Source organism: Peromyscus maniculatus, chromosome 3 (assembly GCF_049852395.1).
Source record: "Peromyscus maniculatus bairdii isolate BWxNUB_F1_BW_parent chromosome 3, HU_Pman_BW_mat_3.1, whole genome shotgun sequence".
NCBI classification, from domain to species: Eukaryota; Metazoa; Chordata; class Mammalia; order Rodentia; family Cricetidae; genus Peromyscus; species Peromyscus maniculatus.
This window is the reverse complement of record NC_134854.1, coordinates 49,737,302-49,809,390: the sequence shown is the minus strand read 5'-3', so window position 1 is coordinate 49,809,390 and position 72,089 is coordinate 49,737,302. Positions and strand designations below refer to the sequence as shown.

At 39.8% G+C, this 72,089-nt stretch overlaps 2 protein-coding genes across 9 annotated transcripts in view; one reads left to right on the top strand and one right to left on the bottom strand.

Annotated features, from left to right (window-relative positions):
• Nucleotides 1-29,092: 29,092 nt before the first annotated feature.
• Nucleotides 29,093-37,138, top strand: LOC102906090 (trypsin-4-like). 8 transcript variants are annotated; one of them, XM_076566432.1, is made up of 7 exons: nucleotides 29,095-29,177; nucleotides 30,707-30,777; nucleotides 31,155-33,667; nucleotides 34,827-34,980; nucleotides 35,923-36,176; nucleotides 36,537-36,673; nucleotides 36,939-37,138. In XM_076566432.1, exons 5-7 carry the CDS (start codon nucleotides 36,047-36,049, stop codon nucleotides 37,086-37,088), a joined length of 417 nt encoding a protein of 138 aa, XP_076422547.1. In that variant the 5' UTR covers nucleotides 29,095-29,177; nucleotides 30,707-30,777; nucleotides 31,155-33,667; nucleotides 34,827-34,980; nucleotides 35,923-36,046; the 3' UTR covers nucleotides 37,089-37,138. The 8 variants fall into 8 exon arrangements, with proteins under 8 accessions (XP_042129046.1, XP_015845756.1, XP_076422547.1 ...); XM_076566431.1 differs by having other exon boundaries at nucleotides 29,096-29,256; XM_042273112.2 differs by lacking the exon at nucleotides 31,155-33,667 and having other exon boundaries at nucleotides 29,093-29,177.
• Nucleotides 37,139-71,406: 34,268 nt separating this feature from the next.
• Nucleotides 71,407-72,089, bottom strand: part of LOC102910940 (trypsin-5-like) — a 3,282-nt gene continuing 2,599 nt past the window's right edge. The window contains exons 4-5 of the mRNA XM_006973655.1: nucleotides 71,825-71,961; nucleotides 71,407-71,556 (exon numbers count right to left, since the gene is read on the bottom strand). Coding sequence (XP_006973717.1) covers nucleotides 71,407-71,556; nucleotides 71,825-71,961 — 287 coding nt within the window. The remainder of the gene's footprint in view (nucleotides 71,557-71,824; nucleotides 71,962-72,089) is intronic.

The window sequence follows — 72,089 nt, the reverse complement described above, 5'->3', positions numbered from 1 at the left end:
ATATCCACTTGGTTTCTAGGTTTGGAAAATTTTGGCAATAATTCCACAAAATAAGTTATCTTTTCTTTGGTTGGTATTTCAAAATTCAAAGTACCCACGTGGATCCTTAAATTTTGTCTTTGCCCAAATTTAATCATGCCACAAATTCCTGAAACTTGTGCTCATAATTTCTGTTTTCATGTCCTTCATTTCTATCTAGATAGATATTTTTCTTATCCTTGTGCTCAGGGCCTTATTGTTTGTGTGTTTTCTTTCTTGATTCACCTTCCTTGCTGGTCTTTCTTTTCATATTGATTCTATTAAATTTTTTAAAGCTGTTTCTAACCAAAGTATCTTAGCTACATTTAGGATCATAATTTTCTTGCTGAATCTACTATCTAAGATCATGAAACAAATATCCACCCATATCTATTCTTTTATAATTTTCTTTGAGCTCACTGCTAATTATAAAAATGAAATATTTGAAGTCTTTATCCATTTTTGAATCATTTGAATAGAATTGAGTTTAGTTTTTGAGGAGGGAAAATTTATCAAGCAGTGGTATATTTTCTCACATAAAAAACTTTACACGTTCTTCTGAGGTGAGATCATCTAAGCCAATAGGAGATTAGACAGGCATGGGGGACATAGCTGTAAACACAGCATTAGCACCCAAGAGCTGAGGAAGTAGAATTGTGAATATGAGTATACCAGGGACTGGTAACAGTGCACTGTTTCCAGATACGCCAAAAAAAAAAAAAATAGCAAAGTGTTCTCAAAGGTAAGTTCTAAAAAGTATTTATTTGAGCAAAGCTAAATATTTGATTGAGACTAACAACGGCTATGTACTCACTTCCCCCTCAGCTGGCTTTCCTAAGATTGTGTAACAGAGCAGATGTTATGGGTTTGGAGAGGAAATGTCAGGCCCAGCTGAAGCAAGATGATTTTAATGTACAAGGTTTTCTTGCTAGCATGTACTAGTGCAGGTGGACAATTCTTCCATGAGGCTTGTAAATCTTTACAGGCTCTTTCTAATCCTGTTCACCTAGAAGAGATGAATTTACCAGCTCTCTGTCCTCCAAATGTATGGCAGTCTATACATCTTAGGAACAACATCAAGTGGAGAGAGCTGCTAAGTGGTTGAATTTAACACCAAATTTTGTCTAGGTGATATAATCAGAATCTACTTTGATATCACACACACACACACACACACACACACACACACACACACACACACTTAATATATTAAACTTTGCATGTTATGGAAGCCACAGGTATTTTCATTATAACATTCCACATAATGACAGTTCCTGGATCCTACATTGGATTTTTTCAGCTTACTCTTCATTAGTTTCAATTAATCCAAGCAGTTCCAATAAGTGCAGAAAGTGAGTAGACAGAGTGACTGTTGTATAAACATGAACATTCACCCTTTCATTATACCAGATAGTCAATCTTTAATAATCAGAATGCTGCAAATGTTAATCCTTCATATTCACCTCTCTATGATGAACTTTGCCTGAATAATGAGTAAAACAAATGCAAATAGCACCCCCTCAATATGAAACTTTCACATTGGTATTGAGTACAAAGTAGGATACAGGAAGCAGAGGAAGGTGGTGTGAGAGTGTGTAATTAGTCCTTCTTATTACTGTGTCTTAGCACCTAACATGAAGTACTTAAAGAAGGGAATTATTTATTTTGAATCACAGAAGAAGAATTTTCTTCTCACAGTCCTTGGCTCTGTTCCTTCTGTTCCTATGGCAAGTCTGAACCTCATTCATCTTACTATGAGGAGGAAGCAGAGACCCAGTGGGTGACAGTACCTGGGAAAGACATTGGCACAAGGAAAAGACAGTGATATAGTATCTCCTACAAATAAGTTTCATATTCTACCTTTTCCCGGTCATCCCTAAATAATATCACCATGTATACACAGTGTCTTCCACAAGGAGCTTGGGTGAGATATTTTATAGTCAAACCATTATCTTCCAACCCAGGGCCTTCAATGACTAATGTTTTATCATTCAAAGTCATTCAGTGAATCTCAAAGTATCCTAACTTCTACAATGTTTCAAACTCCCAGGACAAGTATCTCTTCAGAGACTCAAGACATTCTTTTCTATAAGACCTAATACAGTTAGGGTTTTCAATGATCTTTTATCTGGAGTAAGCCAGTTCAGGCACCCTCCCCACTATTGCTAGTAGCTGGAATCATCCTTGTGGGTTCCTGGGAACTTCATTAGCACCCAGTTTCCCTAACTGTCATCATAGGGCCTTTCTCCAGTAAGTGATGAAAGCAAGTGAAGAGATCCACAATCAAACACCAGGCTGAGCTCCAGGAGTCCAGTCGAAGAGAGAAAAGAGGGATTCTATGAGCATGGGGCATCAAGATCATGATGGGGAAAGCTACAGAGACAACCAAACCAAACTAGTGGGAAGTCATGAACTTTAGACCAACACCTGTGGAACCTCCATGGGACTGGACTAGGCCCTCTGCATAAGCTAGACAGTTGTGTAGCTTGATCTGCTTAAGGGACACCCTGGCAGTAGGATCAAGATCCATCCCTGGTTCATGAGCTGGCTTTTTGGAGCCCACTACCTATGGTGGGACACCTTGCACAGACTTAATGCCAAAGTAGGACCTTGGACCTGCCTGTACTGAATGTACCAGGCTCTGCTGACTCCCCTTGGTAGCCCTTATCTTCTTGTAGGAGGGAATAGGGGTTACGTGGGTGGGGGAAGGCTGGAGGGTTGAGGAAGGAAGAGGAGGATCTGTGACTGATATGTACAATGCATAATAACATTTCTTAATTACAAAAAGACCTAACACAGAAAAAAAAACCTAAAATTTTCTACTTCTCACAAGGAAAATCCCATTGTATACATTCTCATAATAAGAAGATAGAGGGGAAAGAATGTGATACATCAAAAACAAGCTCTAGAAAGCCAAATAGTAAATCTAGCTCCAAGGTCAAGCTTTTGGGCCTGTTTGGGCATGAAGTCAACTGTGCACTCCAAAAGGCTTGGGCAGCCCATTTTTTCTAGTTGCACCCCATGTGACCTCTCTGTTGGTCATGCTCTGATCACTTCCTCCAGCTTTCCCTAGATTCTGTATTCACGGCATCTGCAGCTTGTTAGGGTCTTGGCTGTGTCAGCTTCACCTTAACAGCCTCACACATTACCGCTGATAAAGTACCCACTATAGATTCTGAAAATGGTGAGATATTTCTGATCTACTTTTGGAAGTTTTGTTGGAAACTTCCTTGAAACTGTTAATGAACTTTCCTGGAAAGAAGAAACATGTGATGTTGACTATTTTACAGGATAATTAACTAATGGCATTGTTGGAATGCTGAGGTTCAAACCCTAATTGAATTTTATCATGGTCTACCTTTCAAGTCATTCCTTGCCCACCTTGTGACAATGAGTGAAACCCGCTGAAACGTGCTAACTAAGCAGTCTGCTTGCTTCCAACAACTCAGAAGTTAAGAATGTCATCAGTGTATCTAAGGTTTACAGCTGAGGTTTCCAGGCTTAAGTGTAATATACAGCACTGAAGTTCCAGCAACCTATTTAAAAAGTGTCTTGACTTATGGCTTTCTTTGATCTTTTGCTGAAAAAAAAAAGAAAAGAAAAGAAATAGTTACCACGTTAGAAGATGGAATTTGGCTAACCAAATCTGTGATCTGAAAGATGGTAACTCATAATAAGCTATAAACTCTCATTTATCTCCTTTGATGTAAAGTCCTTATTTACATTCTGTGTTAGTTAATTTGTTTGATTGACTGATTGATTAGTAGTTTGGTTTTTAAGTTAGTTACATTAACATTTATGGGACTGAAATGTGGCCTCCCCAGAATGAATAAATAATTAAAATAAATAATTATAATTTTGAAAAATAACTCAACTCATAAGTACACAGATAATTCAGGAAAATAAAAAGAAAATTAACTCAGGTTTTTTTCCCATAAGTAAACTATATAAGCTGTTGTATGATATATGGAATTGGTTACATAATAATGAAAAATCATAGCACTGTGATAAAACGTTACAGAGGAATCACCTTGTTCATAGTCTATACTGAACCAAATTGGAATAAAGTAAATATTATTACAAATTTCAAGGGACTATTTAAAATATTAATGATTGTGATTATATTGAAATAAGGGAAGATATATGAGACAGGTACCTACATACACCTTCATCTAACTTTTGATTGAATAAATCAGACAGGTGAAGAAAAGTACCTTTTTGACTTTCTGAAACTAAAAGACCAAAACAATGGAAATGTCACTTATTGGAAGGATTAGACAACACAAATAGATGTTAGTTTAGTACTACATGCATGTTGTGGGAGAAAAAAATAAGTTCAATCATGGAAAGCGTGATGAGAACAACAGACAGTTGAAATTCATTCAAGTCAATGTTGCATCTCGTTTGTGTTTGTATACTCAAAAAGTAGCACAATCACGATAGATAGACAAATGATGTACAGGTAGCAATTGCATTCTAGGATGCCTTTCATATGAATGCTACATAGCTCCTCTAGGGGGCAGTGTATTTTTTTATATGTTTAGCAAAAGCCAGCTTCCCACAAAAAGAAATTAACAGAATAATCAAAAAAGCAATGACACTGTGAAGAGAAAACTTGTGTGCGAGTTTGATATTTTAGTGCCTTTTCTCAGGAAAGAGACCTTTGCTTAAGGATGTGGACTCTTCTGCTGCTTCTCCTGGGTCAAGGTAGGAGTTTGTCCTAAGCAGAGCCTGGGGTCCATGTTAATGCTGATGAGGTATGGGGACACTTTCTTCTCCCAAAGCAGAATATACAAGCCAGAGGATGAAGAAGGTGTCTTAGATTAGAGGGTTCTGTCAGAGAATGTTGATAAAAGGGAGGTCTGTGCTACATGATTTGGGGAAATGTGGTGATACCAGAGTAAATAAAGTAGAAATCTTTGCCTTCAGACATGTCTGACTTGAAACTTATTTGCCTTCATGGATCTCTGTCTCTCTTAAACTAGGCTCTGTATTGAGTGTCCTCGTCAACCAAAAGCCAAAACAGGACATCTGTCAAAGTGGAACCTCGCTGAAAATCCAGTGTAAGGTTGACAGTCCAGTTGCTACGATGTTCTGGTACCAACAGTTCCAGGGACAGAACTTGGTGCTCATGGCAACTGCAAATCAAGGCTCAGAAGCTACATATGAGAAAGGATTCACCAAGGACAAGTTTCCTATCAGCTTCCCAAACCAAACATTCTCAACTTTGACAGTGAGCAATGTGAGGCCTGAAGACAGCAGCTTCTATTTCTGCAGTTCTGGAGACACAGCGCTGGCTGCAAGTGAGAGATCTCAGCAAGAACTCCCCTCCCTCCACCCAGCTCTCCCCAGATGAGCCCGAGGGCACTGCCAATGTACTCAGTGTGAAAACCACAGCTTCTGAGTGACACCTGTTCATCAGTCTGTGGGCACCGTGCCTATGAACAGAAGATGACAATGGAGAGAGAATCTTTAGGACTCACTAAAGAACAAATGAGAGACTGAGGGCAAATATTCACACAGAAATACGCTTACAAATACTCTGTTAATTCATTTGAGTAAAAATTCAAAATCACCCTCTCACTATTTATCTCAATGATATATTTAGCTTATTTCTTCCATATTATATCTCACGTGATTGAGTATAGTGTTGATCTATGTTAATGTTCATTGACTGATCTTGTCAAATAGGACCTTAATGTACTCCAGATACTCAAGATGACACATGAATGTTAGATCAAAGTAAAATTTACAGGATTTCAGGAGCCTGCTCCATTGCTGAGCTTTGAAGTATTCCAAGAGTTTTGATTCATGTTTTATTATTAACTTTAATAACAGTCAGCACATTATTGTCACCACAAAGAAAGAGGCACAGTGCTCAGTCCTTCCTTTGAATGTGCTCCATTTTGTTGGACTATTCTTTTTTATTGTTACATAACGAGCAATGCTAAGATGGTGCTTTAGTGGTGAAACAGTGAAAAGGCCTGTGATGGAAGAAGTTCCTGCTGCTAGGGCATAGGCCAACCAGACCCAGACTGTCTTAAGAGTCTATTGCCAGAAGCAGGCTGATCTCTGTGAGTTTGAACCAGCCTACTTTACATAGTTCCAGGCCAGCCAGGAATACATAGTATGACCATTTTTTTTTTTTTTTTTTTTTTTAGAAAAAGGAATCTATTATAAGGCAAATGTGGTGGCACAGCCTGCAGCCCAAACCCGGAGGAAGCTGTGAGTGCAGGAGGATTAGATCTTCAAGTACAGTCTGGACTGCATAAAGGCAGTTGAAAAATGAAAAATCTAGAAAGACAAAACAAACGAAAAAGGCCTGTAGTAAACAGGGAGTCTTGTTTGGATCCCTCTATCAGTTACTTTTCACAAGAGGAAACTGAGAAGAAAATTCACTGTGTTCTGTGATCACTTCAGGTTTGGAACCTGGGCTATGTTTTAGCACTTGCCTGCCTCCTCTGACTTAGAGCACTCACAGACAGGTTATATTGGATGTCTGTTGTTTATGGATAGGCAGTGATGGATAACAGAGGACTATGATTTACATCTGAAGTATGATGCTTCGGATGGGTAGGTCCTTACCTGTCTATGCCTCACTTATACCAAACAGAGGGAGCCTAGAAAATAGCTCTCCCTAGGCTTTATAACCTATAACATGAATCTTAAATGGTCTTATTAATAAAAAAAAAACCTTAGTGTCATTTACTAGAATAAATTCTGAAAGATCAGAGAAGCAGAACAAGCCATAGCTAACCTCACCTCACCAACTTCTCAGCAGATCCTGTTTCCTCAAACTGGAAGCCTCTGAGACCTTATCTGAATGGATCTCAGCTGAACTGCTGCTAAGGGCCTAAAAGCTTTAAAAGCCTCTAGTTCCTAGTCCTCACATTGTATATACCTTTCTGCTTCCAGCCACTACTTTCTGGCATTAAAGGTGTGTGTGTCAGCATGCCTGGCTGTTTCCAGTGTGGCCTTGAACTCTCAGAGATCTGGATGGATCTCTGTCTCCCAAGTGACTGGATTAAAGGTCTCTCTCTCTCTCTCTCTCTCTCTCTCTCTCTCTCTCTCTCTCTCTCTCTCTCTCTCTCTCTCTCTGTCATCAATTTCTGGTCTCTATGTCTATCTAGTGGCTGATCTGTTCTCTGACGCCAGATAAGTTTATTAGGGTGCACAATATATTGGGGGACACAATATCACAACAATACCACAAATGACACACGAGGATGCTGTGCTGAAGGACATTCTGATTTTAGGGGGACACAAATAGAGCTCAGGTTGGCTCAGGCCAGTACTTCTTTATTTTAAGAATGTTGGATTTTCTGCACATTCTACACCTATGCAAGTAAGTAATCATGTATGGATTCTGTGGTGGCTCCAGGCCACCTGAAAAATTTTGTTGGAGGAAGATCTAATCTGTGAGCTACTTTTCTCTTTCTTTCTTTCTTTCTTTCTTTCTTTCTTTCTTTCTTTCTTTCTTTCTTTCTTTCTTTCTTTCTTTCTTTCTTTCTTTCTTTCTTTCTTTCTTTTTGAGAAGCTGATGCAGGCTCTTTGCAGCATTTACATCCAGATGTTATTTGATCTGAAAACTTGTGAATGGATAACCAAGGAAGACCAAGCCAGAAAGAGCAATTCATTTTCAAGAGTATTTTCCTGAATTCATGATATTCATGTTCCTTTGCTTTGATCTATGTCCAGTAGCATAGAAATGCCTTATGACAGGAGGATACATGGGTCTCTTTTCTGGATGATTGTGCCCATTGTTCTGGAATCATCATTGTAGTCTAATTCACATATGATTCTGAAAGGCAGTGGTGAAGGGAAGCCATCTGGGGGCTAATACTCTGTCCCATGAATTCAATTGCTCACAATTCACAGGAGAGATGGCCTGTGTTCAACTTTCTTTTGCATTTTTATTTAGTTTTTTTTTTTAATCTTTCCAACCCTGCTTTTCTACTTTTGGCATTGTATTTCTGCCTCAACCTGATCAATTGCTTGTTCTTTTCTTAAAAAGTTATTATTTTGTTATTTTTAAAGCAGAATAAGATTCCTCTGAGTACATGTAACACATTTTCATTACCTGATTAATTTCTTTAGAAACATTGATCAGTTTGTTTATTCACCCATCTACTCTAAATTGCCACTGGTTATCTCAACTACCTCTAAATTAAATTAATCTTAATTTCTAGAAAATCTACTTGGATATTTTAGAAATATGAGTGATCATTTAAAATGCTTTCTCTTTAATATTCTTGAATTGTTTTATTTATTTAAAGATATTAAACATCCATTTGGAACTTTCTATGACGATGATGAGAAGGAGGAGGAGGAAGAAGAAGAAAATGAAGATGTTATTTTGTGCCTGTTATTCTGGCTTTCAGAATCTGCTGATTTTCATCAAGGTGGCTTATTGTCTTGTGCATTATATGACTAGATATTTTTGAATCACCCTTGGGAATTCTTTAAATATTGGACTAACAAAGTTTTTTTTTTCAGGAGATATTTATGCTTTCTCTTCCAAACACTTGAGGGTTTTAAAGACCCAATAGCATTTTACTTATAATTCTTATTGTGCTTCCTGGTCTTAGAAAGGTGTGTGCCCAAATCTCAAATAATGTAAAATAACTATATTTTAAGTATAAAATGCATTATATACATTATATACAGATATATATGTTATATATAATACAGATAAAACACTGTCATCATGATTATGCAGAGGAATTTTTCTAAATGTTAACCCTAAGTTATGGCCAATTATAATTCTCCTTGCCAATATTCCCTGTTTCTGAAACTTCCTGGCTTGTCCTCTCATTCTGTGTGCAGCTCTTCCTCCATCCTATCCATGAAGGAAGAGTCTCTTCCAGCCTCTGGTCCTACACAAGGTCTGGCAGGTGTTCTTCTGCCTTCACGTGCACTGATGCTTTAGAACACTGTGGTTTGTGTGCTTGTGTGAGTTTTTTTTTGTTTATCTGATGGGAATGTTGTCAGTCTATCTTCCTGTTTCACACTACCATTTCTTAATAAAACAGATTTTACCTCTTCCTATGTCGATGGTCTATCATTCCATGGAATGTATTTCCATATTCAGAGGGTTCTGATTCTTCACAGTTTGACCTCAAACTGATCATTTTTTCCTGAATCAAAAGACACTAAAGTAAACAGATACAGACACAGAGAATACAGACAAATTCACAGCATCTACATTGCAGCTCATAACTGTCTTCAATTCCAGTTCCAAGGGTTCTGATTCCCTCTTCTGACTTCTGCAGGTACTGCATACACACATGTGATGCTCATATATGCACACCGATGAAGCACCCATATACATAATTTTAATTTAATTCTTAAATTTTGGATCACACTGCTTTTAAGTTGCTTCTTAGAACTTTGTTTGGTTTACCAAAGAAATCCTTCATATACATTTCATTTTAAAGTTTGCTCCTAGGAATATTTCAATTTTCTCCATTATTTCACCAAAGACCATTTGGCCATCCAAACATTCTTTATTAAATTTCTATGTATTTATATTGTGTCTCTTTTTCATTGATTCTAATTTTATTCTGTTCTGAAAGAATACAGGAGATTTTTTATTTGTGAAGATTAGTGTTATAGCATAAGATGTGATGTATTTTGGAGAAAGTTTCATACATTGTTGAACAGAATGTGTGTTCTTTGGGTGGATAGGTCATAAATGTCACGTACATCTATTCAGTCTATGTAGCACTTGAACTTTGAAGTGTGAAATATCTACTGGAATGGCACAGGCATTAAGAGAATGGGATGCTGTAATCAATCACTTTTACTGTATCTGGTCCTATTTGTCCTTTTATACACAATAGATACTTTAATATGAAATTGAATTCTCAAATGTTAAATGCATATATCTTTATAATATCTTAATATTTGGGGTTCATTATTCATTTTATTAATATGTAGTGATGTAACTTATCTATTTTGATAAAATTTTCATTTATGTCTACTTTGAAGGTATGTATGTAGCTATTTTTACTTGTGTCCTGTGTCCACTACTTAATACACACTTTTCCATCCTTTCACTTCTAGTTTCTGATTGTCTTTTCCAGTTACATGTATTTCTTCCAACAAACACGAATTGCCATTCTACATCATTGAAGTGGATAGCTAAGACTATTTATTATTAATTAATATTTGATGACTCTTGCAATTTTGTTGTCTTTCTCCTTGAATAGTCCCAATCTTGTAATATATGTTCATCTTAAAAGTTTGCTTGTTTACTGAGTTGAGTTTGTGTTTGATTTAGTTACTAATTTGTTCACTTCTCAACTAACAATACCTCCTATAAATTTTATTTTTCCTTAGATCTCCTGTTTGTGAGTTTTTTCATCTGTGAAAAAGATTTTCTTAAATATTTCTGAAATGGTAGAGCAGTAATCATGAATCACTCATTTTGCCTGTGATTATCCTGCAAAATCTTAGTCTTTTCATAAAACTGAAGAAATAGCCTTGCTGGATATAGTAGTATTAGTTGGCTGGTATGTATATTAGTGTGTGAAAAAGGCTTTTAACTTTGTTTTAGATTTTAGGGTTTCTGCCAAGAGACTGAAGATAAATACAATGTTTATGTATTTTAGCAATTTCTTATTACTATGATATAGTAGACTATGGGGTTCCAGCCCCTCAATAGCCCTTCCTCTGGGTCTAGGAATAATCCACAACCAGCTGAATATCCAATCTGTGATGATAACAAATGAATCTAAGTACATGAAACTCTTTAGTCCATACACTTTATTCTTATGAGTCAATTCTCTCTCTACACAGCTTCAGTTCCATCCTCACACTCAAATCCTCTCTTTCTCTTCTTTTTTTGTTCTTTCCTAGTCCTAGTTATAACTAAGCTCTTATGCTCTCGACCTCATCCTCATCCTCCTTTCCTTAGTCCTTCATCTTTCCTTCCTCTTCTACTCTCTTAACCTGACTCAAATCTACCTACAATCTGCAAAAAAAATTCCTTCAGCTTTTTCCTAAGGCCCAGTCACTCTAACCCTAACATGGAGTCAGGAATTCTGCCCCATTCATTACTTGTACCTGGTAATACAAAAAACCCTTTTGATCTCAGTCAATAGCTCCACAATGCCACTAGGCCTGTCAGAGAAAGGGATGGTCTTTGCTTCATTTGCATAGGAGATGAACCTATGCATCTACATACCCACCTGTTTCCTAGGCACAGGAAACAGACATTTTCTCTGTAGGGGTGTTACCTAGTTCAGATCAGTAGTAGGACTGAGAAGCTTATACTGTTTGCTGTATGTCCTAGGAGTATGAGCACACAAGAAATTAATAGCAGGAAACAGCTGATATATTAAATGCCAAATAACCTCAAATATTCCTTGATATCTCCAGAACGATTCCTTGATTTTTCTAGGTATAGCTTTATCATGTACAGCTGACTGTATTTCATATGCTTGCAGTCTGTAGCACTCTGTATTCTATCTTTTATATGTACTCTTAATATTTTTAACTAGAATATAAAATCGAGTGTTTACTGTCTAATGCCTTTTGTAGTTGAATATCCACTTAGTTTCTAGGTTTGGAAAATTTTGGCAATAATTCCACAAAGTAAGTTATCTTTTCTTTGGTTGGTATTTCAAAATTCAAAGTAACCATGTGGATCCTTAAATTTTGTCTTTTGATCATGCCCCAAATTCCTGAACCCTGTGCTCATAATTTCTGTTTTCGTGTCCTTCATTTCTATCTAGATAGATATTCTTCTTATCCTTGGGCTCAGGACCTTATTGTTTGTTTTTTTTTTCTTTCTTGATTCACCTTCCTTGCTGGTCTTTCTTTTCATATTGATTCTATTAAATTTTTTAAGCTGTTTCTAACCAAAATATCTTAGGTACATTTGGGATCATAATTTTCTTGCTTAATCTGCTATCTAAGATTATGAAACAAATATCCACATATCCACCCATATCTTTTCTTTTATATTTTTCTTTGAGCTCACCACTAATTATAAAAATGAAATATTTGAAGTCTTTATCCATATTTGAATCATTTGAATAGAATGGAATTTAGTTTTTGAGGAGGGAAAATTTATCAAGCAATGGTAGATTTTCTCACATAAAAAACTTTACACATTCTTCTGCAGTTAGATAATCTAAGCCAATATGAGATTAGACAGGCATGGGGACATAGCTGTAGACCCAGCATTAGCACCCAAGAGCTGATGCAGCAGAATTGTGAATATGAGTATACCAGGGACTGGTATCTGTTTCCAGATAAGAAAAAAAAAATAGCAAGGTTGTTCTCAAAGGTAAGTTCTAAAAAGTATTTATTTGAACAAAGCTAAATATTTGATTGAGACTAACAATGTGTATGTACTCACTTCCCCCTCAGCTGGCTTTCCCAAGATTGTGTAACAGAGCAGATGTTATGGGTTTGGAGAGGAAATGTCAGGCCCAGCTGAAGCAAGATGATTTTAATGTACAAGGTTTTCTAGCTAGCATTGTACTAGTGCAGGTGCACAATTCTTCCATGAGGCTTGTAAATCTTTACAGGATCTTTCTAATCCTGGTCACCTAGAAGAGATGAATTTACCAGCTCTCTGTCCTCCAAATGTATGGCAGTCTATACATCTTAGGAACAACATCAAGTGGAGGGAGCTGCTAACTGGTTGAATTTAACACCAAATTTTGTCTAGGTTATATAATCAGAATCTACTTTGATATATCACACACACACACACACACACACACACACACACACACACACACACACTTAATATATTAAACTTTGCATGTTATGGAAGCCACAGATATTTTCATTATCACTTTCCACATAATGACAGTTCCTGGATCCTACATTGGATTTTTTCAGCTTACTCTTCATTAGTTTCAATTAATCCAAGCAGTTCCAATAAGTGCAGAAAGTGAGTAGACAGAGTGACTGTTGTATAAACATGAACATTCACCCTTTCATTATACCAGATAGTCAATCTTTAATAATCAGAATGCTGCAAATGTTAATCCTTCATATTCACCTCTCTATGATGAACTTTGCCTGAATAATGAGTAAAACAAATGCAAATAGCACCCCCTCAATATGAAACTTTCACATTGGTATTGAGTACAAAGTGGGATACAGGAAGCAGAGGAAGGTGGTGTGAGAGTGTGTAATTAGTCCTTCTTATTACTGTGTCTTAGCACCTAACATGAAGTACTTAAAGAAGGGAATTATTTATTTTGAATCACAGAAGAAGAATTTTCTTCTCACAGATTTTGGCTCTGTTCCTTCTGTTCCTATGGCAAGTCTGAACCTCATTCATCTTACTATGAAGAGAAAGCAGAGACCCAGTGGGTGACAGTACCTGGGAAAGACATTGGCACAAGGAAAAGACAGTGATATAGTATCTCCTACAGATAAGTTTCATATTCTACCTTTTCCCGGTCATCCCTAAATAATATCACCATGTATACACAGTGTCTTCCACAAGGAGCTTGGGTGAGATATTTTATAGTCAAACCATTATCTTCCAACCCAGGGCCTTCAATGACTAATGTTTTATCATTCAAAGTCATTCAGTGAATCTCAAAGTATCCTAACTTCTACAATGTTTCAAACTCCCAGGACAAGTATCTCTTCAGAGACTCCAGACATTCTTTTCTATAAGACCTAATACAGTTAGGGTTTTCACTGATCTTTTATCTGGAGTAAGCCAGTTCGGGCACCCTCCCCACTATTGCTAGTAGCTGGAATCATCCTTGTGGATTCCTGGGAACTTCATTAGCACCCAGTTTCCCTAACTGTCATCATAGGGCCTTTCTCCAGTAAGTGATGAAAGCAAGTGAAGAGATGCACAATCAAACACCAGGATGAGCTCCAGGAGTCCAGTCGAAGAGAGAGAAGAGGGATTCTATGAGCAAGGGGCATCAAGATCATGATGGGGAAACCTACAGAGACAACCAAACCAAACTAGTGGCAAGTCATGAACTTTAGACCAACACCTGTGGAACCTCCATGGGACTGGACTAGGCCTCTGCATAAACTAGACAGTTGTGTAGATTGATCTGCTTAAGGGGCACCCTGGCAGTAGGATCAAGATCCATCCCTGGTTCATGAGCTGGCTTTTTGGAGCCCCTTGGTAGCCCTTATCTTCTTGTAGGAGGGAATAGGGGTTATGTGGGTGGGGGAAGGCTGGAGGGTTGAGGAAGGAAGAGGAGGATCTGTGATTGATATGTACAATGAATAATAACATTTCTTAATTACAAAAAGACCTAATACAGGGAAAAAATAAACCTAAAATTTTCTACTTCCCACAAGGAAAATCACATTGTATACATTCTCATTATAAGAAGATAGAGGGGAAGGAATGTGATACATCAAAAACAAGCTCTAGAAAGCCAAATAGTAAATCTAGCTCCAAGGTCAAGCATTTGGACCTGTTTGGCATGAAGTTAACTGTGCACTCCAAAAGGCTTGGTCAGCCCATTTTTTCTAGTTGCACCCCATGTAACCTCTCTGTTGGTCAAGCTCTGATCACTTTCTCCAGCTTTCCCTAGATTCTGTATTCATGGCATCTGTAGCTTTTCAGGGTCTTGACTATGTCAGCTTCATCCTAACAGCCTCACACATTACCTTTGATAAAGTACCCACTATAGATTCTGAAAATGGTACACATTATGAGATATTTCTGATCTACTTTTGGACGTTTTGTTGGAAACTTCCTTGAAACTGTTAATGAACTTTCCTGGAAAGAAGGAACATGTGATGTTGACTATTTTACAGGATAATTAACTAGTGACATTGTTGGGATGCTGAGGTTCAAACCCTAATTGAATTTAATCATGGTCTACCTTTCAAGTCATTCCTTGCCCACCTTGTGACAATGAGTGAAACCTTTGAAACGTGCTAACTAAGCAGTCTGCTTGCTTCCAACAACTCAGAAGTTAAGAATGTCATCAGTGTATCTAAGTTTTACAGCTGAGGTTTCCAGGCTTAAGTGTAATATACAGCACTGAAGTTCCAGCAACCTATTTGAATAGTGTCTTGACTTATGGCTTTCTTTGATTTTTTGCAGAAAAAAAACAAAAAAACAAAACAACAAAACAACAACAACAACAAAAAAAAACCAAGAAATAGTTACCACGTTAGAAGATGGAATTTGGCTAACCAAATCTGTGATCTGAAAGATGGTAACTCATAATAAGCTATAAACTCTCATTTATCTCCTTTGATGTAAAGTCCTTATTTACATTCTGTGTTAGTTAATTTGTTTGATTGACTGATTGATTAGTAGTTTGGTTTTTTGGTTAGTTACATTAACATTTATGGGACCGAAATGTGGCCTCCCCAGAATGAATAAATAATTAAAATAAATAATTATAATTTTGAAAAATAACTCAACTCATAAGTACACAGATAATTCAGGAAAATAAAAAGAAAATTAACTCAGGTTTTTTTCCCATAAATAAACTATGTAAGTAGTTGTATGATATATGGAATTGGTTACATAATAATGAAAAATCATAGCACTGTGATAAAACGTTACAGAGGAATCACCTTGTTCATAGTCTATACTGAACCAAATTGGAATAAAGTAAATATTATTAGAATTTCAAGGGACTATTTAAAATATTAATGATTGTGATTATATTGAAATAAGGGAAGATATATGAGACATGTACATATATACACCTTCAAACTTTTGATTGAATAAATCAGACAGGTGAAGAAAAGTACCTTTTTGACACTCTGAACCTAAAAGACCAAAACAATGGAAATGTCACTTATTGGAAGGATTAGACAACACAAATAGATGTTAGTTTACTACTACATGCATGTTGTGGGAGAAAAAAATAAGTTCAATCATGGAAAGCGTGATGAGAACAACAGACAGTTGAAATTCATTCAAGTCAATGTTGCATCTCGTTTGTGTTTGTATACTCAAAAAGTAGCAAAATAGTGCCCGGTGGTGGTGGCGGCGGCGGCGTACGCCTTTAATCCCAGCACTTGGGAGGCAGAGGCAGGCAGATCTCTGTGAGTTCGAGGCCAGCCTGGGCTACCAAGTGAGTTCCAGGAAAGGCGCAAAGCTACACAGAGAAACCCTGTCTTGAAAAACAAACAAACAACAAAAAAAAATTAGCACAATCATGATGGATAGACAAATGATGTACAGGTAGCAAGTGCATTCTGGGATGCCTTTGAAATGAATGACTCATTCTATGGGAACAGCTACAAGCTACATAGTTCCTCTAGGGGGCAGTGTATTTTTTTTATATGTTTAGCACAAAGCCAGCTTCCCACAGAAAGAAATTAACAGAATAAGCAAAAAAGCAATGACACTGTGAAGAGGAAAGTTGAGTGTGAGCTTGATATTTTAGTGCCTTTTCTCAGGAAAGAGACCTTTGCTTAAGGATGTGGACTCTTCTGCTGCTTCTCCTGGGTCAAGGTAGGAGTTTGTCCTAAGCAGAGCCTGGGGTCCATATTAATGCTGATGAGGTATGGGGACACTTTCTTCTCCCAAAGCAGAATATACAAGCCAGAGGATGAAGAAGGTGTCTTAGATTAGAGGGTTCTGTCAGAGAATGTTGATAAAAGGGAGGTCTGTGCTACATGATTTGGGGAAATGTGGTGATACCAGAGTAAATAAAGTAGAAATCTTTGCCTTCAGACATGTCTGACTTGAAACTTATTTGCCTTCATGGATCTCTGTCTCTCTTAAACTAGGCTCTGTGTTCAGTGTCCTCGTCAACCAAAAGCCAAAACAGGACATCTGTCAAAGTGGAACCTCGCTGAAAATCCAGTGTGTGGTTGACAGTCAACTTGCTGCGATGTTCTGGTACCAACAGTTCCAGGGACAGAGCTTGGTGCTCATGGCAACTGCAAATCAAGGCTCAGAAGCCACATATGAGAAAGGATTCACCAAGGACAAGTTTCCTATCAGCCGCCCAAACCTAACATTCTCAACTTTGACAGTGAGCAATGTGAGGCCTGAAGACAGCAGCTTCTATTTCTGCAGTTCTGGAGACACAGCGCTGGCTGCAAGTGAGAGATCTCAACAAGAACCTCCTCTCCCTCCACCCAGCTCTCCCCAGATGAGCCTGAGGGCCCTGCCAATGCACTCAGTGTGAAAACCACAGCTTCTGAGTGACACCTGTTCATCAGTCTGTGGGCACCATGCCTGTGAACAGAAGATGACAATGGAGAGAGAATCTTCAGGACTACGTAAAAAGCAAATGAGAGAGTGAGGGCAAAATTTACCCAGAAATACTCTTACAAATACTCTGTTAATTCATTTGAGAAAAAATTCAAAATCACCTGCTCACTATTTATCTCAATTATATATTTAGCTTATTTCTTCCATATTATATCTCACGTGATTGAATATAGTGTTGGTCTATGTTAATGTTCGTTGACTGATCTTGTCAAATAGGACCATAATGTACTCCAGATACTCAAGATGACACATGAATGTTAGATCAAAGTAAAATTTACAGGATTTCAGGAGCCTGCTCCATTACTGAGCTTTGAAGTATTCCAAGAGTTCTGATTCATGTTTTATTATCAACTTTAATAACAGTCAGCACATTATTGTCACCACAAAGAAAGAGGCACAGTGCTCAGTCCTTCCTTTGGATGTGCTCCATTTGGTTGGACTATTCTTGTTCATTTGTTACATAACGTGCAAAGCTAAGATGGTGCTTTAGTGGTGAAACAGTGAAAAGGCCTGTGATGGAAGAAGCACCTGCTGCTAGGGCATAGGCCAACCAGACCCAGACTGTCTTAAGAGTCTATTGCCAGAAGCAGGCTGATCTCTGTGAGTTTGAGATCAACCTGATTTACATAGTGCCAGGCTAGCCAGGAATACATAGTATGACCATGTCTTTAAAAAAAAGAATCTATTATAAGGCAAATGCGGTGGCACAGCCTGCAGCCCAACCTTTAGGAAGCCGTGAGTATAGGAGGATTAGATCTTCAAGTACAGTCTGGACTGCATAAATGCAGTTGAAGAAATGAAAAAGACAAAACCAATTAAAAGAGCCTGTAGTAAGTAAGGAGTCTTGTCTGTATCCCTTTATCAGTTAATTTTCACAAAAGGAAACTGAGAAGAAAATTCACTGTGATCACTTCAGGTCTGTGACCTGGGCTATGGTTTAGGACTTGCCTGCCTCCTTTGATATAGAGCACTCATATAGATAGGTTATATTGAGTGTCTGCTGTTTATGGATAGACAGTGATAGATAGCAGAGAACTGAGATTTTCATCTGAGGTATGTTGCCTGGGATGGATGGGGCCTTACCTGTACATGTCTCACTTACACCAAACATAGTGACCCTAGAAAACAGCTCTACCCAGCTTTTATACCCCGAGTGACATGACAATCTACGGTGCTGAAGGAGATCCTGATTTTAGGGGGACACAAATAAAGCTCAGGTTGTTCTGGCCAGTTCTTCATTATTTTAAGAACGTTGGATGTTCCGTACATTCTACAGCTATTCAAGTGACAGTGTGGGAATTTTGAGGTGACTCCAGGCCACCTGAACAATTTTGTTGGAGGGAGCTACTGTTTGGTATGCAATCATAACCTGAATAATCTGAGAGCTACTTTTTTGTTGTTGTTGTTGAGAAACTAATCCAGGCTCTTTGCAGCATTTATATCCAGATGTTATTTTATTTGATAACTTGGGAATAGATAACCAAGAAAGACCTAGCCAGAAAGAACAATTCATTTTCAAGAGCATATTTCTGAGTTAATGATATTCATGTCCCTTTGTTTTGTAGCATAGAAATGCCTTATGACAGGAGGATACATGGGTCTGTTTTCTGGATGAATTTGAACATTGTTCTGAAATCATCATTGTAGTCTAATTCACATATGATTCTGAAAGGCAGTGGTGAAGGGAAGCCCTCTGGGGGCCAATACTCTGTCCCATGAATTCAGTTGCTCACAGGAGAGATGGCCAGTGTTCAACTTTCTTTCACATTTTTATTTAGTCTTTTTATATTTCCAATTGTACTTTTCTTCTTTTGGCATTTTATTTCTGCATCAACCTGGTCAATTTCTTCTTTTTTTCTTAAAAATGTTATTATTTTATTATTTTTATAGCAGAATAAGATCCCATTGTGCACATGTAACATATTTTCAATCCCTGATCAGTTTCTTTAGATCCATTGATCGGTTTGTTTATTCACACCTCTATTCCAAATCGCCAACTGTCATTGCAGCTACCTCTAAAGTAAATTAATCTTAAATTCTAGGAAATCTACTTAGATATTTTAGAAATATGAGTGATCATTTAAAAATGCTTGCCCTTTTAATATTTTTGAATTGTTTTATTTATTTAAAGATATTAAACATCTATTTGGAACTTTCTATGATGATGAAAAGGAGGAGGAAGAAGATGATTATGTCATTTTGTGCCTGTTATTCTGGCTTTCAGAATCTGCTGATTTTCACCAAGGTGGCTTATTGTCTTGTGCATCATGTGACTAGATATTTTTGAATCACCCTTGGGAATTCTTTAAATATTGGACTAACAAAGTTTTTATTCAGGAGATATTTATGCTTTCATCCATATTTAAATCATTTGAATTGAATGGAATTTAGTTATTGAGGTGTTGAAAACTTTTAGAGTTATTATATTCTTGCCTTTTTCATATAAATTGAGGTTTTTACATTGTTATTTATTTGAATGTTATATTGTATATCGTGTTCTTATTTTTTTTTCCTGAGGTATTCCTAATGGGAATACTGCTCTTGGTGTTCAGATCACCACTCCTCCTCGGAGGAGATGAAGCCACCACCAGTAACAAAAACAGTCAACAACAACCAGACACTCAACTGGAGATGTCAACTCCAACATCAGTGTTTGAAAATAAAGTAACTATGATAGTTATTTAAAATCATAGAGTCACACATAAAGAGAATGAAATTCTTTATATTTAAGCAATTAAATGGAAGATAACCTGGGAAAAGGGAAAATACAGAAGAAAACAAGGAGTAGAAACGTAGCTGGGATAAACATATAAGAAGTGACACTGTTGCTGGAGAGAGGGCTTATCAGTTAAGTGTGCTTGATGTTCTTGCAGAGGACCTATGTTCAGTTTCCAGCACCCACATTGGCAGCTCACAACTACCTGTAATTCTAGTTTCAGGCAATCTGATGCCCTCTTCTGGCTTCTTTGGGCACTTGCTTTCCAGAATGATAGCATAATTCGTACATGCATAAACATACACATAATCAAAGAGTAAATTTTTTTGGGTTGGGTATGTTTGTTGAGACAAGGTTTCTCTGTGTAATTTTGATGCCTGTCCAGAATCTCGAAAAAGAGGCTGGCCTCGAACTCACAGAGATCTGCCTGGCTTTGCCTCCCAAGTGCTGGGATTAAAAGTGTGTGCCACCATTGCCCAGCAAAAAGCAAAAAATTTTTAAAAGAAGTAATACTGAAGGAGAATACAATAAGTACAGAGGAGGAGAAAAACATGAAAATGAACTATATATTTCTTATTGGAAAAAGGATAGATCTATCTTCTCAAGCTTGACATTTACAGTTTACCTTGTCAGAGGAGAGGGTCAAGTGGTGATATCCACTACATCCATATAAACTAAACCAGAAAGGATTTTTTGAAGACTGACCTTCATCTCCTCTTCCCAGCCAGAATGAACGCATGTGGAGGAGCCACCCACAAATTGCTCCCACCAAGTCAGCCTAATTAATGCATACCTATTTCAATATCTCCTCCCACCACAGCATCTAAGGCATGTTTTGTGAGAGGCATTTTCAAGTAGCAGTTGTTTTCATTGATATCTGTGGCACTCTGAGAATGTTCAAAGTATTCAATCCACGGCTGTTGTGTAGGATGAGGCTTTGATTGATCCTCATAAGGCCTGGACTCAGAGTTCTCTGCCCTAGCATCTCCCTCCCAAATGGTACTAACACAAAGATGAGCTCTAGTCACTTAACCCAGTTCAAGATTTAGTTCCACTGATGTGCTGTCCTTAGCTTATCTCATTGGCCTGGTAGCACTTCTCACTCAAGAAGATATAATGCTTCTGTTATTTAGAAATCAAGTATGTGCCAGTGTCCTGTGTTCATACTGATTCTCAAGATGTTCCCATGATTAGCTGGAGAAGGTGGGTGACATTGAGAGATTTAGATTTTTAAAACATGTCCTAGCCACTCTCCAGCTGAGAGGTTTTACTGCATGTCATCTCCTAAAGCTAAATATACCCATGCATGCATGAGTGACCTGTGCAGTGTCAATATATTATTATACCATCTCTCTATTTGGTGATACACAGATCTCTCATATTAAACATCAGTTTGGTAGAGTGCAGCTTGATACAATCAGTTCCTTTTTCAACATTACAAACTATACTTCACTAGAGAAATTGATTTATTATAAAGTTGCTTCTCTTTGTATTTGTTATTTTAATTACATGCATTCCAGATTATTAAAACCAGAAATATTGAAATCATCCAGTTGCAATAAAATCAGATCACATGATATAATTATTTGGAATTTGTTCTGTTAACATAATAATATTTCTTAAAATTTTGCATTCCAATGTTATTTATATATTTATGAATATATTTTACTGTATTGATCACCATAGTCATATCTTCATATTTTTATAAGCAAAACTAATGAAAGGGTAATTATTCACATGCTGGATGACAGAATTATTTTATAGAAAAGTGAGTGTGTGTGTTGGTATGTTTTTATTAAATACTTGGGTTAGAATAAGGAAGCCTCCTTTTATCCTTCCTTTTCTTAGTCACTTCTTTTTTTGTTTGTTTTAAGACAAGGTTTCTCTGTATAGTCCTGGATGTCCTGGAACTTGCTTTGTAGACCAAGCTGGCCTTGAACTCACTGAGATCTGCCTGCTTCTGCCTCCCAAGTGCTGGGATTAAAAGAGTGTGCTACTACTGCCCAGCTGTTACTTCTTATACAAGTGTTTATTGTACTATTGTCTCCCCAAAGACTATTTCCCCATCCATACACCCTGAAAACCACATCATGTTGATGTTTTACTCTGCATTAAGAATGCCCAATCACTATTTTTAAAACAAAGAATGTACAGTTAAATAGACAGATAGATGATATATAGAATTAGTTATACTTATTTATTTTCTGACTTCAGTCACAAGTGAATATATAAGTTCAATGAAAACAAGACCCTATTTTGTTCACTTTAAGCATAGAAGCCCAGAAATATACCAGGAATTCAGTAAATATTTGTTAAGTAAATATAACTTAAGTGAAAATTTATCAAGCAGTGGTAGATTTCCTCACATAAAAAACTTTACACGTTCTTCTGAGGTGAGATAATCTAAGCCAATAGGAGATTAGACAGGCATGTGGACATAGCTGTAAACCCAGCATTAGCACCCAGGAGCTGAGGCAGGAGAATTGTAAGTATGAGTATACTAGGTACTGTTAGAGACTCTGTTTCCAAATAAACAAAAAATGAGCAAGGTTGTTCTCAAAGGGAAGTTCTAAAAAGTATTTATTTGAGCAAAGCTAAGTATTTAATTAAGAGTAACAATTGTGTATGTACTCACTTCCCCTCAGCTGGCTTTCCCAAGATTGTGAAACAGAGCAGATATTATGGGTTTGGACAGGCAAAGCCAGAACCAGCTCAAGCACAATGATTTTAATGCACAAGATTTTTTTTGTTGGCACTGTACTAGTGCAGGTGGACAATCCTTCTGTGGGACTTGCAGATCGTTACACCTAGATGAGATAAATTTACCAGCTCTCTGTCCTCCAAATGTATGACAGTCTATACATCTTAGGAACAAAGTCAAATGGAAGAAGCTGCTGACTGGTTGAATTTAACACCAAATTTTACTGGGTGATGTAATCAGAATATTATATATATATATATATATATATATATATATATATATATATATATCACATTTAACTATTAAACTGTGCATTTCATAGAAGTCACAGTTGTTTCCATTATAACATTCCACATAATGACAGTTCCTGGATCCTACATTGGACTTTTCCACCTTACTCTTCATTAGTTTCAATTAATCCAAGCAGTTCCAACAAGCCAGAAAGTGAGTAGAAAGAGTGACTGTTGTATAAACATGAACATTCACCCTTTCATTATACCAGAAATTCAATCTTTAATCATCAGAATGCTGCAACTGTTAATCCTTTACATTCACCTCTCTATGATGAATGGTGCCTGACTAATGAGTAAAAAAAAATGCAAATAGTATCTCCTCAATATGAAACTTTCACATTGGTTTTGAGTTCAAGGTGGGAAATAGGAAGCAGAGGAAGGTGGTATGAGGGTGTGTATAGTCCCTCTTATCACTGTGACTGAACACCTAATATGAGTTACTAACTGGATCAGGCCCTCTGAATAGATCTCTGAAGTATTCGAAGGCCACCTGGCCAAACATCCTAATATTCATGCTAGAAACCTCATCCCATGTCTGAGGGAACTGGATGCAGAGATCCACGGCCAGGCCCCAGGTGGAGCTCCAGGAATCCAATTGGCAAGAAAGAGGAGGGTTTGTATGAGTGAGAATGGTTGAGACCAAGGTTGGAAAAAGCACAGGGACAAATATCCAAACGAAAGGAAACACATGAACTATGAACCAATAGCTGAGGAGCCCCCAACTGATCAGGCCCTCTGGATAAATAAGACAGTTGATTGATTAGCTTTATCTGCTTGGGAGGCATCCAGACAGTGGAACCGGGTCCTGTCCTCACTCAGTGCATGAACTGGCTGTTTGAAAGCTGGGGCTTATACAGGGACACTTGGCTCAGCCTGGGAGGAGGGGACTGGACCTGCCTGGACTGAATCTACCAGGTTGAACTCAATCCTCAGGGGAGTCTTTGCCCTGGAGGAAATGGGAATGGGGGGTGAGCTGGAGGGAAGGCAGGAGTGGGGGGTCTGGGGGTAGGAGGGGAGAGAACAAGGGAATCTGTGGCTGATACGTAAAATTAAATTTAATAAATAAATTTTAAAAATGAATAAAAGGGAAATATTTATTTTGGATCACAGATCCAGAATTTTCATTTGACAGTCTCGGCTCTGTTGCTTCTGTGCCTATGGCAAGTCTGAACCTCCTTCAGGAGCTTGGGTACGGTATTTCATAATCAAACCCTAATCTTCCAACCTAGGGCCTTCAATGACTAATGCTTTATCATTCAAAGACATTCAGTGAATCTCAAAGAATCCTAACTTCTACAATGTTTCAAACTTCCAGGACAAGTATCTCTTCTGAGACTCAAGCCATTTTTTTCCTATAAGACCTAATACAGAAAAAAAAAACCTAAAAGTATGTACCTCCCACACCTAAAATCACATTGTATACATTTTTATTATAAGAATATAGTGAGGAAGGAATGTGATAAATCAAGAACAAGCTCTAGAAAGCGAAATAGTAAATCTAGCTCCAAGGTCAAGCATTTGGGCCTATTTGGGCAAGAAGTGAACTGTTCATTCACTCCAAAAGTTTGGGCAGCCCATTCTTTCGAGTTGCACCCCATGTGACCTCTCTGTTGGTCAAGCTCTGACCGCTTCCTCCCACTTTCCTTAGATGCTGCTCTGTATTCATGGCATCTGCAGCTTGCTAGGGTCTTGACTGTGTCAGCTTCATCCTAACAGCCTCACACATTACCTTCTGATCAGCTACCCACCATAGATTCTGACAATGGTACCCATTGTGAGATCTCTCTGATCTTTTAGAATTTATTTTGGAAGCTTCCTTGAAGCTGTGAATGAAATTTCCTGGAAAGAAGGAACATGTGACATTGACTATTTTACAGGATAATTAAATAATTAGAATTCAAAGATGTGGCATTGTTGGGATGCTGAAGTTCAAAGCCCAATTACAATTAATTTTGGACTATCTTTTAATAGTCCTTCCTTCCCCACCTTGTGACAATGAGAAAACCTTTTGAAATGTACTGACTAAGCAGTCTGCTTGCTTCCAAGAACTCAGAAGTTAAGGATGTCATCAGAGCATCTAAGGGTTATAGCTGAGGTTTCTGGACTTAACTGTAACCCATTACATTGAAGTTCCAGCAACATATTTGAAAAGAACCTTGACTTATGGCTTTCTTTGATCTTATAAAAAAAATCAAGAAATAGTTACCATGTTGGAAAATGCAATTTGGCTAACTGAATCTGTGATCTAAATCATGGTCACTCATAGCTGGCTCTAGAATAAGCTATAAACTGTCATTTATCTCCTTTGACATAAGGTCCTTATTTTCATTCTGTTAGTTAATTTGTTTGATTGATTGTTTGTTTGTTTGTTTGTTGTTGTTGTTTTGGTTAGTTGCGTTAACATTTATGGGACCTAAATGTGGACTCCCCAGAATGAATGAATCACTTCATGCTAGGAGAGTCGCTTAAATCAGAGGCAGGTACTAGCCAGACTATTGGTGTGCCCCTGTCCTCTGATGTGTGTTTTTTAGCTATTTCTGGATTTTAACTCTCCCTTGATTTGACCAACCATTTGTTTATTCTGAGCTTGTTTCAGAGAATTATGGTAATTCCTCAAGCTGTTGATGATTATATCATGGAGCCTATATCTCTATCCCTTACATTTACATCTTCTAGGTCAGTAGTTCTCGACCTGTGGGTCAAAACTCACCTTGCTAACCTCTATCACCAAAGATATTTGCATTACAATTCATAACAGAAGCAAAATTGCAGTTATGAAGTATCAATGAAAATAATTTTATGGCTAGGGTCATCGCAACATGAGGAACTGTGTTAAAGTGTCACAGTGTTAAGAAGGTGAGAACCACTAGGGGCTCTTTGGATCAATTATAATAAATAAATCATCTGACTGTAGTAGACTGGGATGCTAAATTTTCCTTTCAAGACTTAAAATCGATCTTTTCTTTGAAAGTTTTAATTGGGAAGTCTACTGCTTGTCTGATGGGCCTGCCTTTCTATGTGATTTGGTGTTTCTGTTTTGCTACCTTTAGCACACTTTCTGTTTCCTGTTTATCTAGTGTTTCATTATAATATGATGAGTCAAGATTCTTTCCCCATCTTATCTGTTTTATGAACTATATGCCTTCTGTATCTGTTGTATTTGTTTAACTCTGAGAAATATTGTGAATCTTCTGAAAAAATTTTTTAGGTATTTTATTTTTCATCTTTTTTTTAATTAGAAACTTCTTATTCATTTTACATACCAATCACAGATCTCCCTCTTTCCTCCTCCCACCCCTCCAGCATTCCCCCCAAACCTACCCCCTATGCCTTTAGATAGAGATTCTTTTTATAAGCCCAATAACCTCTACATTTGATACTTTCTAGCACATCGTAGGAGATTTCACATTTCTCCTTCTTTTACTTTTGTCCTTGTTGGATTTTTCTAATTCCTCTATTTTGTTTTTAAGCCAAGCTATCCTGTTCTCTCCTTGATTGATTCTGTTAATGAGACTTTCCATGGAGCTTTGTATTTGATTATGCTTTTTTTTCCTTTCCAGAATTTCAGGTTTGATTTTCTTCAATATTTCTCTTTTTTTTCAATTCTGCCTTTATTATCTTAAATCATTTTCCTCTCTCTATTCAGCTGTTCATATTCCTATTGAGGGGCTTATTTTCTTCTTGGACTTCTTTGAAATTACTTATAACCATTTTAATCATTCTTCTGAGTTCTCTGTCTGGGATTTCATCAAACTTAATTCTTACTGGATGCCATTACTGCAGGGCTAGTTAATTTTTGATGAATCATGTTTTTCCTTTTCCTTATATTACATAATTGGGATGTACGCATCTGGAGTTATTTCATTGCTTGCTTTATTGCTTGCTTGCTTTATTTATTTATTTATTTATTTATTTATTTATTTATTTATTTATTATTATGTTCTTTCAGCTGAAGTGTTTGCAGTATTAATGTGTGACCTAGATGTGATAGAACTGAGATATATACAAAATAAATAATATTATTTTGGGTGGAGACTGGAGGGATATTAAGAGCACTAGCTGTTCTTCCAGAAGACCCAAATTCCATTCCCAGCACTCACATGGTAGCTTAAAACCATCTGCAAATCCAGTTCCAGGGGCTCCAGCACCCTCTTTTGGCCTCCATGAAACCAGGGAAGCACATTGTACAAACAAGTACATGCATACATGCAAACAAAATACCCATACACATAAAATAATAAAATATTTTTCTTAGTAATTAGCATATAAATTTCTTTTTTATTAAGAAATTTTTTTCATTCATTTTACACACCAATCAAAGATCCCCCTGTTCCCTCCTCCCATCCCCCCAGGCTCCCCTCCCAACCCACCCTGTACTCTCACCCAAAAGAAGGCAAGGCCTCCCATGGGGAGGCACGTTCAGTAGAGGCAAGTCCAAGCCCTTCCTCCTGCCTCAAGGCTGCACACGAGTTGTCCCATCATAGGTAGTGGGCTCCACAAAGCCTGCTCATGCACCAGAGATGGATTCTGATCCTACCGCCAGGGGGCCTCCCAAGCAGATCAAGCTACACAACTCTCACCATGCAAAGGGCTGAGTCCAGTCCCATGCAGGCTCCACAGCCATTGATCCAACTTTCTTGAGTTCCCTCTAGTTTGGTTTGGTTGTCCCTGTGTGTTTCCCCATCATGATCCTGATGCACTTGCTCATAGAATCCCTCTCCTTTCTCTTTGGACTCAGAATAGACCCTATTGTAATTTAAGTCATTTTGTAAATATCTGTATATGATAGAAAATTGGAGTATTTGTTTTTGTGAGTCTGGCATAATTTTGTAATATGACAATTTCCAGTTTGACTAATTTTCTTGCAAATGATATAATTACATTTTTTTTATGACTGAGTAACACTTTGGTGTGTATATACACCACATTCCCTTTATTCATCTATTGATTGTAACTTTGGCTATTGTGAAAACTACCATAGTAAGCAGAAAGCATTCCAGCACATCAGTGTCTGCTGACTATGCTTTAATCAGGCATATATCTATTATTAATATCATAGGATTATATGGTAGATCTATTTTTAATTTTTTGAGAAATATCTGTATTGATTTCCATAATGGCTGTACTAGTTTATACTCTCTCAGCACCAGTGCTTAATGATAGCCCCTATAATCCTTACCAGGGTTAGAATTTTTTTATTTATTGATGACAAGCAATCTGACTGAGGCAACACAGAATTCTAATGAATCTTTTATTTGTCTTTTATTTATGGCTAAGGATGCTGAGGTTTTCCATGTATTTACTGGCCATTTGTACTTCCATCATTTAAGAAATTCTCTTCAGTAGCCACACTTAATTTGATGATTTGGGTTGTAGTGAATTATTTTTTAGATTTATTTAATCAATCTTACATGTTAAACTTCTCTAAGATATGATATGTAGTTTCTTTTTCTCTCATCCCAAGGGCTAGTCCTTTTCAAGCATTTACTTTGTTGTGCAAAAACGTTTAATTTCATGCAGTTCCATTTAGCTGTTCTTGCTATTAATTCCTTGGTTATTGAATCTGATAATCACTGGAATCAAAATATCAAAATACTGTAGATAGTCCTTGTGGATGCCTATGTACCAATGTGCTTTCTCTATGTTTTCATCTAGAAGTTTCAAAGTCTTAAGTTAATGTCTTTGAACCATTTTTAATTTGTTTTCTTTTGTCAAGGGTGAGAGATACAGATCTACATTTGTTCTTTTGTGTATATTCTTTTCGTTTTCTTTTTGAAAACTTCATGTGTCATCACTCCCTCCTTCCTCCGCCCAACTCCACTATCACTTAGTTATCCATGATCCTTTTTAAATTATATATGTACACATACATGTATGTATGTATGTATATGTGTTTGCTGGTATATATGAAAACATGTTTAAGCAACCTATCAAGTCAATTTATCATTGTTCATATGTACATGTATCCTTGGCTGACCATTTGGAACTAGAAAAATCAGGGAGAACCTTGTCCATATAGGAAACCATTTATTTGTCTCTCCATAGCCTTTGACTACTTATAGTTCTTTGGACCACATGGAATTTCACCAATCTATGTTGGCATGTCAACTGATGTTGTCATAATGCTGATTTTTCTCAGGTAACAATGTGGTTGACATTACATGGGTGCCTTTTCCATGTCATGTCTAGAGGACATTATCTAGCAGCAGATGTCTGAGCTTTGGGATTTTCTGATTTTTCTGTTCCTTTTAGGTATACTTTTCCCAGCACTATTTCTGGAGGAAGTTATCTTTTCTAAAGAGTGTGTTTTGGGCACCTTTGTAATGATCAGGTAGCTGTAGCTATGTGGGTTTATTTATAAGTCTTCTAGTCTATTAAATTTATCTACATATCTAGGTTTTGTTGGTACTAGGGTGTTTTTTGTTATGATGACTGTGTATCACGACTTGGATGGGTACTGTAATGTTACCTGCTTTTTTCTTACTACTCAGGATTACTTTGACCATTCAGGTTGGTATGTATTTTAGTTTTGTTTCATCTAGTTCTTTGAAGGATAGCCTTAGAATTGTGATGGAGATTAAATTGAATGTGCCAATCAACTTTAGTAATACATTTTTTCTAAGATTACTTTCTTTACTGTTCTATCATTTTTGTTATAGTTTTTTTCACCTCACAGATAGATATCACTAGTTTTTGTGGATGTTATTGTATATGAGGGTTTCATCCTGATTTCCTTCTCAAGTTTATTTATTGATTTATGAAAAGGCTACTGATATTTGCATATTGATTTTATCATGCTACTTGGTGCTGTTTATCATGTCCATGAAATTACTGCCGAGGTCTTTCCGTGTTTGATAGGTATTGTATCATATCACCTGCAAAACAATAATTTTACTCTTTACTTTGTTGTTTCTATCCATTGAGCATATTGGACAGCACTAGTTGGACTTAGTGAGTTATCAAAAAAGGCATAAAGTTGAGGGAGAGACAGACTGTGGGGAATAAAGTGTTATAATAAAGGGAGAAATGTGGTTAAATGTGATCATGTTTCTTTTTGAATAAATCTATGAAATTATCAAGAATAGGGAAAAGATCATTTTTTGATTATTTTTGAGATTGTAATATAACTACAACATTTCTCCTTCCCCTTTCTTCTTAAAATTCATGTTCTCTGCTCTCATTGTTATATGTGGCTATATACATACATATGTATATTCCTGGGTATATTATGATCAGTCTGTATAATCTTACTTGTATGTATGTTTTCAGGGCTTGTCATTTGGCACTGGTCAACCAGTTAGTGTGCTCTTTCTTAGGGAAGACGACTTCTTTGCTTTTAGCTTTCCTCGGGTGCTTATAGTTCTTGGTGTAGGGTTGAGTCCTCATCGTTTTGTTTTGTTTTCTATCTGCTATGGCACATCTACTAGTGTAGCACTTGTTCAGCTCACCTTTGGGCAGTCATGGTAGCAAGACATCATGGGCATAACTACTGACATTACTAGAGGAAAAAAATGCACAACCAAATTCCCTTGTCTTCTGGCTTGTAGAGTTTTCCTTCCTCACTTCTGCAATGTTCTCTGAGCCCTGGGTGCAAGACTGTTTTGTAGATACACTGTTTTGTGGACACACGGTGACTGGGCTTCAGAGTTCTGCATTTTGATTGATTTCTGTGGTTCTCTGTAGTGATCATTATCTGTTGCAAAGGGAATTTTTCTTGAAGACTATACTTATCTGTGGACACAGGGAGAAAACGTATTCTTAATCTGTTTACTCAACTACAGGGAAACCAGAAACACTCCGTTCTGAAGCAACTAATGGGATACAAACTCAGTTTTCAGAGGAAGGGGTTCAGGTATCATCTCTACATTTCTTTCCCAAGCAGCTATGAAGAAGTCAGTTCTCTTCAGAGATGCAGACTCTTCATATCTGAAAATGTGCTAATAGAATCTGTTATATGCCTCTTCCCTGAGTCGGGCGCAAGTATGGTACAAGAGCAAGGCAACCAGAATGCTCTTGTCAGAGTATACCAATCTAGAATCTGACCACCATACTCCATTTACACTAGTTGTTGCATAAACTTAAAAACCTTAATTCCATTCTGTAAAGCCCACTTGATCATCTAGAAATGTAGAATGGTAGAATAAATATGAGGTGTTCATAAAAACTATAACCTAGAGTGTGAAATATACAAAATAGAAATTAACCACTATTTTCAAAATTGAAATGCAGTCATTTGACATGCCGAGCACTGTGGGACTAGAAGGTTGTTTTAGACAAAGACACAAAGGAATTTGCATGTTAGGATGAATAGTATCAGGAATAGCACAAACTTTCAAATGGAGTATATACAGCTGCTTTGGTGAATCTACCCTACTCACCTCAGTCTAGAGTATGAGGTAATAGTCATGATCTACCATATTCTTCTTAGCCTATGATTCCTGATAGCATGGAGAAAATTGATCCCAGGTGATAAATATTAGCACAAAATATTAAATGGTTAACTTCAAGCTTTAGCTACAGAACACTGCTGTGCCATGCCCTTTAATTTTGCTTTACAGATAGGGTTATAGTGAAAACAATCAATGTTAACATCCCTCTGGCTAAAATGATTTTCCATACACATTAGGGATAATCCCCTTATGGGCCACCTAGCTAGTATATACTGGAATGTGAAAATATTGTAACAAATATCTGACTATGTCCTTCAATGTACTAGTCTTATAAATACTTCAAGCAAGAAAGTAAAGCAGCAACATATTAACTAAATACAGAGAAATTTCTTACTGTCCAAGCTAACCATTATCATAATACTCTGTCAGATGGCTCTGAGCGTTATGATACATGTGTCTCTGTGTTAGACATGGCACAGGTGGGTGAGGGGTTATGGTAAAGTAAGGCTCTGAGACACAGTGCTATGTAAGTATAGATTTTGTGTTCACACTCTGCCAAGAGAAAACGTGGCAGGAGGAGCCAGATGTTGGATTCGTCTCCTAGGGACCCCCAGTGTGCTTGACAGTAGCCCTCTGCATGCCCCTTGTGACAAATTTGGTACTTCTCAAGAGTATGCTCATCTTCTTGGAGCCTTGAGATCACATGTCAATTTTAGATAGTTTCTTGCAAATAAATGAATCCATGTGAGTCAATGTACCTTCCGTATTAATTCGAGACAATTCCTTTCTTCATACTTCACCATAAAACAGTTTTTAAAAGGTAAGTGAGGCTCCATGATGCATAAGAAATGTAGTGCATGACTCCTGTGTGAAATGTCTTGAAGAACTGTGCGGCATTTTAGAAATAGAATAGTACTCCACTTAAGCAGGACTCCATGAGCCATTTAATGATATTCAGAGTTCAGAGGTAAGAGCTCTGAGTACCAGCTCTGTTGTGTAGCTGAGCCAGTCATGCCGAGGATGGGCACAGGAGCTGTTTAACAGGTTTCACACGGTGGTTTTCCCAGGTGCATTCTGGTACCCACTTCCTTCGCCATCTTCCATGCTTACGTGTCAAGACCGATCACAAGATTCTCAACTCAGATTTTTCCACTCTGCTCAGCAATTCTAGAACATTTATTTTCTACAGTTTGGAAAATTCAGTCATGAACTTTCCTTGTTCTTGTCCCTCAACAACACTGGCATCAGACTAATAAGAAAGTAACTAGATCCTATAACACGGTTCCTCAAACTATATGCTAAAATTACATATAATCTCACATATCAATTTCAGTACACTTCTTCTGGGTAGGTTAGGTATTAATAAATTTCAAGGCTGGGCCTTAGTGGTTTTGTTAGAATTCATTCATGGAACTTCTACAGGAATGTTTACTTTGAACTATGTCTAATATAACTCTGTCACTGAAAGAAAGTGTATAGAATATCAGAATCCTCCTATATTTTTAATATTGATTCATGTTTATGACTCCTGGTCAATGTAGTAATCTCTCTACTGAAGGCAATTATCTGAACAGAAATCAGACTGATCATTGTTCAAGGACTTCCACAGAGCTAATGTGAAATATGGACTTCTATCTCAAACTGCCTGTGTCTAAAAGATAGGGAAGTATTAATCTTTAATGCAGATTGCTAACACACCCATGAAGATGCTGAAACTGGATCCATAAAAGCATGAACAGTGAGAGCCAGGGCTTATGACAGAGAGGAAAGGAGAATTCAGTATTGGTCTATCTCTGGAACACATCTGAGAAAGTTCCTATTCAAACCCCATCCCTCATATTTCAAAGCACTTGCTTGTGTATGAGCCCTGTTAGAAAGGATCGTCAAGTGAATGTACAGAGCATGTCTAATTCTCCCTTCATCATGTTGCTTCATACTCTAATTCTGATTAGCAAAGCCCTTAAATATGACCTTTCTATATGATGAATTTTTCTAGAAATGAAAATCATCAGCTCACAGTTATTAAATCCAGATACAATATTTTTCTTCTCATGGGGTTCTAGGTCCCTCAGTATCCACCTATCTACCAATACCAGGGTTTCCTTAAAATAAATAAAATAAGATTCCATGAAGTCAGGAATATATCTTGGCCCATGACTATTCTCTACCACCTAACCTCTTTATATCATCCTAAGAAGGGCCAGCTGCAGAGAAGGTCTACATTTCTACTGTTTTCACAACCCAGCCTCCTTTCAAGAATCAGCTGCTCTCCTTCTCTACACCAAGAAGAAAGCTTTCCTTATCACATGTTCCTCACCTACCTACAGAGTGGACAAATAGAGCAGAGATAATGTAAGACCCGGGAAGGGGAACTCACAGGTGTGCTGGTATAGGAGCAGTGGGGGCCCCCCTCAGCACCTCCTCCTCCCTCCAGAAGGGTATAAATTCAGGCTCTCCCCAAATGCTCACTCCCTTCTGCTACATGAGTGCACTCCTGTTTCTTGCCGTTGTGGACATTGCTCCTGAGTTCCACGCCTTAACCCAGGTCCTGCTCTTCTTCTCCTAGAGGCCATGAACCCCATCACTAAACCTGCTATTTTCCCTATCTGCACTCCAATATACTCTATTTTCCCTCAGATCTCTGCTTCTAGATTTTCTGGCTTCTCTGTAAGCTTGACTTTTCCTACCCCTTCTACTGTCATTTATTATGTGATCAAAGAGGCTAGAAATTGAAGGCACATGGAGGTTCCGTAAAATGAACCAGAAGGCCTCCGGCTTGGGCCCAAGAGCTTGGGGCTGTCTCAGCCATGGCTGTTTTTACAGACAAATACTTCCAATTTGAAATGTTCAAAACCCCATTATACTGGGAATTAATGTCTTAAAATTCTAACCATATGTGTCTGGAACAGTCACTTTGTATTAGAAATGACATTTCATATATACATATATATATATGTATACACACACACACACACATAACATAAACATCCAACCAAGTTTAAAAAAATCAGTGATCTTGGGCAATAACATTCCCTCCTGTGTCCTACATAAGGACTGCTCTCCATTTTGACCTTAATATACATACTTGAGCTGTAAAACATGTGAGTACATTGAGCTCTTACAAATGCGTGATATTTTCCAAGATAGTTCCAACTATGCTAATCTCCTTAAACTCTGTTAACCACAGGGTGTCTGAATGATAAACATGAGATCAAAGCAAGTAGTGGATCAGACAGCCATCCCTGTGCCCCGTTCCTGCGTGCTGAGAGTATCGTTGCCCAATCCCTTGTACCCCATCAGAATACTGTCACCTGCCGAGTATCTTGCTGCTGTCCCACAGTGCTCTGTATTATGGACAACCACAACACAACATATGCCCACTGCTACATTTTTGTCTTTGATTCTCGTACTTGATAAGGATACCTATTTAGCTTAAGGCTGGCACAGGGCTGAGGGCTCCAGTTTCCAGCACCCCGATGAATTGTCTTCTCTCTTCTTCTCTCTACTCAAGTTGCTTTCCCTTTTGATGATAAGATCGTTGGAGGATACACCTGCCAGAAGGATTCTGTCCCCTACCAGGTGTCCCTGAACTCTGGCTACCACTTCTGCGGAGGCTCCCTCACCAATGATCAATGGGTGGTGTCTGCAGCTCACTGCTACAAGAAGTAAGTGATGGGCGCTGGCTTTTCAGAACACATTTTTGGTGTTTCCAAGGGGATGGGATTAGATCAGGCATCAGCTGAGGTTTTCAGGTGAATGGGAAAAGTCAGAGAAGAGATTGCTGACTGCAACTTCTTTCCTGAGTTTGGAGAGAATAAGGATATAGAATGGGAAGATTTTCACACTGCAGAAACATCCAAAGTAAATCAAGGGTATGGATAACAAAAGCAAGGAAAGTTGATTTTAGGGTTGAAGGAACCAACATGAAGCACACAAAGATTTTTCACACAGTTACACTGAGTCCTATAACAGTGATATAAACACAGAGTTTTCGAGAGTGTGGACAATCTGTAAGCTTTTTTAAACTTCCTATTTTAATTCATTTCACTATATTGAGAAAACTGAGTGTCAATTTCTGTCCCAGAGGGTGTCTCACCTGAATATGCATCTGAATCATCTAGATTCTAATTCAAAAAGAAACCCAGAAAGCTAAAGTTCATAGCAAGATTTAAGATGACACAGCTGGATGGACAAAGTTATTTTCATCTATTTGTTCATTTGTTTTCTATGAAATAGGCTTTCTCTGTGCAGCCCTGACTGTCCTAGAACTCCCTCTGTAGACCAGGCAGAGGATTTAGTGTAGTTTATACTTTGCAAAGGCACAGAGGAAGAATGAAGCTATAGGAGCTGGCTTGCATCCAAAGGAGAGCACTAGGTTGATAAGCAGTCTCCAACTGCAGTCCTTCACCTCAGTCATATTACCTGTCTTTGAAGTAGAAAGGAATCGGTTCTCCCAGTGGTACTTGCACACCGCATGGCTGCTACATCTGTGATGTTAAACTAGGCCTCCTGCCCATTCCAAAGTTATTCAGCAAAAAGAGTTTAATAACTCTGGACTATCTGAGGTAATGGAGAGGAAGTGTCTAGCATGCCTCTCTTTCCAACAGCCGCATCCAAGTGAGGTTGGGAGAGCACAACATCAACATCCTTGAGGGCAATGAGCACTTTGTCACTGTTTCCAAGATCATCAAGCACCCCGACTTTGATGTGAAAACCCTGGAAAATGACATCATGCTGATCAAGCTCTCTTCCCCTGTGACCCTCAATGCCCGAGTGGCCACTGTAGCTCTGCCCACCTACTGTGCACCTGCTGGCACTCAGTGCCTCATCTCTGGCTGGGGTGATACCTTGAGCTTTGGTGGTAAGATACTTCATCTACTATTTCTACAGCTTTCCAGAGCTAAACTAGTTTCTAAACTTAAGTCATTGACTTGTAATCGGCAAGTACATTGCCACTACCCAGTACACACAGGGTTCCATGGTGGGTAGAAGAGAAATTTATGCACTGAATGATATGGTTCCCAGAATGTAAACAGGGTAGATAGAGAATGTGCTATTATTACTTCCAGGAAGGACATCAATAATGACTATTCTAGAATCAAAGTTACTTACTGGGTCTTAGTATCTTAAAGAATGCTCCAAGGCTCATCTAGTGGACAACACTGGGATGCTAATCCATAGCTGGTCAGAATCACATTTCTTTCTTTTCCTTTCCTCACAGTGAACCACCCAGACCTACTCCAGTGCCTGGATGCCCCACTACTGCCTCAGATTGACTGTGAAACCTCCTACCCTGGAAGGATCACCAATAACATGGTCTGCGCTGGCTTCCTTGAGGGAGGCAAAGATTCCTGCCAGGTAATTGGCTCCCTTCTCATATACAAAAAAACTTATTTTTCCAGGAGTGGGAGTGGAATGCCCAGGTGTATGGGTCATGATGTTTCCTGTAGTAGTTCCATGGGAAAGTGAAAAGGACTGTTCTGGGTGTCATCTCACACTTCAGTGAGAATAGAGGATAGGATAACAAATGGAGACACAGGGAGGCTAGAAAGGCATCTTCAGGTCAGAAAAATGTGGTCCTTATACATGCCCCTTCCTTACTAACTGTGTCCCTCCATCCTAGGGTGACTCTGGTGGCCCTGTGGTCTGCAATGGAGAGCTCCAGGGCATTGTGTCCTGGGGCTATGGCTGTGCCCTGAAGGACAACCCTGGTGTGTACACCAGGGTCTGCAACTATGTGGACTGGATTGCAAACACCATTGCTGATAACTAAGAATCCTTAATCCTTCTGAAGTCACTAAGTCAATAAAGTGAATTCCTTACTTTCTGTGTCTTGGTCTGATCTCTTTATCCTCTTGTGGGAAGTTCATACCCATTTGAGGTCATCTTTCTCTGTCCTTGAGAAGTGGAGAGCATCCTACACCTCTGAACATGTTGCATCTAATAGTAGGTCAATAGCAGTGTAAAGGAAAAGAAACACTGAAGTTAAATGGTAGAAGAAATACAGGTTTCCTTTTCTTTTAGAAAATCAGGTATCAGAATGTAGATATTTATAAACTTGCCTGAATTTTCTTTTGCATTTATGTGTGATTTCTAAATGAACACATTTATATTTTAGTAATAAATATCATGTATTTTAAATGAGAGTTTTTCTATTTGATTACAAGGTGTTCTAAAGGCATTAGCATATTCACCATTATGGATGGTAAGATTCTTACCCATAATGATTATTGTGGGAACATTTTGTCCTCAGAAAACTTACCTAGGGCATGTTCATATGTCCACAGGAATAGCTTTCCCCATATCTATTCCTCATATGCCTATAACATTTCCTTCCATTTATCCTTGATAAGACAATATGTATGCACAATTCTGAGAATTACATAGACATTTTCATGCTGAGGTTATTCTCCCCTATAGAGTGATTATTATTGGGATGGTAAAGCTAGAACAGATGTACTGAGGGTATTGGCTTAAAGCACCCTTTACCAAGCAGGTAATAAATAGGGGCATGCCTCCGCATATCCTTTGTGCTCACTATCCTGCTTTCCATTTGCTCCTGCAGCAACTCTGCTAAATATGAGGACAATTGTTCAGCATACACATTGTCTACGTAGATGCTGGGAAGCAGTATGGCAAAGGAAATCAACTCAGGCAATACACACCCAAGCATAAAACTTGCTTCTCTTTCCTTATCACTAGATATAACCTTAAACAAGCTCAATCATTTCTCTGCATGCTACATTATAACCTATAAAATCATAATTGTTTTGTTTTTGAAACAACATATTACTCTGAGTCTCAGGTTGCCCTTGAACTTTCAGTGGTCCCTCTGCCCCACTTTCTATGTGCTGGAGATGTGAACCACCTTGTCTGACTCTAATAATGATTCCTATATTAACAATTTATTTTTTCACAGAAATAAAAGAATTAAAATTTAGATCCATAAGGAGGAAGGGTTGATTTTCTCCGAGTCACCTTTTTATATGTTACTGATGGACATTTTCTCTCTACCTTTGCATACCCACTTTTTTTTCAAAATTATTTTCTGAAAGTTTTTTTTCAATTATTTTTTATTCTTTTTTTTCCATCACAGGCAATTTATTTTGTTCTATTCATTCACAGTTAATACAGAAAATACTTGGAAACATTTCCATATAATGTTTGACACAGAAATCATCAAATAGAAGTATACAATGTTGACAGGAGGCAGTACATTTATAATTTATAACCCCAAATGTATTTATAAATTAGAAATGGAAAGATCTACAAATGAAATTATGAAGGTTCACCAAAGTCATTTAATCTGTCAGTTTCTCATTCATTTTTATGTCTTAATAATATTCTATTGTATGAATAAGCCACATTTTATTTCTCTCCAGTATTTTTTTTTTTATTATTATTATTATTATTATTATTTTATAACACCATTCAGTTCAACATAATAGCCACAGAATCCCCTGTTCTCCCCCTCTCGCCCATCCCTCCCCCCAGCCCACACCCCATTCCCACCTCCTCCAGATCAAGGTCTCCCCCGAGGACCGGGGTTGACCTGGTAGACTCAGTCCAGGCAGGTCCATTCCCCCCTCCCAGACCGAGCCAAGTGTCCCTGCATAAGTCCCAGGATTCAAACAGCCAACTCATGCAACGCGCCCAGGACCTGGCACCAATGCACAGCTGCCTCCCAAACAGATCAAGCCAAATGACTGTCTCACCCGTTCAGGTGGCCTGATCCAGTTGGGGGCCCCTCAGCCTTTGGTTCATAGATCCTGTGCTTCCATTCATTTGGTTATTTGTCCCGGTGCTTTATCCAACCTTGGCTTCAACAATTCTCGCTCATATAAATCCTCTTCTTACTCACTAATTAGACTCCCAGTGCTCCACCAGGGGCCCAGCCGTGGATGTCTGCCTTCAGATTCCTCAGTCCTTGGATGGGGTTTATGGCACCACTATTTGGGTGTCTGGCCATCCCATCACCAGAGTAGGTCAGTTCCTGCCGTCTCGCGACCATTGCCAGCAGTCTTTTGAGGGGGTATCTTTGTGAATCTCCGTGGGCCTCCCTAGCTCTCTGCTTCCTCCCCTTCTCACCTTCTCATGTGGTCTTCATTTACCATGGTCTCCTATTCCTTGTTCTCCCTCTCTTTTCTTGATCCAGCTAGGATCTCCCACTCTTTCCCTCGACTGTCGCCCTTCATTGTTCCCACTCATGACCAGGCTATTCATGTAGATCTTGTCCATTTCTCCGTGTCTTTTTTTGGGGTCCCGTTTTCCAGGTAGCCTCACTGGTGATGTGAGTAGCAGTCTAGTCATCCTTGTTCCACATCTAGCATCTTCCTATGAGTGAGTACATACCATATTTGTCTTTCTGAGTCTGGGTTACCTCACTCAGGATGATTTTTTCTAGATCCATCCATTTGCCTGCAAACCGTGTGATGTCGTTGTTTTTCTCTGCTGAGTAGTATTCCATTGTGTATATGTGCCACAATTTATTTATCCATTCTTCAGTTGAAGGGCATCTAGGTTGTTTCCAGGTTTTGGCTATTACAAACAATGCTGATATGAACATAGCTGAGCAAGTGCTCTTGTGGTATGATTGAGCATTTCTTGGGTATATGCCCAGGAGTGGTATAGCTGGATCTTGGGGGAGATTGATTCCCAATTTTCTAAGAAAGCGCCATATTGATTTCCAAAGTGGTTGTACAAGCTTGCATTCCCACCAGCAGTGGAGGAGAGTTCCCCTAGTTCCACATCCTCTCCAGCATAAAGTGTCTTCAGTGTTTTTGATCTTAGCCACTCTGACAGGCGTAAGGTGGTATCTCAGAGTTGTCTTGATTTGCATTTCCCTGATGATTAGGGAAGTTGAGCAATTCCTTAAATGTCTTTCAGCCATTTGGGATTCCTCTGTTGAGAATTCTCTGTTTAGTTCTAAAGCCCACTTCTCAATTGGACTGTTGGTCCTTTTGATGTCTAATTTCTTGAGTTCCTTATATATTCTGGATATCAGTCCTCTGTCAGATGTGGGGTTGGTGAAGATCTTTTCCCATTCTGTAAGCTGTCGCTTTGCCTTGTTGACCGTATCCTTTGCTCTACAAAAGCTTCTCAGTTTCAAGAGGTCCCATTGATTGATTGTTTGTCTCAGTGTCTGCGCTACTGGTGTTATATTTAGGAAGTGATCTCCTATGCCAAGGCGTTCAAGACTATTTCCTACTTTTTCTTCTAGCAGGTTCAGAGTAGCTGGATTTATGTTGAGGTCTTTGATCCACTTGGACTTAAGTTTTGTGCACGGTGACAGATATGGATCTATTTGCAGCCTTCTACACGCTGATATCCAGTTATGCCAGCACCATTTGTTGAAGATGCTTTCTTTTTTCCATTGTACACTTTTGGCTTCTTTGTCAAAAATTATATGTCCATAGGTGTGTGGGTTAATGTCAGGGTCTTCAATTCGATTCCATTGGTCCACATGTCGGTTTTTATGCCAATACCAGGCTGTTTTTATTACTGTAGCTCTATAGTAGAGCTTGAAGTCGGGGATTGTGATGCCTCCAGAAGTTGTTTTATTGTACAGGTTTCTTTTAGCTATCCTGGGTTTTTTGTTTTTCCATATGAAGTTGAGTATTGTTCTTTCCAGATCTGTGAAGAATTGTGTTGGTATTTTGATGGGGATTGCATTGAATCTGTAAATTGCTTTTGGTAAGATTGCCATTTTTACTATGTTAACCCTGCCTATCCATGAGCATGGAAGATCTTTCCATTTTCTGAGATCTTCTTCAATTTCTTTTTTCAGGGACTTAAAGTTCTTGTCATATAGGTCCTTCACTTGCTTGGTTAGTGTTACCCCAAGGTATTTTATGTCATTTTTGGCTATTGTGAAGGGTGATGTATCTCTAATTGCCTTCTCAGCTTCTTTGTCCATTGTATATAGGAGGGCTACTGATTTTTTTGAGTTGATTTTGTATCCTGCTATGTTGCTGAAGGTGTTTATAAGCTTTATCAATTCCTGGGTGGAATCTTTGGGGTCACTCAAGTATACTATCATGTCGTCTGCAAATAGGGAAAGCTTGACTTCTTCCTTTCCAATTTGAATCCCCTTAATCTCCTTATGTTGTCTTATTGCTCTGGCTAGAACTTCAAGTACTATATTGAATAAGTATGGGGAGAGTGGACAGCCTTGTCTCGTTCCTGATTTTAGTGGAATTGCTTTGAGTTTCTCTCCATTTAATTTGATGTTGGCTGTTGGTTTGCTATATATTGCCTTTATTATGTTTAGGTATGTTCCCTGTATTCCTGATCGCTCCAAGACTTTTATCATGAAGGGGTGTTGGATTTTGTCAAATGCCTTTTCTGCATCTAGTGAGATGATCATGTGGTTTTTTTCTTTGAGTTTGTTTATATGGTGTATTACATTAATGGACTTTCGTATGTTGAACCACCCTTGCATCCCTGGGATGAAGCCTACTTGATCATGGTGGATAATCGTTCTGATGTGTTCTTGGAGTCTGTTTGCCAGTATTTTATTGAGTATTTTTGCATCAATGTTCATGAGGGAGATCGGTCTGTAGTTCTCTTTCTTTGTTGCATCCTTGTTTGGTTTAGGAATCAGGGTAATTGTAGCCTCATAGAAGGAGTTTGGTAATGTTCCTTCTGTTTCTATTATGTGGAACAATTTAGAGAGTATTGGTATTAACTCTTCTTTGAAGATCTGGTAGAATTCTGCGCTGAAACCATCTGGTCCTGGGCTTTTTTTGGTTGGGAGACCTTTAATGACTGTTTCTATTTCCTTAGGGGTTATTGGACTATTTAAATAGTTTATCTGGTCTTGATTAAACTTAGGTATGTGGTATCTATCCAGAAAAATGTCCATTTCTTTTAGGTTTTCCAGTTTTGTGGAGTAGAGGTTTTTGAAATATGACCTTATAATTCTCTGGATTTCCTCAATGTCTGTTGTTATGTCCCCCTTTTCATTTCTGATTTTGTTGATTTGGATTCTCTCTCTCTGTCTTTTGGTTAGTTTGGATAAGGGCTTGTCTATCTTGTTGATTTTCTCAAAGAACCAACTCTTTGTTTCATTAATTTTTTGTATTATTCTCTTAGTTTCTAATTTATTAATTTCACCTCTCACTTTGATAATTTCCTGGCGTCTATTCTTCCTGGGAGACTTTGCTTCTTCTTGTTCTAGAGCTTTCAGATGTGCTGTTAATTCACTAGTGTGCGATTTCTCCAACTTCTTTATGTGGGCATTTAGTGCTATGAATTTCCCTCTTAGCACTGCTTTCATAGTGTCCCATAAGTTTGGGTATGTGGTGTCTTCATTTTCATTGATCTCTAGGAAGTCTTTAATTTCTTTCTTTATTTCTTCCTTAACCCATTGGTGATTCAGTTGAGCATTATTCAGTTTCCATGAGGTTGTAGGTTTTCTGTAGTTTTTGTTGTTGTTGAAATCTAGCTTTAAACCATGGTGATCTGATAGAACACAGGAGGTTATTCTGATTGTTTTGTATCTGTTGAGATTTGCTTTGTGGCCAAGTATGTGGTCGATTTTAGAGAAAGTTCCATGGGGTGCTGAGAAGAAAGTATATTCTTTCTTGTTAGGATGGAATGTTCTGTAGATATCTATTAGGTCCAATTGGGTCATGACATCGGTTAAGTCCTTTATTTCTCTGTTAAGTTTCGATTTGGGAGATCTGTCCAGTGGTGAAAGTGGGGTGTTGAGATCTCCCACTATTAATGTGTGGGGTTTTATATGTGGTTTAAGCTTTAGTAATGTTTCTTTTACATATGTGGGTGCCCTTATGTTTGGGGCATATATGTTCAGAATTGAAACTTCATCTTGGTCGATCTTTCCTGTGACGAGGATGTAATGTCCTTCTTGATCTCTTTTGATTGATTTTAGTTTGAAGTCTATTTTGTTGGATATCAGGATGGCTACCCCTGCTTGTTTCTTAAGACCATTTGATTGAAAAGTCTTTTCCCAGCCTTTTATTCTTAGGTAGTGTCTATCTTTGAATTTGAGATGTGTTTCTTGTATGCAGCAGAAGGATGGGTCCTGCTTTCGTATCCATTCTGTAAGTCTATGTCTTTTTATAGGTGAATTAAGTCCGTTGATATTAAGGGATATTAATGACCAGTGATTCTTCATCTCTGTTATTTTTGGTGGTAGTGTGTGTGTACTTCTCTTCTTTGGGGTTTACTGTTGTGGCTTTATCTATTGCCTGTGTTTTCAAGTGTGTATCTGACTTCCCTCGGTTGGAATTTTCCTTCTAGTGCTTTCTGTAGGGCTGGGTTTGTGGATAGGTATTGTTTAAATCTGGCTTTGTCTTCGAATGTCTTGTTCCTTCCGTCTATGATGATTGAAAGTTTTGCTGGGTATATTAGTCTGGGCTGACATCCATGGTCTCTTAGTGTCTGCATTACATCTGTCCAGGTCCTTCTGGCTTTCAAAGTCTCCATTGAGAAATCGGGTGTTATTCTGATGGGTTTACCTTTATAGGTCACTTGGCCTTTTTCCTTGGCTGCTCTTAATATTCTTTCTTTATTCTGTACATTTAGTTGTTTAATTATTATGTGTCGAGGGGACTTTTTTTGGGGGTCTAGTCTGTTTGGTGTTCTATAGGCTTCTTGTATCTTCATAGGCATTTCCTTCTTTAAGTTGGGAAAGTTTTCTTCTATAATTTTGTTGAATATATTTTCTGTGCCTTTGAGTTGGTATTCTTCACCTTCTTCTATCCCTATAATTCGTAAGTTTGGTCTTTTTATGGTGTCCCAGATTTCTTGGACATTTTGGTTCATGACTTTGTTGGCTTTAGTGTTTCCTTCGACTGATGGAACTATTTCTTCTACTGTATCTTCAATGCCAGAAATCCTCTCTTCCATCTCTTGCATTCTGTTGGTTATACTTGCATCCGAAGTTCCTGATCTTTTACTCAGGTTTTCTATTTCCAGCATTCCCTCTGTTTGTGTCTTTTTCATTTTTTCAATTTCCCTTTTCAGATCTTGGACTGTTTCCTTTGTTTGTTTCATTGCTTTTTCATGATTTTCTTTCAGTGCTTTATTGTTTTCTTCCAGGATTTTAATGTTTTCTTCCAGGACTTTATTGTTTTCTTCTAATTTGTTTGCCCTTTCCTCTAGTTGTTTACAGCGTTCTTCCAATTTTCTTGTCTTTTCCTCTACACAAGCCTCTACCTTCTTCATGAAGTTACTCATAAGGCTACTTTCTTCTGCTTCTTCCAATTTTTGGTGTTCAGGTCTAGATGTTGGAGGCGAGCTAGGTTCTGGTGATGCTGTATTGCTCTTCATTTTGCTGTATGTACTTCTGCTTTGACGTCTGCCCATCTCCTTGTGATTCCTTCTTGGTCTTATCAGTGGACTTGTTTCACAAAGAGCTGACAGACTCAGGAAGACTCTCTCTCTTGTCCAAAAGGGAGTTCTCTTGTCCAACTCTTTGGTCCAGAAGGGAAGTCAGGGGCAAGCTCTGGTCCAGAATGGCAGTCGGGGACAGGCTGGGAGCTGGGGGCCGGTCTCTAAGTCTCAGGAAGTGGGTGGGGTCTTGGGCAGATGGGCGTGGGGGCAGGGCGCGGAGACTGCAGGGGCTGCCGGGGGCTTGGAAATGGGGATCCCTCCCGGTGGGGCTAGAAGGGGAGCTGCCCGGTGGCCCGAACCTGGTGCCAAGTTGGGCAGGCCTCTCAGGAGTGGCTGGTGGCCAGGGATGGGGTCCTGGCTGGACCCAGGCACTCACCTCTGGTCCAGAAGGGAAGTCGTCAGGGGCAGGCTGGGAGCTGGGGGCCGGTCTCTAAGTCTCAGGAAGTGGGTGGGGTCTTGGGCAGATGGGCGTGGGGGCAGGGCGCAGAGACTGCAGGGGCTGCCAGGGGCTTGGAAATGGGGATCCCTCCCGGTGGGGCTAGAAGGGGAGCTGCCCGGTGGCCAGAACCCGGCGCCAGCTGGGCAGGTCCTCCCAGGGTGGCTGGTGGCCAGGGATGGGGTCCGGGCTAGACCCAGGCACTCACCTCTGGTCCAGAAGGGAAGTTGTCGGGGGTAGGCTGGGAGCTGGGGGCCGGTCTCTAAGTCTCAGGAAGTGGGTGGGGTCTTGGGCAGATGGACGTGGGGGCAGGGCGCGGAGACTGCAGGGGCTGCCGGGGGCTTGGAAATGGGGATCGCTCCCGGTGGGGCTAGAAGGGGAGCTGCCCGGTGGCCAGAACCCGGCGCCAAGCTGGGCAGGCCTCTCAGGAGTGGCTGGTGGCCAGGAATGGGATCCGGGTTGGACCCGGGTACTCACCTCTGGTCAAGAAGGGAAGTCGTCGGGGGCAGGCTGGGAGCTGGGGGCCGGTCTCTAAGTCTCAGGAAGTGGGTGGGGTCTTGGCAGATGGGCGTGGGGGCAGGGCGCGGAGACTGCAGGGGCTGCCGGGGGCTTGGAAATGGGGATCCCTCCCGGTGGGGCTAGAAGGGGAGCTGCCCAGAGGCCAGAACCCGGCGCCAAGCTGGGCAGGTCCTCCCGGGGTGGCTGGTGGCCAGGGATGGGGTCCTGGCTGGACCCAGGCACTCACCTCTGGTCCAGAAGGGAAGTCGTCCGGGGCAGGCTGGGAGCTGGGGGCCGGTCTCTAAGTCTCAGGAAGTGGGTGGGGTCTTGGGCAGATGGGCGTGGGGGCAGGGCGCGGAGACTGCAGGGGCTGCCGGGGGCTTGGAAATGGGTATCCCTCCCGGTGGGGCTAGAAGGGGAGCTGCCCGGTGGCCAGAACCCGGCGCCAAGCTGGGCAGGTCCTCCCGGGATGGCTGGTGGCCAGGGATGGGGTCCTGGCTGGATCCAGACACTCACCTCTGGTCCAGAAGGGAAGTCGTCAGGGGCAGGCTCCTCTCCAGTATTTGATAGCTATTTGAGTTGTTTTAACTTTTTTACTATTAGCAACACACTGCTGTAAACTTTCATGTACATGTTTCATAGGTGCACATTTTCAGTAGTTTGAGGATATATTCCTAAGGGTAGAATTGTTAAGTAACAGAGTAACAATGTTTTGCATCTTGACCAACCACCAAACTGTTTTGCCAAAGTGGCACACCATTTTACAATCTCACCAAATCCTTGTTTTTAAGGCTCTGATTTTTGTACAAAAGCATTCAATCATTCCGTCAGACCAAACCAGGAAAAGTAAGCTATAGTTCAGAGCTGTTCTATTCCATTTACTATGCAAAGCCATTCTTGGCGTTTGCAACTCTCAGCCCTTTTGAGTATTCTTGCAGTGTTCACCTTTTCCTCCACCACTTTTTTTTCCTTTTTTCTGGTTTATTTCTATCTATTACAAATGTATAAAAAATCCTCCATCAATGCTGCTGTTAGCAGCAGAACCTTGAGAAATATACCTTTGGTTTGCCTCAGAAAAGGAACACATATTGCACTGTAAAGTTTATCAAAATGGCGCAAAACATTGTGATAATGTTACAATACCAGTTTTAAGGGTTCAGTGACTAATGGGGAGCCAATGGGATACATGCAGAACTGTGAAAGCGATCTCACTTAGCCAGCTGTACACGTAGACTGTAAATCTACATTCAGATCATTTCTGAACTAAGACTATCATCTCAGTTTATCTGTTGAGGTCAACCAGGAAACCCTAGAATATACCTTGATTTTTGCAAAAAACAAAATAGGGGGAGGGGTTTCTTCAGCATTTCAGTCCATGAGTAACAGTATCCTAACAGGCAAAGTGTTCTCTCACTGTCAACATAGAATGAACTGCTGCTGGAGGTCAACTTGGGTTTTAATTTGCATTAGCACTTACATGCATAGTAGTCCAAGTTGTTGACCTCATGACTTTAAAAAGTAACTCTAAAAAAGTAAAATGGCCCTTCTTGGAAGACTAAAGAAAGACATCCAGCCACAGTTGTAAAAAATCTCATCAAAACAATATACCCTTTTATGAATTATGCCTCAATTAAAAAAAAAAGTAGCCCCAAATAAGAAGCAACTCTGAAAAAGAAAATATAACTTAAGATATTTGAAAAAAACAAGGTGAATACAGGTTCAAAAATAATTAAGATACATTTTCTTAAGGCTACCTAGAATTAGGTTTTAAAGAATTCTGCCATTTCAAGTTTACCACTAGTTACTAGATACCTATTTACAAACAAGATGTTCACTTTTTTTGTTCCTTTATCAAGAGAAAAATCTACCTTCAGACTATGAGGGTGGTGATGGGAAGGGACCAGAAAACAAGATTCAAACAATCCTATGCAAATATCACATTTTTCAAATGGAAGAACTCCAAACTGCACTAGAAGTTCCAATCACCAAGACACTTTCCATTGAAAAGATTCAAGTACAACTACATGGCACCAAGGCCTAGGCCTAACATAGGCCTGACAAACAAGTCCTTGCTTTCTGGAAGGAAGGTCTCAAAAGTCCCACTCAATTCCACATAACAATACTTCGAAGATCAATTAGGTTTTCCTTTCCTTAATATTTTTGTTTTTGACTTCTAATCTTAAAGACTAGATTAAAACTCAGCTCATTTCCCAGAAGGCATTGCTTCCCTTTGCTCCACGAAAGAGTCCACCAAGACCTCTTCCTCAAAACCATCCAGCCCCCAGCCTCCAGTCTGTGCCCGTGATGCATCTTTCTCAACATCCTGAAAAGGCAATGTAGGTAAAATATGCTCACAAACACCAAAACTAGCTGTCAGAAAGATGTAACTAAGTTTATAATTTAAGTTCCAAAACACAAATACTTGCAGCTTGATCTGCACTGACAATGATTGTCAAAGCCCAGAATTCAACATTTACAAATTCTCATTCACACACACAAAACACACCATTATCACACAACCTGTGTCTTGAGAGAATCTTCCGCTCCTTAAATCTTTGGCCTCCCAGTCAATCCCAAGTTCAACCAACTTTAACCAAAACTTCACTCAGAATTTCACCAAGCTTTCCACCCACACATTAGTGCCTGTCGCATCCTTCATCAACTGTCAAAATCTGAAGCCTGCTCAGAGATCGCCAGGTAAAAGAAAACAAATGAAATACACAGAGGCTATTTCAAAACAGAACATGACCATCATCCAAAAAAAAAAAAAAAAATGTCACGATTCCCGATTGGGATCATCTTTTGTTTCCCACGTTGGACTATTTCACACTCCGGCATTGGCCAAAGGACACGAGAGCTGGTTCTGGAGCATACAATCTCTCACACAGGTGTCCCCAGAGACAAAGTCACTTGAGGCCTCTCCCGCACAGAGACTGTCCCACAGGGACAGTGAGGGAGGACACCCACTAGTCTGTGGAGATCCGTGAGAGAGCACGATTCTCAAAATCTGGACTGTACACAATTCACATCAGCCCTGCCCAGGCACCCACCGGAAGAAAGATGCAGCTATTTGCAAGAACTCAGCACTCCACTCTAGATCTCTGCTGCCTTAGTCTCTGTCGCGGATTTCCGAGTTCTGGTAGTTACCTGGACCACTGAGGCATTGCCACAAGACTTCTTCTCTTTTGAAACATCTTTTTTCTCTAGATATTAGGATAGCTACACCAGCTTGTTTCTTAGGTCCATTTGCTTGGAAAGCCTTTTCCCAGCCCTTTACTCGGAGGTAGTGTCTATCTGAAGTTCAGGTATGTTTCTTGTATGCAGCAGATGGATGGGTTCTGTTTTCTTATCCATTCTGTTAGCCTATGTCTTTTTATAGGTGAGTTGAGACCGTTGATATTGATGGATATTAATGACCAGTGATCGTTAATTCCTGTTATTTTTTGTGGTTGTGTTGTGTTGTCCTTCTGTGGTGTATGTTGGTGTGGGATTATCTATTGCTTGATTTTTCATGGATGTGTTTAGCTTCTTTGGGTTGAATTTTCCCTTCTCGTGCTTTCTGTAGGGCTGGGTTTGTAGACATGTATTGATTAAATCTGGTTTTATCCTGGAATATTTTGTTTACTCCGCCTATGGTGATTAAGAGTTTTGCTGGGTATAATAGTCTGTGTTGGCATCCGTGGTCTCTTAGTGTCTGCATGAGATTTGTCCATGATCTTCTAGCTGTCATAGTCTCTATTGAGTAGTCTGGTGTTATTCTGATGGGTTTACCTTTATATGTTACTTGGTCTTTTTCCTTTGCGGCTCTTAATATTTTTTCATTGTTCTGTGTGTTTAGTGTTTTGATTATTATGTGTCGAGGGGACTTTTTTTTTTGGATCCAGCCTATTCGGTGTTCTGTAAGCTTCTTGTATCTTCATAGGTATTTCTTTCTTTAGGTTAGGAAAGTTTTCTTCTATGATTTTGTTGAATATATTTTCTGTGCCTTTGAGTTGCTATTCTTCTCCTTCTTCTATCCCTATTATTCTTAGGTTTGGTCTTTTCATGGTGTCCCATATTTCCTGGACGTTTTGTGTTACGACTTTTTTGTCTTTAGTATTTTCTTTGACTGATGAATCTATTTTCTCTATCGTGTCTTCAGTGTCAGAGATTCTCTGTTCCATCTCTTGCAATCGGTTTGTTATGCTTGTTTCTGTAGTTCCTGTTCGTTTAGTCAGGATTTCTATTTCCAGCATTCCCTCAGCATGTGCTTTCTTTATTGTCTCAAATTCATTTTTCAGATCTTGGAATGTTTCTTTCATCTGTTTAATTGCTTTTTCTTGGCTTGATTTGATTTCTTCCCATTTTTTGTTCGTTTTTTCTTCCATTTCTTTAAGGGAGTTTTTTATTTCCTCTTTAATAGTGTTTTTCATTTCCTCTTTAAGGGAAGTTTTTATTTCCTCTTTAAGAGAGTTTTTCATTTCCTCTTTAAGGAAAGTTTTTATTTCCTCTTTAAGGTAGTTTTTCATTTCCTCTTTAAGGAAAGTTTTTATTTCCTCATTGAGGGAATGTTTTATTCTTCTTTAAGGGCCTCTATCATCTTCTTAAAGTCATTTTTAGGGTTGATTTCTTCTATTTCTTCTGTCATGGTATGTTTAGGTCTTGCAGGTGTAGAATCACTAGGTTCTGATGTTGCCATATAGGTCTTTATGTTGTTGCCTGTATTTTTGCACTGGCGTCTACTCATCTTTTCCTCTGTGCGGTGCAGGTGGTGTCTGTGTCTGAGAGTGCCTCTCTTGTTCTAATTTTTAGTCTTGGTTTAGTAGGGGTTCTTGGTTAAATTGGTACTATTGGGCTGTTTCTTCAGGGACAGCTGATTTCAGTCGGTGAATTATATACTTATGATTCTGGTGATCTGGTTTAGTGGCTGGGTAGCGCCTTCTTCTGGGTTCCCAGGTCACGTTTTGTTCATTTGTCAACTCTTCAGCTGATCTTGTTTCTTCAGACTTCAAACTGTAGGCATCTGAATCCTCTCCCAGATGGGTTTCAGCTGAGCAGGGTAGTCTCACCAACACCTCCAAGTTGTTGGGTTTCACAGGGTCAGCAGTTGGGCCCTGGGTTGTCCCCAGACAAAGTGCCCAGACTCACCCTGGTCCCGACCCACAGAGATAGCCTCTTCCCGTTCCAAGCTGCGTTTGCCCCTCTCCGTCCCTGGGCCTGTCCACCCCTGTGGCCTGCCGCCACAGGCCCACCCGCGTCCACTTGTCTCCGCTGCCGCTGGGCCTGTATGTCCCTGTCAGCTGCTGCTGGGTCTGTCTGCCTCTGCAGACCGCCAACGGGCCTGTATGTCTCTTCTGGCTGCCGCCGCAGGCCTACCTACCTCTGCTTGTCACTGTCGCCGGGCCCATCCACCTCTGCGGGCCGCCACCGGGCCTGTATGTCTCTGCTGGTTGCCGCTGGGCCTATATGTCCCTGTCGGCTGCTGCCACTGGGCCCGTCCACCTCCGCAGGTTGCCGACCTGTGTCCGCCTGTCTCTGCCGCGTGGCCTCTCTACTTCTGTGGGCCGCCACTGGGCCTGAATGTCTCTGTTGGCCGCCGCCGCCACCAGGCCAGTCCACCTACTTCTGCTTATCTCCGCTGCAGGGTCTGTCCACCTCTGTGGGCCGCCGCTGGGCCTGAATGTCTCCGCCGGCTGCCGCCGGGCCTGAATGTCCCTGTCGGCCACCGCCGCTGGGCCCATCCACCTCCGTGGGCCGCTGCCACAGGCCTACCTGCGTCTGCTTGTCTCCGCCATCTTCTTTTTATTCTTTTTTTTAAAGAAAATTTTTATTCACTTTACATATCAACCACAGATCCCCCTCTCATCCTTTCTCCCACTCCCCCCACCCTTCCCCTCCCCATTCCCTATCCCCTCCTCCAAAAGGGTTAGGGCTCCAATAGGGAGTCAGCAAAGCCCCTCCCCCACTGCATCAAGGCTGAGCAAGGCTTCCCACCATAGGTAATGGGTTCCAGAAAGCCAGCTCATGCACCTACCAGCTGTGGTGCCAGCTGGTTGGATTTCCTGAAGGGGGCAAAGGCAGGAGGATCATGAATTCAAGACTAGCATGGGCTACACTTCAAAAATGATTTTTATTTAAATAGACTTTCACTTTGTTCTCCCTTTCCACCTCCAGCCTCTCCCAGTTACCTGCCCTCAAACCTCTCCCATGGCCCTCTACTCTTAAATTTACAGCCTCTTTTTCTTTGACTATATTTCTCACAAGTGTGTTATGTCTTTGTGTGTGTGAGTGAGTGTGTGTGTGTGTACGTGTGTGTGTGTGCAGAAATTCATTTTTAAATGACAGTATCTTATAAAAGTGAGCTATTTATAGGCTTCATGGCTGGATAGGACTGCTGGTGGTGCATCCTTCCTCTGGAGACTGGCTAGCAACTTCTAGTATCATGAAAGCTAGTCCTCAGACAGAAGTCACTCAGGTCAGTTCAGCTCAGAAGCCTCTGGGCCCTGTGTCTGAAATGCACAGTGTATTTAACAAAAGAGACTTACATTCCACCACTGGGGGCAACCATGGGCAATAAGCAATAAACTAATACTTCAGGAGTCTCTTGGATAACCCTGATGAACACTCAAATGGTTTCTTTTCAAACGTAGGGTATTGGATTTTTGTTAGATGGTCTTTATCCCTGGGATGGCTGGCCCTACCACTCACTGGGATCTGCAGCAGGAGAGCTCTGTCTCCCCATGGGAGAACTGGCCCCCACACTAGGGAGAGATGGCTGCACTGGCCCAGACCGACCAGCTCAGCTACCATCCAGACCCACATCCTGGACCTTGTGTCAGTACACCCTAACATCTACCCCATCTGTGCCCTTCTGGATTGTGTGAAGGGACTGGTCCTGCAAAATGACAGCCACGGGATCTCCAAGACTCAGGGTGAGAGCAGGATATCCGAGAGTTGTTTGGTGAAGGTACAGTGGTGATGATGTACCACAGGCCAGAAGCCTTGAACCAGATTCAACTTGATATGTCATGCTTTGTTGACTTCCATGGGAGGCCTGCCCCTTTCTGAGGAATGGATGGGGGGAAGGAGTAGGAAGGAGGTGGGGGAGGGAATGGGAGGAAAGGAAGAAGGGGAAACTGTGGTTGGTGTGTAAAATAAATAATAATAATAATAATAGTAATAATAATAATAAAATTGCTTTGACATAAAAAAAGAAAGGAGTATTTTTAGGCCAGATAAGAAATTTTGTGTGTGTGTGTGTGTGTGTGTGTGTGTGTGTGTGTGTGTGTGTATACAGTTAAGACAAAGCCTAGCACTATTTTCTATATTACTCTTTGATGAGAGCCTAGAACACTTGGAATATGTCACAGAACTTACTAAATATTTCTTGAGTAAACAAACACAGCTTGAGGGGGAAAATGCACTTCTAGCATTGGAGCCCACTGAGGTTTCCTCGTGGCTTCCCCCAGCAGGTCTGCATAGAGAGGATGATTGGACCACAGGCCTGAGGACCAGATGTGTGAGATGGTCTGCACTTGGCTGTACTGGGGGTGGAGGCCTTTTGCTCCACCCCTTGGCATTCCTTTAAAAACTCTTTGGCAGAGACATCAGGGCCTGATGGATTAGGATCCAGGCCCTCCCGAGGCTGTTCTGTATTTTCTATCTGTTTCTCTCCCCTCTTCACTTCTATCTAATATTTCCTGCTGCTCCTACTCAAGAGTACTCTGGGGAAAAGTGGGGGTAGGATGGTGTCCCACATTCTAGGACAAGATGGGGCATCTTGTATCAGCTGTAGTATAATGAAAGTGTAGAAGTGTCAGTGGGATAATGGATCAACACCATTGCATTGTGCTTCTCTTCTCAGGTGATTTTTAACTGTCAAGTTGACAGGTAAAACTAACCAACACAGCACTCAATTTCTGCTACTCCCTCCTTCATATAAAGTATGTGTAGAGTACTTGACATGGTTGAAAGCACTGAGGCTGACCCTCTACTACTGTGTTCAGTATTCTGTTGCTGCCTCCCATATTAGACTCATTTTCAGGACATCTCGCTGCTTTGATGTAAGTCACACAAGTTATAGAAACTAGGAAGTACACGGAGTGAGTGAGAACTTCCCTTGAAAACAGAATGCAAAGCTTGGAAAGGCCATCAGGGGTTCCTGGTTACAAAAAAGGAAATGCCTAAAATGCCTGCAATTTTGAAAGGTAACTGGCTCTTGATTAGTCTCGATTCAGCACCTACTGAAATGGAAATAATTACAGAAGATTCCAATATCATTTGATGAACCTTCCCTTGGTAAGCATCATTGCTATGGGACCTAAAGGAGTTGATCCAATAACTTGTCTTTTTTGTAAAGGCTGCTTTTGATGTTTTATTTCTTTTACTTTTTATTGTCTTGTCCACTTTACTAACTTAGTATCCCATTTAATTATTTTTTTTAAATCCACCTTTTAAAAAATTTCTCTCTGTATGCATTTCTTATTTTTCTTTATTGGACAAGCAGATTTGTTTTTCATGGAGGGGAATCTTCCACTGATTTCTTTGTTATTCATTTTTGTTCCTTCCTTTTTCTTTAGTCATACCCAACTTAAATCTTGCTTTTCCTTTGTCAAATATGGTATGCCATACTATTGGGTATTCATTTACAATTTTTACCATACTTACTCTAATTAATTAATCTAAAATAATTATTGACTTTAAAATGTAGTCTGTATTTTTAGCATTTTATGTTCTACAGTCATTGGTGGTACAGAAGGAAACTTTAAGCAATTTAAGTGTTTCTATATGCTCTGCTATTTGGTAGGTATGCTGTTTAATATTTATTGCCAGTTGGGCTTGTTACAGAATCACATTGGAGACAAGCCTCTTTCTATCCTCATGAGAAATTACATACACTATATGAAACACTAACCACTGAAAGCTACTGTGAAGAATTGTCTGTAGAAAGTTAATTGATGTAGAATGGGTCACCCTGAACATGGGTGGCATCATTCAGTGTGTTGTGGTACATACTATATTAAAAAGTAAACAGCAATTTGAGTACTAACATCTGTCATCCTCTGACACCAGAATGTGAATATAATATGATGAGCCACTCCAAACTCCTGTTGCCATATCTATATCTTGCATTCCATGATGAGTTGCCCTAAAACTGTGAACACAAGTAAATCCCTTCCCTCTTAAGTTGCTTTGTCTTGGTATCTTAAAAGAAGCAGCAGAAGGAGTGACTAGCTAAGTGTGGCTGCTGTGACCGAGGTTTTCTTTGTTTTTGTTGGTGGTGATATTTTTTTCTTTGTCAGAAAGATAATAGGCACTTATACTTCAAAAGAAAATCTCCCCCCTCCCCAAACTGAAATCCCCAACCCATAAATGTGCAGATTGTGACACAAAAAGAGATACAGGACAACGAATCTTTTACAAAAGATAATAGCTCCATAAATACTGAATTCAAAGATATTCAATTAGTTCAAGTGTCAAGAAAATGGAAGTTTACCTGTAAAAATTATGAATGACTTCGAAGAGGTTACAAACAAACATGTGAATAACATGAGAAAATCAGCTGAGTCTGGGTGAGAAATTCAGCAAGATGAAGGGCAATTTTAGCTATGATATTGAGATTTTGAAACAAAGCAAAAATACCACACATAAATGTTAGCATGGAAAAAAGCTCACCAAATGAAATAGAAATTGCAATTGAAACATTCTCTAAAAGATAAGCCTAAACAGAAGAAAGAATGTCAAGAAGAGGGAAACTTTCAAAGAATAGTTAATGCTAATACTCCTCAAATTATTCTACATAATAGAAACAGAAGGAACATTGCCCAGTTCATTTTATGAGGCAAATATTACACTGATACATAAACCACATAAAGACCCAACAAAGAAAGAGAATTGAAGTCCAATTACCCCTATCAACATAGATACAAAACTTCTCAATAAAACACTTGCAAACCGAATCCAAAAACACATTGAAAAACTCATCCACCATGATTAAGTATGCTTCCATGCTTCAACCTAGGGATGCAGGGATGATTTAACATTAAATATAATAAATATAATCAAACATGTACATAGACTGAAGGATAAAACCCACATGATCATCTCACTAGATGAAGAAATGGCCTTTGCCAAACCCCAACATCCCTTCATGATAAAAGTCCTGGAAAGACTAGGGATACATCAGACATCTCCAGAAATAATAGAGATGATTTACGCAGCAAGCCCAGAGCCAAAATCAACCTAAATGGAAAGAATCTCCAAGTATTTCTAATAAAATCAGGAACAAGACATGGTTATCCACTCTATACCCAGTCAATATAGTACTCAGAGTCTTTGTCAGAATAGTAAGACAACTGAAGGAGATACAAATAGGAAGAGAAGAAGCCTATTTATTTGTAGATGATATGATTGTGTTCATAAATGACCCTAAAAACTCCACTAAAGGCTACTGCAGCTAATGAACAGTTACAGCAAGGAAGCAGGATATAAAATTAATAAATAGAAATCAGTGGCCTTCCTATATATAAATGACAAACAGACTGAGAAAGAATCTGGGTAACAGTACCTTTCACACTAGCCTCAAATATATGTATTTGGATAACTCTAACCATGCAAGTATAAGACTATCCATATCAAAATATGGAAAGATCTCCATTTCCCCTCTGACCCTAACCCCAAGAGATCAGGAAGATCTTCTCTTCCAAACTTTCTGCTTTCAACTCATCCCATCATCCCAGCCTCCAACACCAGCAGGCATTCCCTGCCAAGGCAAAAGCTGAGCAGGCCAGGGACACAGATCCGACCTTCCAGTGTAGCTAGAAGTTTCTCTGTTCAGCCTAGCCCTGCTGTCCCACAGCTGCTTATAAAATAAGCACTCAGAGGCTTATATTAAATACACACTGTATGGCCTGTGGCCTATGGCTTTAGCTTATATAAGCTAGCTTTTTCAACTTAATTCAAGCCATTCCTATTCATCTATATGTTGTTACATGGCCATGGCATTACCAGTCTGCTGGCATCTTGCTGTTCCTTCAGTGGCAGGCTGGTATCTCCCTGACTCTACCTTTCTCCCCTTGTATCTCTGCTTAGATTTCCCACCTGCCTCTAAGCTGGCTTACCATAGGCAAAAGCAGCTTATTTATTAGCCAATGGGAGCAACACATGTTCACAGCATACAGAAAGATATCCCACAGCATCCCAGTCTCATTCCCAGAACTGTAGCTGACCTCCTGGAGTGACCTCTCTTCACTGTCTACTCTCTTTCCAAGGAGGCTAAAGAAGCCAATCCTGGTTGGACACTGTTCTCCTCTTTCTTGTGAACCTCTTCAGACACCTAGCCTATCCTCATTCTTAAGTGTCACCTCCCAATACTCAAAACACATTCTACCTAGAACTCTCAGTGGCCAAAACTACCAGGTTAACAAAATATTTCCTACCACACAACACATAGCCATCACACTCTCCTAAAATCCAGAGAGAAAACAGAAACTGAAGAACAAAACACCTCCCACCAAAAACAAAAGCAGATATCAGCAACTATACCTATGATCATCTCTATTCCAAATGCCTGTGTACCAGCATGAAAACACAATCAATAATAGTCAGAGCAATGTCTTCACTAAATTCCATTGACCTGACCACAGCAAGTCCTAAATATCCCAACATAGCTGAAGAACTAGACCTTAAAACAGTCTGTATGAAGATGATAGAGGTGCTTAAATAAGAAATTAATAAATTCCTCAAGGCAATCCAGGAAAACACGAACTGTTGGAAGAAATGAATAAAATGTTTCAAAATCAGAAAATGAAAACAGAAGCAATCAAGAAAACTTAAACTGAGGGAATTCTGCAAGCGAAAACTTTAAGATTGCAAACAGAAACAATAGATACAAGCTGTACTAATAGAACATAAAAATTGAAGAGAAAACTTCAGGTGTTGAAGATACGTTGGAAGAAAGGGATAGAGGTCTGGTATAGAGGAAGGGAGTAGGGGGCATATGGAACTCCCTGGGAAAGGAAAATAGATTATATTGGGATGGGGGAATGGTAATGCAAGCATCAAGTGGGGATAGGAAAGGAAGATAGGGTGGAGGGAGTGAATGTAGGGTGAGACAGCTAGAACTAAGGGGCAGTTTAGGGGTGGTATGGAAACTAGTGAAGTGGAAATTTCCTAATTAATATATATGTGATCCTAATGAAGCCACCAAATATTGAGGGAGACAGAATACCAACTGGCCATCTACTGTCACCAAAGGAAGCTTCCAGTACCAGGACTGGGTTACATTCAATGGAGTTGTTGGCCAAAGGGATCCTTATAAATCTCCAAGCAACCCAGGTGATTAGGTTTTCTTTACAAATAGACAGCAAAGTCCCATTGCTGAAAACAACATCCACACAACTCTTTAGCAGGAATCTTAAAGGTTCTTATTAATAAAATCAAACCTGAGGCCAGTTATTGGAGTGAATACTGGAAGGTCAGAGAGACAGAACAAGCCATAGCTATCTCACCTCGCCGGATCCACAGCTGGTCCTGTTTCCTCAGACTGGAAGACTCTAAGTCCTCATCTGGAATGAATCCCAGCTGAATTGTGCTGCTTCAAAGCCTGAAAGCTTAACCAGCCAAATGCTTAACCAGCCAAATGATTCTAGTTTCTGGTCCTCACGCCTTATATATCTTTCTGCTTTCCACCACCACTCTCTGGGACTAAAGGCTGGCTTTCTGGAATTAAAGGCGTGTGTCACCATGCTTGCCTTTTCCCAATGTGGCCTTGAACTCACAGAGATCCAGAGGGATTTCTATCTCTGGAATGCTAGGATTAAAGGTGTGTGCTATCACTGCCTAACTAGTGGCTTTTCTGTTCTCTGACCCCAGATAAGTTTATTAAGGTAAACAATATTTTGGGGAACACAATATCACCACACAACTCATTGAACACGATGCCTATATTGAGCATGCACCCCATCCTCTAGTGTCTTGGTATGGAGGGTACTCTACAGGCTACCAAAAGAAAAATGCAAACACCAACCCAGCCACAACATCTTTAATCTACAATACTGTTCTGCCTGCAAAATATGCTAGGGCAATGGTTTCACAAAACTTGCCTTAGTAACCAAACAATGTCTGATTTGATTTTTTTTAAAATACAGTCCTCTAGATCGAACACATACCCAACATTGCTGGAGTGAATAAGAACCAGAGACTAGAGAGCCTAGAGACCTAGGGTAAAACCAATTACTTTTTTTTTAGTAACAATAAAATGACTCCAAATGATATTCTGCTATACTCATAGATCCACAGATCAGTGCCTTATTTAGCTATTATCAGAAAAACTTTCTCCTGCAGCACATGGAAACAAATACAAAGACCCACAGCCAGACAGTACATACACACACACACACACAGAGAGAGAGAGAGAGAGAGAGAGAGAGAGAGAGAGAGAGAGAGAGAGACATTTGAACACACAGCTCTAAATGGGATATCTCCAGCAAATCCATCCCCTCAGTGCTCAGGGAAACACACAGGAGAGGAGATAAAAGGTATAAGAACCAGAGTTGATGAAAGACAAAAGGAGAACAAGAACCTCTAAATTAGCTGAGGAAAGCTCATATGAATTCAGAGACTGAAGCAGCAAGAACAGTGCTGACATGGGTCTTCCCCAGGTCCTTGGTGTGTATAATATAGCTTTTAGTTTAGTATTTTTATGGGACTCCTTGGAGCATGAACTAGTGGGTCTCTGATTCTAGTGCTTTTCCTTCGGTCTCTTTTTGTTGTGTTGGTTTGCCTTGTCCAACTTTGATGTGATGGTTTTGTTTTATCTTATTATATTTTATTTTGTGGCTTTGTTATTATCTCTTAGAAACCTCTTGTGAGACAGAAAAGTATGGAACTGTATAGCAGGGGAGGTGGCAAGGTACTGAAAAGAGTAGAAGAAGGGGAAACTGTAACCAGGATAAACTGTACTGGAAAATAATCTATTTTAAATAAAAGGGGTTAAAATTCTAACAACGTTATACAGATACTGAAAACAAAATTTACAGTTTCATAAGGAAACACAAAAAGAGCAGGATAGCTAAAACAATCCTGAATAATAAGAGAACTGCTGCAGGCATCATCTCTGATGTCAAATTATACAACAAAGACATACTAATGAAAACAGCATTGTATTGGAACAAAAATGGACACATTGATCAACAGAACCAAGTTGAAGACCAGGACATAAATTCACACACTTGTGGACATGTGGTATTTTATGAAGAAGTCAGGAACACATACTGGAAAAAGGACAGAATCTTCAACAAATAATGCTGGTAAAACTGGATGTTGCATGTAAGAAGAATTAGAATAGATCCATACTTACCGCCCCACATAAAACTCAACTTCTAACTTTCTAGCACAGGCAATAAGATCAACACTTAATAAATGGGAGCTCTTGAAACTGAAAAGCTTCTATGAGGCAAAGGACACCATCATTCAGATCAAGTAGCAGCCTACACATTGGGAAAAGTTTTTAGCAACTACACATCTGATAGAGGATTAATACCAAAATTATTTGAAGAACACAATTAACTGAGCATCAAGCAAATGAACATCTCAATTAAAATATATGGTACAGATACACACAGAATTCTCAAAAGTAGAAACCCAAATGACTGAGAAGCACCTAAAGAAATGTTCTACATCCTTAGTCATCAGGGAATATAAATCAAAACTACATTGATATTTATTCTTATACCAGTCAGAATGCCTAAATCTGAAAAACAAATGACAGCTCATGATGGTAAGAATGTGGAGAAAACAGTACAATCATCCATTGCCAGTAGGAGAGCAAACTAGTCCAGCCACTATGAAAATCAATGTGAAACTTCCTCTGGAAGGTGGGGATTGATCCACATCAAGATCCAGCTACATCATTCTTGGACATACACCAAAATGATGTTTTATTCTACTACAGGTTAATTTGTTCAACCATGTTGATTGCTGCTCTAGTCATAATAGTGAAAATTAGAAACAGCCCAGATGTGAATACATGGATTCCTGGATAAAAAAAAATATGACACATTTAAACTGTTATATTCAGCTGTTAAAAAAAAAACCACAAAATTTGAAGGCAAACAGAGGGAGAGAAAAAAATCATGAGTGAGGTAACCCAGACTGAAAAAGAAATTATGTCATATATTTGTTTATATGTGAATGTTAGCTGTTACTTCACTAAGAAAGTTAAAATCCATCTCAGCTCAGAAGTTAGAATATAAGAAGGATGGGGGCATGAGACATATCTCCCTAGGAAGAGGGAGAACTGAAACAGGTGAAGGAGAGAGCAAGGGGGACGGCAGATAAAATGACGGATAAGAGTCGTTTGAATGGTCATATGGAAACCTAATACAATAAAAGATATTTAAAACACACACATTTCTGAAGGTGATCTAAATTAAATTGTCAAGTAATGGGGGAGACAGAGCCCCATCTGACATCTCTTGTCATCATTCAATACCAGGATTGGGTTCCAAACATCTAGCTGAATTGTTGGCCAAAGAGGCCCCATTGGACTGCCAAACAGCCTAGGTTATTGTCAAGGCTATTGGTTATTCTCCACAAGCTGATGGTAAGGCCCCTATTGCTGAAGACAACACCTACACAACCCTTTTAACACAGAAAATTCAAGCTGCTGCCTATATAGAACCTTCACGCATATGGACTAATGTTAATGTCACTGGAAGGTATTCTGCATGCTACCAAAGGCGAAAGATAAACACAAGTCATCTACAAAACCTTGATATGCAATGATGACCTGCCTGCAAGATGAACTGATGTAATAGTGGCAAAGCTTGTGGGATTAACTGACCAATGTGTTTGGATTTAAGGCCCACTCCATGAACTGTAACCCATCCCTGACACTTTTGGGGTAGCCAATAACCTGATACCAGGGACAATGGGAAAAAAACTACTGTTCTGCTAAAGGAATACAGTAATAAAATAAGTAAAATAAGTAAGAACAGTCAACTATACTCAGAGATCAGTGCCTCATTCAGCTAGAATTAGAGAAGTTTTCTCCTGCAGTAGAAGGAAGAAAAACAGAGAACCACACATGGACAATGTACAGAGAGTGGGAGATCTTGGGACAATCAGTCCTATTTGTGATGTCTACTCAAATCCCTCCTTTCAGTGCTCAGGGAAACCTGTGGAAGAGAAGGTGGAAAGATTGTAAGACTCAGAGTAAATGGAGGGCAGAAGGAAACAGGTCCCTAAAAAAAAAAAAAACAGCAGGACCATCACACATATAAACACACAGAGCCTGCTGGAGTATGCACAAGGCTTGTAAGGGCCTGCGCTAGATGTGACTCCAGTGCTGAGAGAAGTGGACACAGGCAACATTCATTCCTAACCCTGAAGCATCTCCTATTGATAAACACTTGTAAATGAAAAATTAGTTCTCACCAGTGGAGTCTCATTGGGTATACAAACCACTATTGCAAACAGGCTTCCTGCCATCAGTGGTTGACCAACACAAAGTAAAAGCAATCTCATCTTTAAAGGTTTTAGAAGTTCTTTGATTCATAATGTTTAGTCATTGCTTTTTTTGTAATCTATAGGTCCTTTGAATATTATTATGGCTCATAATTTTGTATTTTTATGGGATTCCTGTGTGCACAAACATATGTTTCTCTGCCTCTTTATGTGTTTCTTACACTTTTTGGCCCCTTTTCTTCTGTCAGTTTGTTTAATTTTTCTTATTCTGTTTTTTAAATTCATTTTATTATGATTCTTCAGGTGACTGTATATTTTGTAACAAGAGACAAAAAGAAAGTATTCAATTGGAGGGAGGTAAGAGGCTATCCGAGGAGTTGAGAAAAGGAAACCATAATGTAAATTTATGGAACTCTCCTCCACTGCTGGTGGGAATGCAAGCTTGTACAACCACTTTGGAAATCAATATGGTGCTTTCTTAGAAAATTGGGAATCAATCTACCCCAAGATCCAGCTATACCACTCTTGGGCATATACCCAAGGAATGCTCAATCATACTACAAGAGCTCAGCTATGTTCATATCAGCATTGTTTGTAACAGCCAGAACCTGGAAACAACCTAGATGCCCTTCAACTGAAGAATGGATAAATAAATTATGGCACATATACACAATGGAATACTACTCAGCAGAGAAAAACAATGACATCATGAGGTTTGCAGGCAAATGGATGGATCTAGAAAAAATCATCCTGAGTGAGGTAACCCAGACTCAGAAAGACAAATATGGTATGTACTCACTCATAGGAGGATACTAGATGTGGAACAAGGATGACTGGACTGCTACTCACATCACCAGGGAGGCTACCTGGAAAACACTAGAAAGACAAGAGGATCGCCCAATGATGGAGAAATGGCTGAGATCTACATGAACAACCTGGACATGAGTAGGAGTAATGAAGGGCGAGGGCCGAGGGAAAGAGAGCCTGTGGGAGCAGGAGATTCCAACTGGATCAAGAACAGAGAGGGAGAACAAGGAATAGGAGACCATGGTAAATGAAGACCACATGAGAAAAGGAAGAAACAAAGTGCTAGAAAGGCCCACAGAAATCCACAAAGATACCCCCACAATAGATGGCTGGCAATGGTTGAGAGACAGCCCGAACTGACCTACTCTGGTGATGGGATGGCCAAACACCCTAATAGTCATGCCAGAAACCCCATCCAAGGACTGAAGAATCTAGATGAAGAGATCCATGGCTAGGCCCCGGATGGCGCTCCGGGAGTTCAATTAGCAAGAAAGAGAAGGGTTTATATGAGCGAGAATTGTTGAAACCAAGGTTGGATAAAGCACAGGGACAAATAGCCAAACGAGTGGAAACACATGAACTATGAACCAAAGGCTGAGGGGCCCCCAACTGGATCAGGCCCTCTGAATAGATCTCTGAAGTATTCAAAGGCCACCTGGCCAAACATCCTAATTGTCTGTCGTGCTAGAAACCCCATCCAATGACTGAGGGAACTGGATGCAGAGATCCATGGTCAGGCCCCAGGTGGAGGTCCAGGAGTCCAAATGGTGAGAAAGAGGAGGGTTTGTATGAGCAAGAGTTGTTGAGACCAAGGTTGGAAAAAGCACAGGGACAAATATACAAACAAAAGGAAACACATGAACTATGAACGAATAGCTGAGGAGCCCCCAACTGGATCAGGCCCTCCATATAAATAAGACAACTGATTAGCTTGATCTGCTTGGGAGGCATCCAGACAGTGGGACCGGGTCCTGTCCTCAGTGTATGAACTGGCAGTTTGGAACCTGGGGCTTATACAGAGACACTTGACTCAGCCTGGGAGGAGGGGACTGGACCTGCCTGGACTGAATCTACTAGGTTGAACTCAATCCTCGGGGGAGTCTTTGCCCTGGAAGAGATGGGAATGGGGGGTGGGCTGGGGGGAAGGCAGGGGGAATGGGAGGGGGAAAACAAGGGAATCCATGGCTGATATGTAAAATTAAATTTAATAAATAACTTTTAAAAATGAAAAAATTCCATATGCAATAAAAGAAAAAATAGAAATACATTTAAATGTCTCAAAGTCAACTGCCATACCACCAATGACAAAAGAAGAGAAAATAATAAATAAAAATTTTGAAATAAATAAATAATTAGAGTATAGAGAAATTGGAAATGCAGTCCGCATCAGCTGGCCAACAGGTGAGAGACCTGCAGGAAGGTTGCACCAACTGCCCTCATACCCACTGCTCTCTGTAACTTCCATGACCCACTCTGGCCAACCAAACCATCAACCCCATCATCCTCCCCTTGGGCAACCATCTACTGCAAAATCAGCAGCACCTATGCAAGCACCACATACTCCAACTGGAAGAATGGAAGCTTCTATACAAGCACTACCCAAATCAGTAGGAAGGAAATCAGACCCTATAGGCATAAGGATCACCCACACCAGTAGGAAGAACAGTCTCCATAGGCACAAATAAAGCCCACACAGGCCAAAGAACTGGAGGATATACTGAATTTAGGCACCCATTCCCCACAAACTTCAACCGAGACAACCTTACTGGACCTGAGGACCAGCCAACCACCAGAATGCTTGGCCATCCAGGCCAAAAGACAGTAAAGGAAACAGATAATAAAGGAACAAAAGACACATTCAACAAATACATCATAAGAAGCAACATTGTTACCTATAACTATCCCAAACCTAGATGGATAAACAGCAGTGTAAGAATACATACAACAACATACAGGGCAATATAGCACCACCAGAATTCAGAGGTCCTACAAAAGCAAGACCTGAATATCTCAATGTAGATGAAGCAGAAGAAAATGGCCTTAAAAATAACTTTATGAAGATGATAGAGGCACTTAAAGAGGAAATATAAAATTCCCTTAAAGAAATCAAGGAAAAGACAATAAAAAAAAAACAGAAGAAATCAATAAACCCCTTAAAGAAAGCCACCCACCCCCCAAAAAACCAATCAAACAGGTGAAGGAAGCAGTTCGAGACTTGAAAATTGAAATAGAGACAATAAAGAAAATGCAAACCAAAGGAATTCTGGAAGTGGAAAAGCTGGGTACGTGAGCAGAAACTAGAGATGTAAGTATCACCAACAGAATACAAAACATGGAAGACAGAATCTCGGGCATTGAAGATATGATAAAGAAAATAGATTCATTGGTCAAAGAAAACGTTAAATTCAAAAAATTCTTAATACAAAACATTCAGGAAATCTGGGACACCATGGAAAGACCAAACCTAAAAATAATAGGGATAGAAGAAGGAGAAGAATTACAGCTCAAAGCACAGAAAATATATTCAACAAAATCATAAAAGAATTTTTTTCCAACCTAAAGAAGGACATGCCTATGAAGGGACAAGGAGCTTACAGAACACCAAATAGACTGCACCAAAAGAAAAAAAGTCCTCTCACCACATAATAATCAAAACACTATACCTACAAAATAAAGAAAGAGTATTAAGAGCTCCAAAGGAAAAAGGCCAAGGAACATATAAAGGCAGACCTATCAAAATTACACTCGACTTCTCAATAAAAACTGTAAAACCCAGAAGGTCCCATACAGATGTTTTGCAGACACTAAGAAACCATGAATGTCAGCCTAGACTACTATACCTAGCAAAGCTTTCAAACATCATAGACAGAGTAAACAAGGTATTCCATTACAAAACCAGATTTAAACAATATATATGCAGAAATCTAGCCCTACAGAAAACACTAGAAAAAAAAATCCAACCTAAGGAAGTTAGATGTACCCACGAAAATACAGGCAATAGATAATCTCACACCAGAAAATACCAAAGAAGGGAAGCACACACATACTGTAGTGGGTAGCCATTCCAATTTTGATCTGCAAGTTCCAACCCCCATTGAGGTTTTGGTAACTGTCATGCCTACAAGGCAGGGCCAAGAGTGGACTCTGAAGAAGATCTAGATGCGCTGGCTTTCTTGGTTCCTGGATCCTGGACACTGGAAGTAGACCGAGCAGAGTTCTCCAGAGAATACTGCTGGACTGCACTACACCTCTTCTAGACCCTGTAACCTATCCCTTCACTTGTAAGTTACCCCACAAAATAAACTCCCCTTTTAATTACATGGAGTGGCCTTAATAATTTCACCAATAACATACTGCCACCAAAAAAAAATAACAGTAATTAACAATCACTAGTCACTAATATCCCTAAATATCAATGGACTCTATGCACTTATAAAAAGACAAAGACTAACAGAATGGGTACAAAAACAGGGTCCATCCTTCTGCTGCATACAAGAAACACACCTCTACTATATAGACAACACCACCTCAGAGTAAAGGGTTTGGTGAAGACTTTCCAATCAAATAGACTTAAGAAGCAAGCTTGTGTAACTATCCTATTATCTAACAAAGCAGACTTCATACTAAAATTAGTCAAAAGATATTGAGAAGGACATTACATATTCATCAATATGGTACTTTCTCAGAAAATTGGGAATAATCTATTTGATTGGGTATATACCCAAAGGATGCTCAATCATACCTCAAGGACACTTGCTCAGCTATGTTCATAGCAGCATTATTCATAATAGCCAGAACATAGAAACAACCTAGATGCCCCTCAGCCAAAGAATGGATAAGGAAAATGTGGTACATTTACACAATGGAGTATTACTCAGCTGTAAAAAAAGAACAATGGCATCTTGAAATTTGCAGGCAAATTGATGGGAGTAGAAAAAAAATCATTCTATGTGAAGTAACCCAGACCCAGAAAGACAAACATGGTATGCACTCACTCATAAGTGGATATTAGGAGTAAAGTATAGGATAACCATCCTACAATCCAAGACTACTAACAACAGTGGAGAGGGTGCCTGAACTGGCCATCTCCTCTAAACAGATTGGTGACTACACTAATTGTCATCACAGTTTCTCTATCCAGTAACTGATGAAAACAGATGAAGAGATCCACAGCCAAGCACTGGGCTGAGCTCCTGGAATCTTGCTTAAGAAAGGAAGGAGGGATTGTATGAGTCAGGGAGATCATGAAGGGGAAACCCACAGAGACAGCTGACCTGAGCTCGTGAGAGCTCATGGACTCTGGACCAACAGTTAGGGGGCCTCCATGGGACTGACCTAGGCTGTGTGTGTGTGTGTGTGTATGTGTGTGTGTGACAGTTGTGTAGCTTGGTCTCTTTGTAAGGCTCCTATTAGTGAGATCAAGACCTATCCCTGGTGCTTAGCTGGCTTTTGGGAACCTGTTCCCCATGCTGGATTACCTTGCTCAGCCTTGATGCAAGTGGAGGAGCTGGGTCCTTCCTCAACTTGATGTGCCATGCTTTGTTCAAGCCCATGGGAGGCCTGCCCCTTTCTGAATGGAAAGAAAGGAGTAATAGAAGGGGAGCAGGAATGATGGGAAGTGGGGAGTGGGTGTGAAGGGGGGACCTGGGGTCGGTATGTAAAATAAATGAGAAAAATGTTATTTAAATAAAATTTTAAAAATTGAAAATGAACAGCATAAAAGAAGGGCACACAGAAATGGAAACGTGAAGGCAATGGTAGCAGCAGCCTGTGTTAAAGAATGGAAAATTGCTGGCATAACTGGATATCAGCGTGTAGAAGGCTGCAAATAGATCCATATCTGTCACCGTGCACAAAACTTAAGTCCAAGTGGATCAAAGACCTCAACATAAATCCAGCTACTCTGAACCTGCTAGAAGAGAAAGTAGGAAATAGTCTTGAACGCCTTGGCATAGGAGATCACTTCCTAAATATAACACCAGTAGCGCAGACACTGAGACAAACAATCAATCAATGGGACCTCTTGAAACTGAGAAGCTTTTGTAGAGCAAAGGATACGGTCAACAAGGCAAAGCGACAGCCTACAGAATGGGAAAAGATCTTCACCAACCCCACATCTGACAGAGGACTGATATCCAGAATATATAAGGAACTCAAGAAATTAGACATCAAAAGGACCAACAGTCCAATTGAGAAATGGGCTTTAGAACTAAACAGAGAATTCTCAACAGAGGAATCCCAAATGGCTGAAAGACATTTAAGGAATTGCTCAACTCCCCTAATCATCAGGGAAATGCAAATCAAGACAACTCTGAGATACCACCTTACGCCTGTCAGAGTGGCTAAGATCAAAAACACTGAAGACACTTTATGCTGGAGAGGATGTGGAACTAGGGGAACTCTCCTCCACTGCTGGTGGGAATGCAAGCTTGTACAACCACTTTGGAAATCAATATGGCGCTTTCTTAGAAAATTGGGAATCAATCTCCCCCAAGATCCAGCTATACCACTCCTGGGCATATACCCAAGAAATGCTCAATCATACCACAAGAGCACTTGCTCAGCGATGTTCATATCAGCATTGTTTGTAATAGCCAAAACCTGGAAACAACCTAGATGCCCTTCAACTGAAGAATGGATAAATAAATTGTGGCACATATACACAATGGAATACTACTCAGCAGAGAAAAACAATGACATCACACGGTTTGCAGGCAAATGGATGGATCTAGAAAAAATCATCCTGAGTGAGGTAACCCAGACTCAGAAAGACAAATATGGTATGTACTCACTCATAGGACGATGCTAGATGTGGAACAAGGATGACTAGACTGCTACTCACATCACCAGTGAGGCTACCTGGAAAACGGGACCCCAAAAAAAGACACGGAGAAATGGACGAGATCTACATGAATAGCCTGGTCATGAGTGGGAACAATGAAGGGCGACAGTCGAGGGAAAGAGTGGGAGATCCTAGCTGGATCAAGAAAAGAGAGGGAGAACAAGGAATAGGAGACCATGGTAAATGAAGACCACATGAGAAGGTGAGAAGGGGAGGAAGCAGAGAGCTAGGGAGGCCCACGGAGATCCACAAAGATACCCCCTCAAAAGACTGCTGGCAATGGTCGCGAGACGGCAGGAACTGACCTACTCTGGTGATGGGATGGCCAGACACCCAGATAGTGGTGCCATAAACCCCATCCAAGGACTGAGGAATCTGAAGGCAGACATCCACAGCTGGGCCCCTGGTGGAGCACTGGGAGTCTAATTAGTGAGTAAGAAGAGGGTTTATATGAGCGAGAATTGTTGAAGCCAAGGTTGGATAAAGCACCGGGACAAATAACCAAATGAATGGAAGCACAGGATCTATGAACCAAAGGCCCCCAACTGGATCAGGCCCCCTGAACGGGTGAGACAGTCATTTGGCTTGATCTGTTTGGGAGGCAGCTGTGCATTGGTGCCAGGTCCTGGGCTCGTTGCATGAGTTGGCTGTTTGAATCCTGGGACTTATGCAGGGACACTTGGCTCGGTCTGGGAGGGGGGAATGGACCTGCCTGGACTGAGTCTACCAGGTCAACCCCGGTCCTCAGGGGAGACCTTGATCTGGAGGAGGTGGGAATGGGGGGTGGGCTGGGGGGAGGGGTGGGCGAGAGGGGGAGAACAGGGGATTCTGTGGCTATTATGTTGAACTGAATGGTGTTGTAAAATAATAATAATAATAATAAAAAAAGTGAAAAAAAAAGAATGGAAAATTGAGAAGGAAAGTGCATAAGAAAGAAAAAAGTTTTGAATATAAATAATACTGCTTGCCCAAAGAAGAAAAGAAGAATGCAAAAAGTAGCTTTAAAATGAATTAAATAGCAGACTGAACTTTCATAATATGGAAATGTGAAAAAAAATGAAGAGGTAAAACAATAATCAGCCTTTAAAAAACAACAAAAACCCCTGAAATTATTCTCAGCTCCTTTTTAATTCCTTTAGTACTGATGTTTCACAGGTGAAGGCTCATCATATGATGCTGGAATCTTCTGTGTTTACTGCCATTTGGACAGGAGCTGAATCCAGAATGATGAAGAGCAGGTTATCCTTCAGGGTTGCATTCACTATGAGTTTCCTTTCTTTGTAAAGCAGGACCTGCCACTGGCCTTGCTCAGCTTCACATTCTATGGTCAGGGCAGGTTTTCCCTTGTATCCAAGACTCCCCAGTCCAAAACCTATATAACTAATATCCAAGCTGCACTGTGATCAACAAGTGTATTGAAGATTGTGGTCAGCAAACAGATCTCTGAGCTCTGTAGTGAGGGGAAGCCTAAGTGCTTTCAACACTATCCGCAATTACCTTTCCTTATTGAGGGAGGATGTTGCAGAAACTGACTACCATGGCATTTAATTTTAAGCGTCAATTTGACACATCCTCAAATCAACTGGAAAGAGAGGTACAATGAAGGAGGTACCTGTCTGCAGGCTTGTGAGAGATTGTTTTGCATGTTAATTGATATGGAGAGAACCAGTCCATTGTGGGTGGCACAGTTCTTTGGGCATGGAATCCAAACAGTGTAAGAGTGGAGAATGCTAGCTGAGATCAAGCACAGAATGAATGATCTGTATATTCAAATTGCACTGAATTGTGAATGTGATATGACTCATTTGAAATTCTGGCCTTGAATTCCCCAATTGATGGACTGAAAAAATGGAGTAGTAGGCAAACAGAATCTTTCTTCCCCTAATTGGTTTGTTTGCTTGGCTTTGGTCAGGATGTTATACTTCAGAAACTGAAATTAAAAGAGTACAAGTGCTCTTGTAGACACTGGGACACTGCTTTAAACAGACTGGCCAGTAATTAAGTCTTTGATGCAGTTTCTTTTTTGTTCATTAAAAGAAAAGTTCTTTATAGAGTATATTTCGTTCACTGTTTGCTCTTCCCTGATTCCTGCCAGATACTCTTCATTTCCCTAAACACACACATTTATGTTCTTTTTCTCTTTCTCCTTGAAGAACAAACCATGGGATTTCCAAGGAACAAAGGCTGAGGACAAGACTATATGTTGCTCTCCACACACTGACAGCAAGGTCCCATTGCTGAAGACACCACTACACACAACTTGGTGAACATGAAGAAGTTGATCTGTTGTCTACATTCTATGTAATCTTTACACCTAAAGTGCTCAACTTTTGGTACAAGAAGGTACTCTGCATGCAACCAAAAGAGAAATGTAAACACCAAGCTAGTCTCAAGTGCTTCAACCTGCAATGGTGTTCAATGCTTCAATCTACAAATGGTGTCCTGCCTGAAAAATATGTTACAACAATGGAAGCACATAGCTTGTTTTAAAAGTATGCTGGAATTTTGACTCTTCATATGCTGCTGTGACATAGAACCTATTTTGAGATACAGGATGCTCTCTAGAAAACTCAGTGAAGAGAGGAATGACCTCAAATAGAAGCAAGCTCCAAAGTGAAGGAGCTGAAGAGATAAGACAGAAACACAAGCAGTGAAGGAAAATTTACTTTATTGACACAGGGACTGAGGAGGGATTGGGGATCTCTAGTTGGCAGCAATAGTGTCCTGAATCCAGTCCACATAGTTGCAGACCTTGGTGTACACACCAGGGAGGTTCTTCTGGGCACAGCCATAGCCCCAGGAGACGATGCCCTGAAGTTGTCCATTGCAGACCACAGGGCCACCAGAGTCACCCTGCAATGGAGAAATACAGTGTTTAAAGAAGCAGCATGAAGAACGATCACACCTGCTCTAACCTTAAGACCCATTCCAGTCAGCTTCTGACTCCATATGTTTTTCATTGAAACACATCCTCTAATCTTACTAATGAGATGAAAAGACATCCAGGGTAGAGATCACTTCCCCTGATCCCAGTGCATGAAGCTTCTAGTCTCACAACTTTGAACATTCAAATCCCTCTCCCAGGAGAAGAGGTGTTTCATATGGAAAGGGAGTCACTCACCTGGCAGGAATCCTTGCCTCCCTCAAGGAAGCCAGCACAGACCATGTTGTTGGTGATTTTCCCAGGGTAGGAGGCTTCACAGGCAGCCTGAGTCAGCAGTGGGGCATCCAGGCACTGGAGCAGGTCTGGGTTATTCACTTTGAGAAAAGGTGGTGATCAAAGGAGAAATATGTATTAGAGCACCCTGGGGAACAACAATTTATCCCTGAACAACATGGCTAACTGCCAGAGAAATCATTAAGAGTATAAATTCCAACAAAGAATT

Excerpts from the sequence above, each read along its gene's own strand:
- LOC102906090 (XM_042273110.2), top strand. The coding sequence starts at position 29,351 with ATGATGACTGTGTATCACGACTTGGATGGGTACTGTAATGTTACCTGC. Across the intron at positions 34,981-35,922 it reads GCAGCTCACTGCTACAAGAA|CCGCATCCAAGTGAGGTTGG; the intron begins GTAAGTGATGGG and ends TCTTTCCAACAG. Across the intron at positions 36,177-36,536 it reads TGATACCTTGAGCTTTGGTG|TGAACCACCCAGACCTACTC; the intron begins GTAAGATACTTC and ends CTTTCCTCACAG.